Source organism: Alligator mississippiensis, chromosome 2 (assembly GCF_030867095.1).
Source record: "Alligator mississippiensis isolate rAllMis1 chromosome 2, rAllMis1, whole genome shotgun sequence".
Taxonomy (NCBI): domain Eukaryota; kingdom Metazoa; phylum Chordata; order Crocodylia; family Alligatoridae; genus Alligator; species Alligator mississippiensis.
This window is the reverse complement of record NC_081825.1, coordinates 295835076-295906278: the sequence shown is the minus strand read 5'-3', so window position 1 is coordinate 295906278 and position 71203 is coordinate 295835076. Positions and strand designations below refer to the sequence as shown.

The window sequence follows — 71203 nt, the reverse complement described above, 5'->3', positions numbered from 1 at the left end:
TGCTTTGAAAAGTGCCTAATGTTGACATTTGAATTTCCCTTTCATATTTCATAGTTTCATAGTTTTTAGAGGCTGGAAGGGACCTTACAGATCATCGGGTCTGGCCCCCCTGCACTTGGGCAGGAAAGACCGCTGGGGTCAGATGATCCCAGCAAGATGGGCATCAAGACACTTTTTGAAGCTCACCAGGGTGTGTGACTGTACCACCTCTTGGGGGAGCCTGTTGCAAACCCTCGGTACTCAACTTGTAAAGAAGTTTTTTTTTACATCTAGTCTCAAGCGATTTTCAATCAGTGTGTGCCCATTATTTCTAGTCCTCCCCTGGGAGACCTTAGTGAATTGTCACTTCCCCAGGCCCTCCTGCACTCCCCTGATATCCTTATAGGCTGCCTCCAAGTCCCTGCTGAGTCTTCTCTTCTCCAGGCTGAACAGTCCCAGGTCTTTTAGCATATTACTGTACCCTTCTTGTCAAGGCAGTTCACCTTGAGTTCACCGGGAATTCGCCTGAGAACTGGGTGAGGCCGCATGCTTCAGGACCATGGTTGTCATGGGTCACTTCAATTACCCAGACATCTCGTGGGAGGATCGCTCAGCAAAATCCGAGCGGTTGCAAAGCTTCCTATCATGCGTGGGTGACCTCTACCTGACTCGGGAAGTCTACAGGCTGAGAGGTAAAGTGCTGCTCGACCTGGTACTGGCTACTGGGGATGACCTAATTGATGACCTAGTGATTGATGGGAAGCTGGGTGACAGCAACCACGAGCTGATCACCTTCACCGTTCGCCGTAAAGCTGGCAAGTCAGTCAGCAACACTGAAATCCTTGACTTCAGGAAAGCCGACTTTGACAAGCTCAGGAGGCTCGTTAGTGAGGCCCTAAGGGACCACGACCCCAGGGGGAAGGGAGTCCAGGAAGAGTGGTTGCTCCTCAAGGGAGCGATCCTCAACGCACAAGCTAATTCTATTCCATCTCGGAGAAAAAGCAGCAAGAGGGCACAGCAGCCCCCCTGGCTCTCCAGGGATCTAGCAGACCTCCTGAGGCTTAAAAGAAAAGCCTACAAAGGATGGAGGATGGGATTCACCTCCAAGTAGGAATATTCTGCACAGGTCCGGTCCTGCAGGCCTGCAGCTGAACTCCAACTAGCTTCAAGTATGAAGGACAATAAAAAGTCCTTTTTCAGATATGTGGGGAGCCGGAGGAAAAGCAGGGGCAACGTTGGACCCCTGCTGAACCAGATGGGACAACTGACAACCGACGCCCAGGAAAAAGCCAACCTATTAAATAGGTACCTTGCATCAATCTTTCATCAGTCCCATAGGACACCCATGTCCACTATGGGACAGGGAGGTCCGGGTGAGGGAGATCCCTTGCCCTCCATCAGTGCTGACCTTGTGAAGAAACACCTTGAGAGTCTGGATACCTTTAAGTCAGCTGGCCTGACAGTCTTCACCCCAGGGTACTCAAGGAGCTGGCCAGCATCATAGCCCAGCCTCTAGCACGGATCTTTGATAACTCTTGGTGCTCTGGTGTAGTGCCCGAAGACTGGAAGAAGGCCAATGTGGTGCCTATCTTCAAGAAACAGAGGAAAGTGGATCCAGCAAACTATAGGTCCATAGCCTGACCTCTATCCCGGGGAAGGTTTTAGAAAAGTTTATTAAAGAGACCATCCTTAACGGACTGGCCAACGCCAACATCCTGAGGGATAGCCAGCTCAGGTTTGTCACGGGTAGGTCTTGCTTGACCAATCTCATTTCCTTCTACAACCAGGTGACCTATCACCTGGACAAGGGAGAGGAGATTGATGTCATATATCCTGACTTCAAAAAAGCCTTCGATCTGGTATCCCATGATCACCTCTTGGCGAAACTGGCCAATTGTGGCCTTGGGTCCACCATGATCCACTGGCTGGGGAATTGGCTCCATGGTCGGACCCAGAGGGTGGTGGTTGACAGAAGTCAATCGTCATGGTGCCCTGTCACCAGTGGGGTCCCCCAGGGCTCTGTCCTTGGACCTGTATTGTTCAACATCTTCATTAATGATGTGGACGTCAGAAGTAGACTGACCAAGTTTGCTGATGATACCAAACTCTGGGGTAAAGCATCCACACCTGAGGACAGGCAGGTGATCCAGGCTGCCCTGGACAGGCTCAGGAAGTGTGCGGACAAGAACCTGATGGTGTTTAACACTGAGAAATGCAAGGTTCTCCATCTTGGGAGGAAAAACCTGCAGCATCCTTATAGGCTCGGCAGTGCTATGCTGGCTAGCACTACGGAAGAAAGAGACTTGGGGGTCATCGTTGACCACAAGATGAACATGAGCCTGCAATGTGATGCTGCAGCTAGTAAAGTGACCAAACGCTGGCTTGCATCCATAGATGCTTCTCAAGCAAATCCCGGGACGTCATTCTCCCCCTGTACTCGGCCTTAGTGAGGCCGCAGCTGGAGTACTGCATCTAGTTTTGGGCTCCACAATTCAAAAAGGATGTGGAGAAGCTTGAGAGAGTCCAGAAAAGAGCCACGCGCGTGATCAGAGGTCAGGGAAGCAGACCCTACGATGACATGCTGAGAGCCCTGGGGCTCTTTAGCCTGACAAAGCGTAGGTTCAGGGGTGATCTGATGGCCACCTACAAGTTTATCAGGGGCGACCACCAGTATCTGGGGGAACGTTTGTTCACCAGAGCGCCCCAAGGGATGACAAAGTTGAACGGTTATAAACTCCTGCAAGACTGTTTCAGGCTGGATATAAGGAAAAATTTCTTTACCATCCAAGCCCCCAAGGTCTGGAATAGCCTGCCACCGGAGGTGGTTCAAGCACCTACATTGAACATCTTCAGGAGTAAATTGGATGCTTATCTTGCTAGGATCCTATGACCCCAGCTGACTTCTTGCCCTTTGGACGGGGGGCTGGACTCAATGATCTTCTGAGGTCCCTTCCAACCCTAACGTCTATGAAATCTATGAAAACCTTAGCATTGCAAAGCTGTCACTGGTTTCTAGTGAAAGATTTCATGCCTTTAAAAAAAAATCAAACCAAAGAGAGGACAGAAACTAGAAGGGCTCCAAAAGCACCTTAGCACAGCAGACATGAGTTTTTTACGAGAAGGTGGTGGTTTCCAACTCTCTGTGGAAAGCATGTATTGCATACGAATAATTTAGCATGAGAAAAAGCTATATAGCCCAGTAAATATGTTAGCAATTTGCAGCATAAGAGTAATACAGAATCTGGTGCAGAGTTATAACACCGCCCCGAACACCTGCCAGCTACTCTGAGACAGACAAGGGACTGCAGTTGATTTGATCAACTCTAGCTTGAACAAAATAGGACGTTTGTCAATTTGAGAGGCAAGTGGACATGGCTCTTTGCATACGGGCCTGGTCTTTATGCAATATGGGGAGGTTCATAAACAGTAGAGAGTGACCCCGGCCATGGGTCAGCGTGGACAGCTGCTTCACAAAGCAGGAGGAAGCAGCATCTGCACAGAGGCAGCATAAAGCAGGAAAGGGGGAAGGCGCCTGGCTGATAAGCTGTCTCAGGAATTGCAGGGATTTCTCTAGAGGACAGTGTCAGAGAGGCAGAATAGATTTGACTCGTGTGTCTGCAAATGAGGCAAGACATGTGGGGAAGTGCCTATGGCAGCCTAAGAGCAAAGTCCTATCAGATGGTCTAAAAATGCCACCTACTTCATCTGCTCCCCATGTTTTCATTCTTAAATCTGCTCACAGTAGACAGACAAATGTCATTCAAAAAGGCAAGGCAGTTGGCGAGCTGTTGGAAACTAAATTTGCCTTCTAAATGGAGCTGTCCTTAGCAATCAGACCAACTAGATGGCAGATCTACAAACGTCACAGTAACGCAGAGAAAGAGTGATGGAAACCATGGGACACACATTCCTGATAAGCCAAATCCCATTAGCTTTCCTCCTGCAACATATCCATTCGGCTCCACAGGAGGTTTGAGCTGTTAAACAGGGAGGGATCTGCTCCAATTTGTAATGATTCTGTAATCCCAAATGGAGCAGGAAATGCACATATTATCTATGCTCAACATTGGAATTATTCCCTGATGAATAATTAGGCAAGGCACTGGCATCGTTCTGAGTGAATGCGCCTTTCGCTGGAGTTCAGCTAACAGCCGCAGACGGCATTGCCGTCTGCTTTGCAAATCATCTCCGACACTCTTAAAAAAGGTCCAAACAAATAAAACATCTGGGGGAGGTGTGTGTGCACGTGCATGCACGCTAGACTTTTACCTGAGTGGTATGCAGAGAGAGGGAGCAGCGTAGGGGAGCGCTGGGGTAAGTTTCATCCACATTCAAATGGCTAAGGCCCAGGGCTAAAAGAAAAGGACTTAAGCATCTGAAGTGAGACGGAGGCCGAACATAAATACCTTCATCCAGTGGTGGATCCAGGATTTCCCAAAGGGGGCGCGGGGGCAGCAACCCACACTGCAGGGGCAGCTGCACCCCCTGCTCCCAGCCTCCTCTGCCCCCACCAGTGCAGGCAGACCGCACCATGGGAGCCTCCAGGGATGTTTTTAAGTCTCTCAAGCAAGTGAAAACCCCACTCCTTCCCCTCCTGCTCAGAGGCAGCCTCCCCTCCTCTTCCTCTTCCTCTCCCACAACTCCCCTGCCTGCCCTGGCTGCTTTCTCCACTGTTCAAGGTCAGGGAAGCTCCAAAGCCAGCTGGGCTGAGCAGGGGCTGGGCTCAGCTGGGGAGGGGACAGGGGCAACAGGCAGGTGGGCGGGTAGTTCCCCCCACCCTGCCCAGAGCAGGCATGGGGAAGGGGAACCCTCATCCACCCCTGCTGCCCTTGTCCTCATCCCCAGCTGAACCCAGCCCCAGCACAGTGGGCAGGAATGGCTCAGGGGGCTTCCCTGCCCCTGGGACAGTGGGGAATGGCAGTGGTAGGGACAAAGGGACAGAGAGGAGCTGCGTCTTGGACCAGAAAGGGGAAGGGAGGAAGGATTTTCACCTGCTTTGGGGACTTGAAAAAGTCTCTGAAGGCCTCCCTGGTGTAGGGTAATCCAAAAGGGGAGTGAAGCTGTACCACTGCACCCTCTCTGGATCTGCCCTTGCCCTAGTCCAAAGCTGTATCGTGAACACCCCTGCTCAGTAGCTGCTGAACCCTACGCTCCATAAGGTGCCTCAGTTTGTGACCGTGTGGTCCCCAACACCTAATACCCTTCTTCTGCACGCGCCCAGAAGCACCCCGTCTTGGCAGGGCTCAGCAGCAAAATGTCTAAGCTTAGAAACTAGACACTGCTTGGCACAAGTTCCCCAAGGGGCTCCATCCAGTGCCCTCAGACCAGATGGACCAAGCCAGGCTGCACACAAAATGCAAAGACAGTCATTGCTTCTTGCAGAAAGCAGCCAGAAGCACAGCGGCCACCCCTTTCATATGATAGCCTCACGGTGTCTAGTATAGACCTCCCTCCTGGGGCGTGGAGCTTTCACCGCTGCCCGAGAGATTCAAACCCATGTTCCCTGTAGAGCGTCCTGTCCTCAGCATTAGGCTGCAGGCTGGTCTCAGTGGGGGGCTTCTCCAACCCACTTTTTGAAGTTGTTGCGTTGTGTAGGAAGGATTTCAATGTTCATTGGAGCAGAGCACAGCTCTGGAGCCTACAGGGGTGGGAAGGAGGAGACTTGGTTTTCTAGTGCCCACTCCAAGGACTGCTTATGCCTGTTGCAGCAGGGTAGTAGTACTGTCTGCTTCTTCTCTTCCAGCTTTTCTGAAAACAAAAGCTGAGGCACCACCTTCCACGGACCGTGGAGTCCAGGGCAGTGGAAGTGGTTCCCTGCAGCATTAAGCCACTGAAGCCCAGAGAGGATGGGATTTCAGCCACGACCCCGTCCCCAGCACCTCCCAGTGGCTGGTTCTAGGCCGCTCTCCCAGCTCAGCCGGTTGGTTTGGGTCTTGTTCCGAGGCACCCAACTCTCCCCATGCTCTGGACAGAAAGCGGTGGCCTTCACCCAGGGGCCTGGCTCCCATATCAGCAGCCAAGCACTTAATGGCCAGGACTTGCAGTGCTCTAGCTTTCAGGACCCACGTTCCTTTTCGGATCTGGCCCTAATGGCTTAAAGTTTTACAAAGGACTTTTGGTCACGTCCTGATCTACAGCCCAGCCAAGGTTGGGGAAACTGATTCCAAGCCACCTCTCCAGGTCCCCAATCTGGGGGCCAGCTGAGATCCACCCCAGCCCCTGTGTAATGCATTGATGCTCTGAACAACACCTGCTCTTCCCTGCTTCCATTTTCTAGGAGATCTGCCAGATTTTGGTAGGTGCATGACTGCTTCAGTAAGGCCAAGGATCAGGCCCCTGGGCCATATTGCTCCTTTATGGGATCCTTTATGACCCCTATGAAAGATCCCAGTATTTCACAAGTGAATCTGAGGGCAGGACTCTCTCCGTTCACTACATGCAGGGCCTAGTTCTTGTCCCACTGAGGTGGAGAGAGGGAATCCAGCTTGGCTTTCAAGAGAGAAGAACGAGACAGTCATTCGACAGTGTACAAGGAACGTCCCTGCAGATTGTAAGCACAGATGGAGCTGCGGATAGAGAGAGGGAGCCCTCAGGCTGTGGACCATACGATTGTAGACCCAGGCAGGACAGAGATGTGCAAATAAAATCAGAGGGCTGTTTCCAGCAGGAAGAAGCAAACAATCATAAATGAGACCCTGGCAATTATTAAGCCCTATAACAAGCAAGACTTCTGAGGATACAAGTGGCTGAGGATAAATCATTAATCCTAATGACCTCAGGCAGAAACCGGTCCTGGCCACTGTTATATGTAAGAGTTGTCAGCTGTATTAGAAACTGTTCTCAGTTTCCTCTGGTTTCTTTAGTTTTCTGGAAACATGGGACCTGATGGTAACTTCTGGATTTTATTGAGTCCCGGTCTCAATAAGGCAGCATTATTTAATCCCTTTCAATGCCATACCTGACCAGCTCCAGCCTGAGGCTGGTTATGTTTTTGCCACCATGGCGCCTATGGAAAGGCTGTCCCAGCCTCTTGGTCTTGTGGTTGGAAACCCCATTTCCAGCCTACATTTTACTCATTGCCAGTTGACACCCTTTTCCCTTCAAATGGAGCATTGTCCCGTGGGAATGGCCTGGAACAATTGCTCATTTAGGCTGTTACATGGTCCTCAGCACCATTAAGTCAGAACATGTCAGAGCCATTCAGAAATGTTCACATTACCAACCCCATATGTTCAAACATCACCAGTCGCATCTCCAAAGCATGCGAGACCTTTAAAGGGTCAGGCCCAGCCTTAAATGCACATGCATAAATGCGGGTTGCTCCCAGGCAACTCCTCTCCCTGCCCATTAGCCCCAGAGGAGCTGCCAGCCAAACCCCCCTAAGTCCCCATCTCCCTCAGCCTCCTCCCTGTGCTACTCCAGTCTCCCTCCTGCTCCTCCCACGACTCTTCTACTTCATCCCCTCCTGCCACCTGCCCCCACGGAAACCTCAGTCTTTCTCCTGTTTCCCTCTCCCTTACAACCCTTAGATCTGCCTCCTATCCACCCTACAAGTCTACTCGTGCATCCTGCATGTTGTATCTGCTGCCCGTCACAGTCCCACGTGTCCTAATGGTGCCCAGGCTATCTCCTGCAGCCAAACTGTAACGTGGCAGCTATTTTGACAGCAGACGCGGCTTCCATCTCACTAAACGTATGAGGAGTGGGCAGTCACTGTTGTTAGGCATAACCTTCAGGCCACATGCAGAGTGACGGGAAGGAAACGATGGCCATCCTGCTGGTTAGCAATAGGTTTTGGGACTATGGATGGCAATGAGAGGTGGAAGATAATAACCCATTGGCATAGACTGAGTGATTTGCTTGGGGTTACACATGAACTCCGTGGCACAGGTGGTATCTGAGCCAAGTCTCCCAAGTCCCATTTCAGGCCTGCGAGTCTTTAACCTTCCTCAAGTCTAATTTATCTCCAAACCAGTTCACAATTTGGCAAGGCCAGTTTCTGACACCCTGCTATGCCTTTCAGCCCTTTCCTGGAGCCAACCCAGGGGCAGATCCAAGGGGGGCAGTGGTGCGGTTGTGCCCCACTTCGATTCCTGTTTCACCCAATGTTTAAAACCAAGCACCTGGGAGGGGCAGCAGCATTTCTAGTCAGGCAATGCTGAGGGAGTTAATTCACTCCATGGCTCATTATAATCTACTCGATTCTTGCTAATCTCTCTTCACTCCACAGGTACTAATGACCCTCTCCCGTTTTTAATGGTCTTAATGTACCATTAATCAAGCTATCCTTTCTTCTGCAATTTTGTCTGCTAGCCATTCCTGGTAATAGCTCTCTTCTGGAGGTGTATGAGCCAGAACTGAGCACAGCATGCAGGTGTGGACTCACCACGGATTTATAATGGGGCATAGTGATACTTTCAGTTTTATTTACAATTCTGTTCTTAATAATAATCCCTAACATTTTGTTTGCCTTTTTGATGACTGCTGAGCACTGAGTAGATGCTTTCAGCAACCTGTCCACAGTTGTGTTTTTAAGGTTAGTATTTAAGCAAGTAAATCAATGCACATTCCAGTGAAGTTGTATTTGTTTCTACTTTGATCTTAAAATGAATATTGTAGACTGGGCTTCTAGTTTCTCTTTAACTGAAGAAAAATGTACAGCGTGTTAGATATGATGATGCAGCACACAACACTTGTGCTGCCTGCTAGCCCGCCACCCCTCGGGGGTGGACTTCATAGACATTAGGGGGCTAGAAGGGACCTTGTGAGATCATTGAGTCCAGCCCCCCGGCCATAGGCAGGAAGTCAGCTGGGGTCAAATGATCCCAGCAAGATAAATATCCAAATGTCTTTTGAAAGAATCCAGAGTAGGTGCTTGCACCACCTCTGTTGGGGGGCGGGGGGGGGGGGGGGGGGTCTATTCCAGACCCTGGACAGAAATTTTTCCTTATATCCATCTAGATTGGCCTTCCAAGAGTTTGGGGCCGTTAGACCTTGTTATCCCTTGAGGGGCCCTGGTGAACAACTGTACCCCCCTTACATACATACAGGCTGCCACCAAGTCACCCCTGAGCCTTCTCTTCTCCAGGCTGAAGAGTCCCATGTCCCTCAGCATTTCCCCATAAGACTTGCTCTCTTGGTCTTTGATCATACAGGCGGCTTTCCTCTGGACTCTCTCAAGCTTAACCACGTCCCACCTGAAGTGGGGGGCCCAAAACTGGATGCAGGACTCCAGCTGCAGCTCCAGCTGCGGGGTAGCGGCATGGCGTAGGGGGAGTGGCGGGTAGAGCTCCGGCCCAGTGCGCAAGCAGATGGCACCAGGAGGAGGTGAGAGCAGTGCACCCCACCATCCATTATTCTTTGCACTGATGGTGGCACAGCTGGCACAGGAGTCCTAGTAGTGGCAGCAACGAGTCTCGTCACCCTGTGCCACCATCTCATGCCGGGTCCCACCTGCTGGGCTGCAGAGGCAGGTTCTGCCCGTGCTGGTCTGGCCAGGCTGCAGCCCTGTGCCTGCAATAGGTGCACAAATCTGGGGGGGTCACGTGCCCCCTATTTCCCCCCAACATGTCATCTGTGCCCCTCCTGTCTCCCCATGTGTTGTCTATACCCCTCTGCACCCGCCCATAGACTTACCTGCAGCATGCTGCCTGGCTGCCACATGCATGTGTATGTGCACATACACGTGGTGCTCCCTGCCTGTGATCAGCCTCCTCCCCCTCCCGCCAGCCCCAAGCAGCCCCTTGCAGGTGGGAACTCTGCCAGCCTGCAAGGGGAAACCTGTGGTTTCCCATGTTTTTCTCCTTTAAACCAGAAAATCTGCATTTTTCCATGGCAAACGGAAAACCTGGATCCCTATTTCTTAGTACGCAAAGTGTTAACATAAGGTGAAGGACAAGTGGCATCTATTTTTTCAAAACTGTATGCACCATATGATCCATTTTTAAAGTTTGTTTGCAGCCCACTCATATATTATTGAGACCCACTTTTGGGTCGTGACCCACGGGTTGAAAAACGCTTAGAAGAATATTCATTTTGGTCTTTTGGAAGGGGCAGAGAAAGAAAGGTTTTGTGGACAAGTCGATATTTTGAGAAATTCAGGAAAGCATCTTTTGACAGAAGCTTTGCCAATGCTGAGGAATTTTTTACCCAGTCCATTTAGGTGTTAATTTCCATTTAATATCTAAAAACCCAACAAATTATTCTAATTCTTAGATTCCATTTTTTTTAAAATAGATACACTCCCCTAATTTACTTTACTGGAGCAGATACCGAAATTCTTTCAATTTTATTTTTAGAAACTAGTTTGTACTTAAGCTTTCAGTTCCTTTCTGTGGCAGTTTTGGAGTCGTCATAAATCTCAGTTAGTATGTACAGAATGATTCATTTCTGAGCTGCATTTTTGCTTTGAAGTGTCTATTGACTATTAATAAAAAGCCTTGTTATCCTTTTCCTTAGAAACCACAAAATACATAGATGTGCTTTGGACCCAATCCTGTGCTCCTTCCTGACGCTGAGACTTTTGCCTAAATAAGGAGCGAGCTCTTTGTCTCAGACAAAGAGAAGGAAATCTAACTTTGATGTGGGAATCCAGCTCTGCTTTCATTATTCAGGTGAAAAAACCCCCTCTCCATTGTTGAATCATTGGGACTCTCTCCAAGGCAGCAGGAGTACAGGACAGGGTGCACGGAGCGGATGATTGAGAAGGTGGGGCTGGGAGAATGAATGCTACATTTTGGTAGAAAGCCACTAGTGTTTTTACAGCGCAGATTTATTAAAAGAGAATTTACATCTGACTGGATGTTAAATGCCTTACAAATAGTTAGTGTTTCGTGGAGCAGACTGGGTGTTCTGTGTCTGACCCACCGCAGAATTAATTATGTGTCTAGAAAACACACATGCCTTTGGGTAAATGGTGAAACCTGCTGAACTCCGATGGCCAAATTTCCTGCGGGTGGAGATTGGTGCAAGTCCGCTGAAGCCAACAGTGCTGTGCCTGTTTGCACTGGCAGAGAACTAGGCTCAGGCATTTTTAGGTTAGCTTGGTTTGTAAAGGAGGTAGTAAAAACTAAGCACTAGACAGCAACCATGGCACAAGGATCATCCCAGGACAGGGGATTCCTCCAGGAAGAGATCCTCAAACCTGCTCTGATTCCAGCCTTGTTTCCCTGTGGCTGGCATAGGGAGAAGAAGAGGCAGAGGCATAACAACCTGGTTCTGGGTCTTGGGTAGCAGTGGCGATTGCAGTAGTGGTAGCAGCTGGGGGCGGGGGGGGGGTGTTTGGCGGGGCAGCCCCTATTATGCCCTCTCAAAACTGATGTCTGGGGCTAGTGCCCCAGTCAACCCCCTCCACCCCCCACAGTTGGCTAGTGGGCAGGGGTAGCTTGTTGTAAAATCTCTATTGAATGATTTTCTAATTTTTTTTTAAAAAGATGGTATTTCCCAAGGGAATTTTTTTTTGATTTGGTCACAAATAATTGTTCTGTCAAGTCATCTCAGAGAGCTCATTGTAGGTCAGGTTGACCCAGCTCAGAAGATGGGGTTTTGTTAAACTGACTCAAGATGTTTCAGGTTGAATCAGCCCCAAATTTTGCATGCCACGGGATCACGCTGCCTTACAGGACGGGGGAATTAGTTCAACCTTCAGTTCTCTCCTGGGGTTTGGACTCTTTGCAACCTCTCTCATCATGCACAATTCTCTCCGACCAAGCTGCATTACAAACGAGGGGTGTCACAACCGTCTGGGAGCATTCTGGGAAATCAAGATGGGCAAGCCTCCTTGACTGAAAGCAGATGGCAGGAGTATTAGGTTCCAGTGCGTTCTAGTGGGAAAATGCAGTGTTGGTGGAAGGGACCTCCTGGTCTTTTTGTTTATCTTCTTTTTTGTTCGTTTTTTTTTGGTCTCTGCATTTGTCCTTTAACACCGAGGCCCAAGTTCAGAGCAAGCAAGGGCGATGCTGTCCACAGCGGCACACAGCCGCTAGTTACGCTGTTGTACGCTGCACCCACTGGCAATGTCAAGTCATGGCAAGGATAAAACACCGGGGCTGACGGTCCATAAAAATTCAGACCCCAGCCATTGAATGAACCACGAATCTCTCATGTGTACTAGCCATGTAGGGCCCATGACACACACAGCTGGCCTTGCTTTCATTTGGTAAAGGGTGACAACACTTAGAAACCATGCCACTCCTCTCCTTTCCCCTGCTGCCAATTCAGCGGCCAGGAGGAGGAGGGAAAAGGGCGAATAGCAGTAGCATTCTCCCCCTGGGCTGCAGAGCTGTGGGAAGGCAGGGGCTCCAGGCAGACCCTGCGCTGATCAGCCGGTGAGCTCAGAGCGCACGGCTCACATGGAGCTCTGGCAGAAGCCTGCACTGACCAGGCTGCAAGCCCGGAGCTCGCTGTGCATATGCAGCACAGCCAGAGTGTATGTGAGGGGGGCTGCACCCCCCGCCCTGTTCCTCGATCCACTGCTAGACCCATTCATCCTAAAAATACCTGCTTTTTTTCCTTTGCAACCTGCTCAGTATTTATTAGGGTTTAAGACAATGAAAACATACCATACGCCTGACTGTGCTGCATATTTTAACGTGGAGGAAAATCAACCTCTAGCATCATGAGGGAGCTGCTCTACAACATATATGCTACAAAACAATAGATTCTCATCATCGAGTAACCCGATTCCACAAATGTACACTGCGTATTGGGGAGGTTACGCTACATGTTAGCTGCATCGTTAGCACTGCAGAAGAGAAGTCCTTTCCCCAGATGTTATCTTGGCGTTCTGCGGCTTCCAGCCAGGCTGGCCATGACATTGGATGATCCCTCAGGAGTCTATACCTCCCTCTCCTCCATCAGCAGGCTCCTACGCTGAGCGACGCGATGGAACAGGCTTTGAAGATGCAGTCGCTGAGCCGCAGCAATTCCTCACAGCCATGAATCTGAGTAATTGCAAACATTTATTACCAACTTTTTTTCAAATATTAGACTTGCAGCATTTTCATGTGATGGACAGATTTGATTTCCTAGACCTCAATGCTTGCCAAATTACCTGTGTATATCCACCCCCCACCCCCAACCCAGAAGTTCATTTAAATTACTTTTAAATAATAAAGTCACTCTTCTCCCTCTCCAGCACAGTGCCTACTTACGTATTATATGAGTTTGGGAGATGCACTGATGAATCTGTGATGTGATATCAGATCCGTGGCACTTACCTACAAAGTAGCCTACAGCAGGGGTCGGCAACTCACATCCCATGGGCTGGACTATTGGATCCAACCCATAAACATGGCACTTCAGTGGTGGGGGGTCTTCTCCCATAGCACGATGGGAAGAAGTGGCAGTGGCAACGGTGGATGGGTCCTAGCTGGCAGACAGGTCTCTGAGCCTAGTTTGGTCATTCCATCTCATAGCTGGAAAGGGTTCTTGACCTACAGTATTGCATCAAAACCCATTTCCCATCTATGTGGAAGGCTTATTTATATGGCCTGGGTCAATGGCCTGCGAACATCTGGGTCTTACTCTGTCTCATCAGCCTTTAGTAGGGTTGCTGGGATGTAAATGAAAACAGAATTCAACCCAATGACTACTCTTCACATGTAGGCGGTCTCTGTTTTCCTTTGATCAAAGCCATTCTTGCCTTTCAATTTTCATTGCAGTTCTCCTGTGGGGTCCTAAGTTGTTAAATGTCCCTTTGGCTTCTTGAAACCTTGTTCTGCACAGTGCACTAGCCTCTGGCCATGCTTGTTCTTTGCTTCATTCTGCTGATAATGCAGTAAAAATTAGAGTTATTTCATATTTCTCCTTAGTTTGGGATTCTTTTCTGCTGAGTTTATTCTGCTCCCTTTCTTTCCCATCCAGGGTCTGTAATTCATAACCCCAGACATCATAAATAATGAAACAATTCATGGCCATACCACTTCCACAGTGATTTCCATTAATTGTTACATGAAACATGTATGATTCCAGGAAGTGCTCTGTTTTGAAACAACATATTTTTCCACCATTCAACACTAGCCTTTTGTGTCCGTGTCATTTCAATTTGCTTTGCAAACATATGTGGCATGATGGATGTGTTTAGGAGAGCTACATACATCTTTAACTGTTCAGTTGTTAGCTTATTATTAGATCTTTGCGGGTACGTCTACATGAGATGCATTAATGCGCATTAGCCTGGCTCTGAAATACTCCCATGAGACACGCCAGCAGCCCAATGGATGCAATTCAAATGTTGAAATGACCGAAGGGAATGATTCAGTTCTGTCAACCAACATTTCTCTATCTATGTGGGTTGCCCTGACCTAATGATAATTTCCTGTCTGGAAAATTAAAAAAAAGAAAACAAGAAAAACCCAAATTGGACAAAAATCAGGTTTGCAAAGCAGAGACTTGATTTTATAGAAACCAAGCTATTCCATTAAAATATATATTCAAATTTCCAGACCCTTTAATTTCTTGCACTAGGGCAGCACTCAGACCGAACTCCACATTTAAACTCGCTCCAGACATATTAATAAGCAACGTATGGCTACATTGTACACTGTACTTCATCAGTCACAAAGAGCTTGGCTTGAGGCCCTCTCTTTGGAGCCAGATCTGAATTCAGATTTAAGGTTCCCCAGAAGTCTGGAAATATTTGGAGTCAGGACTTGTCCCATGATCTGTGCCATGGGACCGAGGTGATGTTATGTATATCCGGTCTGTACAGTTGGGTGGAGGATTGCAATAGGTCCTAGGATCATGTGAGTGGATTCACATACTGCCTTCAATTTGTTTCTTCCTCCCTCTTTGTGTTGGCTGCGAGGTCCCTCATGCCGTTGCTGTTAAGCCATATTACAATATAGCCCACTCAACTCTGACATGTTTTGCCTGGCAGCATTCTTTGCCAAGTATTAATGGATTAGCTCCTGATCTTAGCAGTGACCTAATTTGTAGTGTGATTGATGGGTTTTACTTGTTTCTTTGCATTCTGCATTCGCACCATGAGCAGGCAAACTGAGCTGCAGAAAACCCTGGAGGTTACAGAGGAATAAAGAAACTGCAATAGCCTAACTAGGGAGGACCAACAGGGGCAACCTCCCTGAGCGCTGGCGTCGGTGAAGAGGGGAGCAAAAAAAGTGGGTACAGTCAAGGCAGCAATCAGAAATCAATGCACCAGGTACCTGGTTTTGCCTCTCAGCTGCTGGGAAACTGTTGTGTTGTTTCATAGGAAGTTTTCATTAGTTATATTAGGAACCTAATGTTCAGAAGAGCGGTGCTCAACGTCCAGCCTGTGGGCTAGATCCAGCCCGCTGAGTTACATCATCCAGCCTGCAGGGTTCCCCACATGTCCAGAAATTTGGCAGCTGGGGAGCAGTAGCAATTACCACTGCCACTGTTCCCCCACCACCAAATTTCCAAGGCCTGCGGGCTAGATGGTGTGGCCTGTGGCAGGGCCGGGGCTGGGACCATGCATCAGGCCAGCCGCAGATGCCAATTCAAGCCTTGGCTGGGCTGGCCCCACGCACTGGACTGAATTGACAAACCAACCCCGCACAACTCTTCCAGCCCCTGGAGCCGAAAGGTTTAAAAGCAGCACAGCATAGTCTGTAATCGGCCACCACCTTTGCAGGCATGTTATTGCAATGGCTTCAGACAAAGGCACACAAAGAATGACTGGTGTCTCAGGGAGACGTGGGACCTTTACTGTTCACTTCCTGGCCTACTTTTGCATCCTCCAATGTAAAAATAAAATAAAATAAAATAAAATAATAATTCTGCAGTTCAGGTCAGAATTAGAAAGAGAGGTGGAAAGGTTTCCACCCTGGAGGCAGCTTTCATTATGAAGTCTGTTGATAGTATGGTAAGAGGAATAACAAAAAGGCAACCTAACTCAGAGAGCAGAGCCCATAGAGACTTTTGCACAGATGCTCTTACAGCTAGAGGTCTTTTTCTCTGTCTCTGGAGCAGCAAGATGAATGCTTACATGCTACCTCTGTGTGTGCTCAGCATGCAAATCAGCCTTGTACCTATGAGCCCTACTGCCTGTTGTGAGATTAAGTCTGATTGACTGAACTATTGCACCAATGGCAAAATATGAAATTTGGCAGCCCCACGGTCCTCCCCTGCTTTGCTAAACACTAGGCCCCTGCAAGAACACATTCAGAGCCTGTTCTGAGGTTGCTGCTCAGTGGAGAAGAGCCTGCAGATGGGAAATTATTCTTAAGCAGGATTTGCTATATTGCATGGTCTCTTGTGCTCATCATGAAGGAATGCAGAGCAGAATGGCACAGCTCACAGCTATCCCCATGGTACCTGCCAGGCTGTGATAGGGTGCCATCACAAGGCCAGTCATGACATTGGCCTGCTCACCCATCTAGGGCAGTCTACCCACTTGACTCTTCTGCCACGCCTTTGTTGGAACTAAAGAGCTGTCCATAGGTGGGAGGCTGCCCATCTAATGTCCCAATGCCAAGGGTGTAATACACAGCTCCAAACCATCCATACACTGTGTCCCATGCCTCGCAGATGGCATCCAAAAATCACTTCCAACTCCCTCAGTCCTTTAGCTGGGCTGCACTCAGCCTCCAGCCTACATCTGGCCTCAGGTGTTCTCAGATGCACCTTGGCCACCTGCCTCTCTCTGGGGCCACAACTACGCCCCCTCACTGGGGCCTCTACTCCGCCACCTCACTAGGGCTCCTGGGCTGTATGCCCCTTAGGTCTCATTCTGGGTTTCTGGTCCTTATGGGATCCTTGCCCCTCATCTCATTGTGGGCTCCTTGCCCCTATGGCCTCAGGTACCTGTTGGATCTTGGCCATATCTCAGGCCCCACTCAGTGGACCTGGGCCCTATGGTTTTCTGTTGGGGTGTACCCCATGTTCCTCATCCATGTGGGCATGAGTGACACAGCTCAGAGCAATCTTGGCCAGGTCAGGATTGACTACATCTGGGGGATGGACTTAAGACAGGGGTGGGCAAAATACAGCCCGCGGGTCGGATGCAGCCCACAAGGCCATTCTATCCAGCCTGCGGGGCCCCTAAAAATTTTTTTTTAAATTTAAATTTATCTGTCTTTGGTTCTTGTAAAAAATGACAGGAACCAAGGGCAGTAGGACCCAGGGGAATCCTTGGTGGGCTCCTGCAACAGCAGAGTCCACCTGGCCCTGCCCCTCCAGCCGGAAGCCCCAGCAGGGGCTTCTGGCCTGGGACCACGTGGCTGCCCCAGTGCCAGAACCTCAGGTAAGTGGGGGGAAGGGCAGGGAAGGAACTGGTGTGGAGCATGGGGAAAAGTGGCCCCTCCCCGACCCTGTGACTGGCGCTTCCTGCTGCAGCTGCTTGCAGCCCGCGCGGGGCTGCACTGAGCAGGCACAGGCAGCCCCATGTGGGGCTGAGCAGTGTGGGGTGCCGGCCATAGGGCAGGGGAAGGGCCACTCTTCCGCTGCACTCAACATCAGCTTGTAACCCGGCCTCACATCGGCTCTGGGCTTGCCCGTTGGGGCTGCACCATGGCGGCAGCAGCTGCGGCCCCCCCCCGCTTGTCGTGCCAGGCAGTGTTTGCTGCTGCTGCCCGCCTGGAGCACCCAAGCTGGGCAGCCCAGAGGTGGTGGTGGCCCTTGATGCAGAGGGTCTCAAGTCACCCTTCCTTAGTACCCATTTCAGCTTCCAAGGAGGTGTACTGCCCTCTTACATATAGAGCTACACCTCCGCCTTTGTCTCCTATAGAATCCCCCTTATGCAAAGGGTGTAGCCCTCTATAGCTACAGTCCAATCATGGGTAGAGTCCCACCAGGTCTCTTTTATCCCTAGGATATCGTAGTCCCTGCAGGACAACAGGAGGGACAGTTCCTACTGTTTGTTCCCCATACTCCTGGCATTTGTGTACAGGCATTTGAGCCCTCCACTGGCGGTCCTTGATTTCCTGTCACATTTCTGTGGCCTGCTGCTGGGAGGATGGAGGAGAAAACTACCTGAGCCCCCAACCCCTTAAGTTAGGTGCGGGCAATTATTTCGGGCAGAGGGCTACTTACCTGTTTTGGCAAGCTGTCGAGGGCTGTGTGGGTAGCCCCTCCCCTTGACAGGTGCCCTGCTCCCTGGTCACCATCTTGGGACCAATGTCCTAGGGCCAGTGCCGGCAGGGCCCAGAGTGGGGCGCAGGCTGGCAGGGGTCTGTGGAGCTGGGCTGGGCTGCACCAGCAGGGAGAGGGGGGAGCTGGCCCAGCTCCATAAAGCTGATGATCTCATGAGGTCCCTTCCAGCCCTGAACTTCTGCAAATTTTGTGTGTGCTCCCCTAGCCTTTCCCCTCCACGGGGTACCTACAAGGCAGCGGGAGCTGAGGCTTTATGGCACCCCATCCTCACCTTTCACTGGGCAGACACAGGTGTGGCATTTGCCCGCTACTCAAAGCCTGCCTGAAACCTCTTAAAGTGGCAGGCACAACCCATGCTCTGCCACACAGGGGCTGATGGCTGGCAAGTGCATTCGGCTTGGGCAGAGACTGTTAAGAGCCCTTTGTTACACACATGCTCTTTTCACTAGCGTGTGCATACAGAAAAGGAGCCTTTCTAGCATGCCCAGCTGTGGAACTGCTAATCTCAGGTGTAGCTCGGTTACTATTAAACATGCCCACCCCTCCCCTGCCCTCAGTGTATTATACAATGTCTGTTCATGGTTCTGGCCATGATGTGTCAGGTGATTTCCAGTTCTTAGGGAAAGGGCACCCTAGGTCACCATCCCTAGGAACCGTGAGGATGAGGACAGTGAGACTGGCCAGATGGCACAAACAGGCAGATTGGGTGCCTCCGCTCCACTCATTGGAAACAACATGGTAGAGGTGATGTAACATGTGACCACGGCTGGGGCCCCAAGGATGCTGTCTGCAAGGGACCAGATGGAAGGAGACCAATGAACGGGTGGCCAGAGTGCGGAGCCTAGGTGGCATTGGTGACGTGAAGGGGGTGCATGCGGGTGCACATGCACCCCCTGCAATCGGCCTTGCACCCACTGGAAGCACCAGTCATGAAATGGGAAGTGTCAGCAATCAGCAGCTGGGGGACCGCCCCCCGCAGTCAGCGATCTGGCACCCCCCCAGATTCGGGAGGCACTAGTTGCCCATGCCAGGTGGAGCTGTGCAGCAAGACAGATAGCAGATGATTTGATAAAGGGAGGATGATTGGGGAGGGATGGAGCTGCAAAGAGAGAGAGAGGAGAAGCTTACATCAGGTGGGCTAGGACGGAGACAGAGCTGAGCAAGTGTTCCCTGGGGGGACCGGCTGTCAGAGCTTGGGAGTCAATTTAGCATCTGTGTTTTGGGTGGGTTCAGGGAGAGAGATTTGTGCGCTCTTGGGAGGCCCCAAGAGACTGGTCACAGCAGGAGACAATAAGAAACATGGTTGTGGGGAGGGACAGAGAAACCGTGACTTTAGAGCTGTTGAGGGGGAAGGAGCGGCAGGATTTGGGTATGGCCTGGATGCAAGGAGAAAGGAGTCCAACACAACCCTCAGCTTGGGGGCCTGAAGGTCACGGAGGAGGGTAATGTTGTCAGGAGAGGGAAATGGGGAAGGTTTGGGAAGAAAGATACGGCGTTCTGGTTTGCCCCTGCCTACTGTAAGCTGGTAAGACTTCCAAGTGATGGCAGAGAGAGATCAAGAGATATGGGCGCCAAAGGGATGAGACTGCTCAGAGACAGGGCAAGAAGAAGAGAAGCATTAAGAGTCACAGACAAAACCCTTTGGTATTATCCTCACCCCCATACACCCACTGTTCACTCAGCCTTACCACCCTGAGTATCAGAGCTTCTTTTTAGGGCCGTAGGTATACAAATAGCAGCCTTCCCAATGCTGCTGCTGGAAAGCCATAAATAAAAGGACATTTGTGGGGGGGGGGCTGGAGGGGGACATATAATCCCCCGTCCTCAGGGATGTGTATTTTAAATGCAAAAAGAAAAGTTTTGGGGGCAGGACAGAAAGAAGAAATGACAGAGTTTTGCTAAATGAAGAGGGGCTTTGCCGGCCAGCAGAGATAGGATTTTAGCCCTGAGAAGCAAAACTTCTGGTAGTTTATTATGCGTGTGGGTTTTTGTTTTCTTTTAATCCCTTCCTGGTAAGAGCCCAGTGTCTCCGACAGACGCCTGCTTTACAGCGCAAGGGCTCTTTCCTTCCATGTGTGAGCACTTCCCTTCCATGTGTGAGCACATATGGACCATGCCTTTAAAACCCTAGTGTTAAAAGAAAGATCCCATATCCTGGGTAATTAACAATGTGGTTTTCCTCTTCGGGGTCAAAAAGTAATTACAGAGTTGGTTAAAAGAAAGGGAGTATCAAAGGTCTCTTGGTACATGCCTTGGGCAGAACAAGGGAAATCCCAGTCGAGGCAGCCCAAGGCCTCGACCATAAAAAGCGGGGAAATGAAACACACCATATAAATACAGTGGATCTAAATATAGCTGCACTAGATATCTGTGATTAAGCATATAGACAGATGCAGACTGCCCCCTCCCACCCAACACACACTCATAAATCATCACACAGCAGAGAGAGATTCACTTTTTGCAGGGGATTCGAAATGATAGCTAATTAATTATTAATTGACACGCTAAGACAGTTTAAGGTTCTACCTAGATAAGAAGAAATCAGTGCCATGAGATGACAGCTGTAATTCCTTCAGTAGAAAATTGCAATACAAGGTTTAATAGACCCAGAGTGCTGCATGGATTTTTTTCTTCCTCTTGACATTTTTAGGAATTCCATCTGGATGGAAACTGCACGAAACTGCAGCAATCAAGAGCAATAGCAACTGAGAGATAATTGAGAGGCCTTGGCCAATAGTCCAAAGAGTGCTCCTTAATCTACTTATTTTCCTCTAAAATCTAGCATCACCGTGCACATAATATGTATATTTACAACTCTCCAGAAGCAGAGCTTTTCTGTTTCCAATAGAAGCGATTTTTTAAAGAGTAGCAACACCACCACCTACCGGTAGACAGAAGTGGTATGTACTTCCAGTACAGCAGCTCAATTGACTTCCATAGGATTTTAAGACCAGATCTTCTACAGAGCAGGTCAGAGGCTGCCCATTCGACTTTGTGACTGCTTTTGGGGTTTCAAAGTCTTTTTTGTTGCTGTTACTCTGCACTTAAAAAAACCAAACCAAAATAAAAAAAAACCAAACAAATACCCAAACTCTAAAACCTGTTCATGAAAAAAGTCTTTTAGATCTAAAACGGGCATTTTTTTACTCCCTTTTTTGTCATTGAAATAAAAGCTAAGAGGGACATGCTCTCCTAGGTACTACGCACCACAGCTGTAGAACAGAAGCCCCCAGCCAGCAGAGACTTTGAGCAGATTTCTTCCTCTGCGGGCAGCACGTGGCTGTGACACCCTGGGACGAGGCCTGTGTCTCATGCTTCCCACTACCACCAGTTACTCCTTAGTGGTAACTGTTCTGACGCAAAGGTCCAACCCTGCCAGTGGCCCACTGTGGGGGGAGATTAATATGGCCCCACAGGAACGAATGTCTAGTTTGCAGCTTGCTTTAATCCGAAGTAGGAAGTGACATTGCAATCCATCCTGTCCACTGAACGAAACTGGACCCCAATGGTAAAAAAAAAAAAAGAAAGTTAATAACTAGATCAGAACGCATTGCCCAGTCAGGGCCAAAGTCAAACTCCACTGGCCACCTTAATTCTGACTTCTAACTTATAAGCATTTGACTTTGAAAGACCTAGTAATGCTCGTAGTGGAATAAGGTATCAATACACCTATATGTCAGTACAGCACTAATGGTTTTTACCTAGGGCAATGGCTTTCAACCTTTTTTCATTTCATCCTTACCCAACCTGTTAGGTATTCAGACCCCTAAAAAAATTTTAACGGAGGTGCAGACCTCTTTGAATTGTAAGTGTGAGCATTCGTATACTTTTGAGTGATCACCGTCGTCTTTCGCGAACTCTTAGACAGTCTGTGGGCCCCCAGGGTCCACAGACCGCAGGTTGAAAACCACGGACCGAGACGATGTAAAGTTGCACGCAGCCAGCAGGGGGCACGGGAGGAAGAGATTTCTCCCATAAGGCCAACGTTGTATAAAGAGCAATGAAAACAGAAGAGAGGGAAGAATTCGCAGTGCAGCGTCGTGTGCAACAAAGACAGCGTTCAAAGGCAAGCGAAAAAGGAAGACTCCGGGACTTTCGCTGTTCAGATATCGTATAGGCTGATTTTGAATGAAAGGCCACTTTCTAATGCCTTCCCTCTACTCTGCTTCGACTGGGACTAAATCAACAGAGGGTCAAGAGACAGATACATGTTGGCAATTACAAAAATAGAGGATTTCAGAAGTATAAAATGATCCTTTTTATTCCCTAGTTGCTATGGTGACTGGGTCTCTACAGACACCGGGGCGATTTCAGACAGTTGGTGCCCCTCAGCCTAACTCTTGCTTCATCGTGGCAAAAAGAGGAGGGGGAAAAATCCCACTGCAATTGTTGGTTCATGACTTAACACTGTTTTCTCACCCAGAGAAGTGGCCCTCATGGGTCAGGAGATGAGGGATGCTGGAGGAACAGGTTAGCCCTTGTCAATCCAGAGGAGGAGCAGTAGACAGAGCTGCAGTCTGCCGCTGGACCCAATGATTTCATAGACATTCGGGCTGGAAGGGACATTGGAAGATCATCGAGTCCAGCCCCCTGCCCCAGGGGCAGGAAGTCAGCTGGGGTCATAGGATCCCAGCAAGATAAACATGCAAATTTCTCTTGAAGGCATTCAGAGTAGGTGTTTGAACCACCTCCGATGGCAGGCTGTTCCAGACATTGGAGGGCTCGGACAGTAAAGAAATTCTTCCTTATGTCCAGCCTGAAACAGTCTCGCAGGAGTTTATAACCGTTTGACCTTGTCATCCCTTGGGGCGCTCTGGTGAACAAACATTCCCCCAGATACTGGTGGTCACCCCTGATAAACTTGTAGGTGGCCATCGGATCACCCCTGAGCCTGCGCTTTTCCAGGCTAAAGAGCCCCAGGGCTCTCAGCCTGTCATCGTAGGGTCTGCTTCCCTGACCTCTGATCATGCGCGTGGCTCTTCTCTGGACTCTCTCAAGCTTCTCCACATCCTTTTTGAATTGTGGAGCCCAAAACTGGACGCAGTACTCCAGCTGCGGCCTCACCAAGGTCAAGTACAAGGGGAGAATGACGTCCCGGGATTTGCTTGAGAAGCATCTGTGGATGCAAGCCAGCGTTTTGCTCGCTTTACTAGCCGCAGCATCACATTGCAGGCTCATGTTCATCTTGTGGTCAATCATGACCCCCCCAAGTCCCTTTCATCCGTGGTGCTGGCCAGCATAGCACTGCCAAGCCTATAAGCATGCTACAGGTTTTTCCTCCCAAGGTGGAGAACCTTGCATTTCTCAGTGTTAAACACCATCAGGTGCTCGTCCACCCAGTTCCTGAGCCTGTCCAGGTCAGCCTGGATCGCCCTTCTGTCCTCAGGTGTGGATGCTTTATCCCAGAGTTGGTATCATTAGTGAACTTGGCCAGTCCGCTTCTGAGTCCAACGTCCACATCATTAATGAAGATGTTGAACAATACAAGTCCGAGGAAAGAGCCTTGGGGGACCCCACTGGTGACAGGGCACCATGACGATTGACTTCCGTCAACCACCACCCTCTGGGTCCAACCACAGAGCCAATTCCCCAGCCAGTGGATCGTGGTGGACCCGAGGCCACAGTTGGCCAGTTTTGCCAAGAGGTGATCATGGGATACCAGATCGAAGGCTTTTTTGAAGTCAGGATATACGACATCAGTCTCCTCTCCCTTGTCCAGGTGATAGGTCACCTGGTCATAGAAGGAAATGAGATTGGTCAAGCAAGACCTACCCGCAACAAATCTGTACTGGCTATTCCTCAGGATGTTGGCGTTGGCCAGTCCATTAAGGATGGCCTCTTTGATAATCTTTTCTAAGACCTTCCCCAGGATAGAGGTCAGGCTGATGGGCCTGTACTTTGCCGGATCCACTTTCCTCCCTTTCTTGAAGATAGGTACCACATTGGCCTTCTTCCAGTCTTCAGGCACTTCACCAGAGCACCAGGAGCTCTTGAAGATCCATGCAGGGGCTAAGCTATGATGCTAGCCAGCTTCTTGAGTACCCTGGGGTCCAGATTGTCAGCACCGGCAATCTCATGAGGCCCTTCCAGCCCTAAACTTCTCTGAATATGTGAGATATAAGACTGGTCTCCTGCTAGGCATTCAGAGCTGCTGACCTCCACTCGGTGCTGCCAGGGGCCTTTGTCCTCACGAAGAGGAAGAGGCAGGGTCAGGGCTCCACTGACCCCCACACAGCAGCCCACTCAACCGCTACGTGTGCCAGGAAGGGACATCCCCTTCTGTGACCTACTGTCTCTCCTCTAGCGTGGTTATTACGTGGGACATTGTCCTTACCCACCAGCACACATGAAGGGCACAACCAGACTTCCAGTTATCAGCCAGTTTTATCACAGATCCCATAGTCCTCAGCACTCACCCCGGGATCCTGTGAGATCTCGGCATTTTGAGCGGCTTTTATGGTGGCAAGAGAAAAGTTTGTATGTACTACATATGCCCAGGGGCTCAGAAACCAGGAAAAATATAGGGGAAAAAAATCAGATTTAAAAAACAAAACCCTCCAGATTTTTTAAGTTTCAGACCTAACTCAGGACTCCCAAAGACTGGTAATTCTGCAACTCATGCCTACAGCATCAAGGGTGACCAGACCAGATGCAGAGATTGCAAATCTCATTTCTCAGGTGTGAAAGGGCTCATCTAATGCCCATGGTGCCCCTATGCAGTCAGATCCAGCACAGCAGCCCGACTACTCGAATCTGTATTATTTCTCCACCCCCTTGAGGCATCAGGAAGTTCAAGCTCATGCCCAACAGCCCAGAGGGCTCAATACCCAGTTCAGCATAGACTTGTGTTTGCAGAGTAGGCTGACTGGTGCTTGCTGGCCCTGAAAGGTAAGGCCCAAGGACATCCTTGGTCTTCTGCAGGGGAGGGGAACCCAGGCCCACCCACTGTTCAAGGCTCCAGCCCAAGTACCTCGTGTTACAACAGCTCAAGGCTGGTCCTTGCAGCCCCTCGCTGCTTCCTACCTTTGCTGCCTGTCAGTCTTTCTGTCTGCACTCCTCCCACAGCAACTCTCAACCTCTGACCCTAATACTTCCTCACCTCCTGCCTCAATTCTGCCTCCACTGTGGCTTGTCATAGCAGCTGTTACTAACCAGCTGCTTGCTCACAGCTGGAGGAGCTAATTTGGTCCTTCATTAATCCCTCCTGGGTTGCTGCTATATGGGGTCCATATATCCTATCTTATTAAGGCACTTAGGCATCCATGCAGTTTTGTAAATCCCAGACAAAATTCACCCATGCACCAGCATTAAAACACACAGGGAAATGCTTTTAAGATAAGATTGGTGTCTCCTTCACACCCCATCTGTCTTCAAATACAAAAGGGGTTGTCATAATGAGGGTGGCAACCAACAGTTCTGTGTGTGCAGGGGACAGAACAAGAAGTAATGGGTTTAAATTACAACAAGGGGTTTTAGATTAGCTATGAGGAAGATGTATCTAACTCTGGGGATGATTAAGCACTGGAACAGGTTACCTAGGGAGGTTGTGGGATCTTCATCATGGAGGCTGTTAAATACAAGTTAGACAAACGTTACTTCGGGATGGTTTGGACAGGGATTGTAGGCAAGTAGGGCTGGAAGAGACCTCACAAGGTCATCTATTCTAGCCCTCTGCTCAAGGAAGGATCATCCCTGTCTAAGCCATCCCAGCCAAGTGTCTGTCTAACCTGCTCTTGCCCATTTCCAAGGATGGAGATTCCACGGTTTCTCTAAGTAGCCTGTTCCTGTGCTTGTCCCCTGCCATGAGTAGGGGGAAAAAACACGATTTCTTGATGTTCTTTCCAACCCCGTGATTCCACGGATCTGCATTAGCAAGTGCAAAACTCGCTCCTCTGTACTGAGCTGGTTAACTGTATAAAGAATAACCACTGCAGACATAACCACTAACTTAAGTATACAGCACACGTCATTGCGCTCATTCTCAGAAACACGTCCTGTTGCATGTATACCCATTCTCTCTTAATTATTAGTCTAGCCTAAAAGCATTCAGCAGCCTGTAATTCTATGATATAGTTATAGACATTGTGCAATTCAAGTGGTTGAAAGGACCTGAGATGAGGAAAGAGGGTCAATTCAGGCTAAATACAATGCTGAGCGATTCATGATCTCTTTTTTCATCTGGCAGGAGAAGCAGGCGACTGTTCCAGGCACTGAGTCCAGAGTAGCAAGCCAGCGGCGAGTTTTGGAAGTGACATGGTGTAAGTCTGAGATGCCCATGGTAAGCAGCTGAAGCAGGCACTGATTTATGCTGTGGCCCATGGTTTGCAGCTGATGTCATGCTGTGTGCTGTCCATCCTCTTTTATAGATATAAGATGTGACCATATCTACTGTGTGATGTTCTGAAACTGTTCTGGACGTAGGTTGAAACCTGAAAGTTTCTTTTGTGGGATTGGCATTTCGATGTTGATTAGACTATTGATTCCCACTGTGGAATCTCTATCTGGAAGTTTTCAAAAGCAGGTTAGACAAACACTTGCCTGGAACGGTTTAGACAGCCTACCTGGAGCAAAGGGTGGGACCAAATGACCTCCTGAGGTCCCTGCTTTTCTATGATTCTGTGTTTTTCGGGGACAACGGTATTATCTCAGAACTCTTTCCTGCATGCCTCAAGATTAAATAAGGATACTTAAGAGAATTAGGTGGATTTCAAAATGCCGTGTAAGGTAGAAGGAAGACACCAGGGGTTTCTTTGTGAACTGCTAAAATCAAGTTGACTATGGTTTGATTGTACCTGTGAGGTGTGTGCATATGTCTGTGGATTTGGGGTGGGGATGTGTGTCCCACTGTGGGCAGCCACTCAGTAAGGGTTGGTTTTAATGTTCTAGTTTAATTTTCATTGTGCCATTCGACTGCCCATCCAGAGCTCGGGTAAGATTTCTGCTTGCTCAGGCTAGTGCATGCTATTCAGTGGCTGGGTATACCAGGGTTAGAATCACCAGTTGAAATGTGTACCCGATGGGAAATGCATGCCCACAAGTTTTTGGGTAAGACTAGTCCTTGCTTTTTTTTCTTTTTGCGCCTCTTCTCCAGATGAGTTTTGCAGATCAAAGTTCTTTCTAAAGTCGCATCAGACTGCTTCAGATAGGGCTCCCTTTGGACCTGTTGACCACCAAGGTAATGCTCTTCAGCAGCCATTCTGGTTTGGTGAAAGCGTGTTCCCAAGGCTTTAGACGTAGTGCAATAGAGCATCCAATACTCTGCCATTATCTTAAGGTTGAGGGAGAGGGTGTTGCTGACAGCGATGAGGTTTTTTGTCTCGACTCACAAGAGCAATGTCAGCAGGATAAATGAGCTTACACGGGGTTGTGTCTGGTAAGACACGTGTGTTGGTGTTCAGTGATCAAGGAGTCAGCATGGGCCCTTGTAGTCGACCACTGCTGAGGGTGAAGGTTTTGCTGATCTGCTGATTCAAAGGGATGTGTAATCCCAGGCTGCTCAGCATTGTAGCTAGGGGTTACAAAATGCAGTGGCAGTTCACGATCCTTGATGATATGAGCAGTAGCCCGTAACTCCATGCTGTATCATATGCGACGGGTAAATCTACCAGCTCAGCCAAGCTTTGAGAATCGACTTTTGCTGGTTTCCCATATTTGAGGACTACGGCCTTACACCAGTTCTTTCTGAGATCCTCCTTGACAAAGGCATGACAGTGAACAGATGCCAACCAGGGCCACTTTGTCCCCAAAGTCTTGGGGAAGTTGAGATAAATGCCATCCTTGTCAAGAGCTTGTCTATTCTTCAGGAGCCATGAGGGTCTTATTTGCTTCCTCTGTAGCAAAGTTTCTCAAACCTGGGAATGCAACGAACTTCTAAGGGTGGGAAGGACGAAAGAATGGGAAAGCAGAAGAAGGGGATGAGGAAATATGGAGGGAACAAACTTGAAAACAACTCTGCATTACTGTGTGGCCCCTCTAATGACTTGAAGTGGTACTTTTTTTATCCATTGCACAAGAGTTGCAGGTTACACAGCAGTACAACATCCCAAAGGGCTGACCTGACCCAGAAAGGGTTTGAGAGCCACCAATCTGAAGCGTGTAGGCAGACGCAGCGACTCCCTGGGTACGTGCGCAGGGTGCCAGGCAGTGCTGTACACCGCTAGCCTGAGCTAAAGCTGCATGTGTTGTCTCCCAGGCCAGAAAAGGACATGCAGATTAGTGCTATGTTGAGTACTGCATTGCTACACTGCTTTCAGTTCAGAGGCCAGCCAGCTTAAAGCTACCCAACATATCTCCATACAGCACTGACTGCCTTGTAGGCCTGTGCAAAGTGGCTAGCATTCGCTTCGGATTCAGCTGATTCGGGGGACAGTGGTTCAATATGGTGATTCGAATCACTGTCCCGAATCGATTCAGCCGAACCTGATTCAGAGATTGGGCCGCTGCTGCATCTCTGAATCAGGCAGGCCCATCTCCCGCATGCTCTCCCAGCCCGGCAATGGCTGCGCTGCCGCCCCGGCTCCCGGCACGTGGAGCCTCCTCCAGCCCCACTCCCCCATCCCTACTTACCAGCTCCGAGTCCGGCTCCAGCTCCCCGTGGCGAGCGGGGACTGCCCGAATCATCAATGCTCTCCGAATCTTTTCTGAAGATTCAGAGAGCTTCGAATCAATTTGGACCTTTTTATTGGTCCCCTGATTTGATTAGGATTTGGAGATTTGGCCACCGAATCAGGCCGAATCTCCTCCAGATCAAATCACCACCCAAAGCTTCGCGCAGCCCTACTGCCGCATACAACACAGTCCTGCCTTATTAGTGCTTTGGGGCGCTTGTCCACGGAACCGGCTTGTTCCCGCTAACGATGTTCCTGATTTTATTTTTCATTCTTCATTTAACATGACTAATGAAATAACGTGGACATTATTTACCCCATAATGGCTTATTATGCTATAACTATTAAAAGGTGCTAGGGGGCACGTCATAACCATTTTACCCTCCTGCTCTTGCAGTACTACTTTACTGCTGGGTGGTGTTTTAGGACAAGGTTTGATACTGTTGGTTTGTTTTCTTGGGTTGAGGTGTGGGCAGATAACCCTTCTTTAACTCCTTCAAGAGTGAGTCAGTCTCTGTCTGCCAGTAAGGACTGAAAGCCTTGAGTCAGCTGTTGCATTGCATGCATGGCAGATGTTTGAGGACAGGAGCACAGGGAAGCACAGCAGAAAGCATTTTTAAGTCTCAGAGAAACAGCTGCAAACAGACAACGCTGCTTTCGAAGAGGCAAAATCATTTTTCCCCTACCCCACAAAATCCAGTTCCTTCTGTCATCATTAAACAGCTTCTCGTAGCGAGCAAGTTCTTGGCTTTCTCTCCATTATTACTTCTTCTTTTACTCAGCAAGCGTCCCTCCCACGTGCAAATGCAGCGATGCTGTTTGATGTAACGCAGCACCTGCGCTAACTCTGACTGCAGCAGCTATTAGCAAGTCGCAGGCTGGTGTGAATAAACACGCCAGGAAAAAATAATGCAACCTCCTTCCTACCAGCAGAATGATTGTCACATCCCCTCAGGCCCTTGCTTGCACCCAAGGCCTGTTCTTGCACAGAGAAATCACACGCATACACACACACACGCATGCATGCACACACACACACACACATACACATGCATTGAGCCTGCTCTGTCAGCCTCAGCACCGGTCATGATGAGTGACGAGAAGAAATCCTCTTCTCAAAGGAAACAGCCAGGGAAAGGCAAGACTTCCTGGGCTTTCAGCTATCGTTGGGGACATCTTGGCTTCAATCAGGTCAGTCTCAAAAATCCGATTTGGTGGAGCCAGGATTTGACTTCACACCTCTCTCCATTACCCACAGGGAAAGCAGCCATGTGAATTGATATTTTTCAACAACTCCTCACGGTTCCAACCAAAACCGAGGTGCCGCTGTGTGCGGCATTGAATATACCTATAAAGGGATACCATTTCCCCCCAAATGCTTATAGTCTAATGAGAGGCGTGGGGGAAAGGAAGTGGCATTACCCTCATTTTACCAACAGAGAACTAAGGGACAAAGAGCTTTGCTCAAGTGTCCTATAAGAAGCCTGGGGATGACCTGGAAACAGCCCTGATCTCCTAAGTGCTGTAACCACAAGGCCATGTAGGACAGTATGTTTGTCCAGTGTGTTGGGGTAGCGCCCGGGTGTTTGAATGGTTTTTTTATTGGTGTGACCTGTTGCTATGAGGGACAGATGCCTCAAATATATTGTGGGATGCTCCTCATCTCATTTGTCAAGGCTTGTCTACGGAAGGAAATAACCCAGAATCACTTCTCTATGCTAGTTTCCTATGTGGACACTCTTACACCAAGAGTGGTTTTTCGGTCCCCTGTGGAAGTGGCTTCAGCTAAATGGCAGAAAGGGGCAGACTGAATGCAGAATAAGAATGTCTACACAGGGGCCAAAGTGAGACCAGCTCCACCCACAGGTGTAGGAGAAGAGCAGGAAGCTACCCTTGGATCTTCCTCACTCTTGAAGGACAGATGTTTTGGCATCTCCACAGCTGGCAGAGGGTACCCCACCTGGTAAAGAAAAGTTTTTTTAAAAACCCCTGTCTGCTTTTATAAGTTGTTTTGCCTTTTATTGTGAGCCACCCAGTGTCTTCTGGCTGGGGAAGGGTGGCATATATGTTCCATAAATACATAAATTATGCCATCTATGCCCATAGCAGACATTGCTGAGACCTTCCTGCAGAGGTCCTGCAAAAACTTCCTGCAGAGGTCCTGGAGAAAAACAGGGGAGATAAATTTGACATTCAAAGGCTTAAAAAAATAGGTAAAAAAAAGAAGAAAATTAGGCATGTTTATGGAAGCAAAAAACAAACCAAGCAAACAAAAAAAGACGGAGAGAGAAGCCAAAAAGGGTCATCAGCCCCATTTCTTTAAATCCTTCACAAGTCACCTTTTAAAAGCCTCTCAGTTTTGCAGCCCCTTAAAAACACTTCATCTCTGTTCACCATTTTCCTGTTTCCCTTTGAGGTGCAAAGTCAGCTACAGGTTTCTGTGTCAAAGAACAGCAGGCATTTGATAGACTACAGGCATTTGCCAGTGCTTGTTTTCAGCAGCCAGCTGGAACCAAGCCCAGCGCCTCCAGATTTACAAACCCATTGTTCAAAAAGCACAGGTACTTGAGGAGCAGAGGTGAACGGCCCATCTGAATCCTCCTCAGTGGCCAAGTCACTTTTGTGAATTTCTGATTAAAGCAGTGATTAACTTTGTCCTTCATCTACTGATGCTCTATCCTAAGGAAACATTTGCCTTGCTAGAAAAAAAAATCATCAAAATATGGAAGAAGCAATTAATCTAAGGCAAACATTTGTGGGTCACTGGTCATTACTGCTGGGGAAAGAGGACCCAGCTGGTTATGTCAAGCAAGCCACTTCCCACAGATTTAACTACACCTTCCCCAGGCATGTGAGTCTGACCCTGACTTTGCACGCCACCTCCCCTGAAATCAGTGGGCGTTGTGCCTGTCCAGTGACCGGACTAAGGCCCGTAGTTTCCAATTCAGCAAAGCACGTATGAACACACTGAGCTCACTGAGACATCACCTTTCACTGAAAACATACCTGTGTTGCTGAACTGGGGTGGATCTAGGCCAGTGGTAGGCAATTATTTTGGGCAGAGGGCCGCTTACTGAGTTTTGGCAAGCCATCGAGGGTCACATGATAGGCAGCCAGGGGCAGATAAATACTAATTTTCTAAATTTTTAGGGGCCTCATGGGCTGGATAGAATGGCCTGGTGGGCTGCATCACATTTTGCCCACCCCTGATCTAGGCAGATGCTTCAAGCTAAGCATGTGTTGAGCGATTTGTTGAATCAGAGCCATGATGATCTTCCGCGGTCCCTTCCAGCTCTAATGTCTATGAAATCTATGAAAATCCAGTGCCCTGAGCATCGCTGAGTAGGACATATAGGTAGAAGAACCCAGCTAGAACAAAATAGGGCCTGAGTTGAGAAGAGGCACTTTTGGGGGTGCTTTTAGTAGAAGAGGTGGTGCGCTGGAGATACAGAGCTCACCAGGCGACCTCTAACCGGTGGAAGGCATGGCTGAGGGACTCAGGTGCTTGGTGCTGAGCACAGCAGACACACACAGGCACTGGTCAGCATGAGCATGACTAGAGACTCCCTTGCTCTTTAGCACACTGACCTCCCTCCAGGCTGGAGGTGCCCTGTGATGAGTCAGTTGGATGTCTACGTGCAGAGCTGGAACACGCTGTGGCTCCCTGGGACAAAACAACCAGGCAGCTGCTACCCAACAGTGAGACCAGGAAAGCGGGGGACAGGACTCAAGGTTGTATATGTGACTCAGAGTCAGAGCAGCTGATAGGGCATCTGTGGGCCTTCAGGAAACCCAAGGCTCCACTTCCTCTCTCTTGCTTACAGAGCTACCGTCTCTCTCGTGTTTTGTGCTTATCTGCCCTCCCCCTACCTCCCAGTGCCTCTGGAGTCATCAACAAAACTGCCCATTAATGGTGGGGCCTGGGGTGGATTTGGGGGTGTGGTGGTGCAGTTGCATTCCCTTTGATTCCTACTTCACCCAAACTTTAAAACCAGCTGCCTTGGAGGTGCAGTGGCATTTCTATTTTGGCAATCCTGAGGGAATCAACTGACTTCATGGCTCATTACAGTCTACCTGATCCCCGCTAATCTTCCTTCACTCCACCAGGTTTAATGAACCTCTCCCCTTTTTAATGATCTTGATGTTCCATTAATCAAGCTAGTCTTTCTTCTGTAATGTTGCTGTCTGTTAGCCATTCCCAGTTCTCTCTCTCTTGTTTCACAGCCCTGCAGACTGTGTTTAGCTCTAAACTAAAAACCTTATCTCAGGTGAGATGAATAATAGTAACTCAGATGAATAATAATTCAGATGTGGAAATGACTGGTCCTCAAGGCTAGATTTTCTGAATAAAAGATGTACATTTAACTATAATGACTCCAGGAATAATAAAACAATTTCTTTGAACTATTTTTTGCCTAGTTTGTTGTGTTTTTTAACATTATATATAAGCTAACAAATCAGTTGCATGCCTATAAAGTTATATGTGTTTTTGCTTTGATCTTAAGCTGAATAATGTGGTGCTAGGTCCCTACTATATTATTAAAGCATCTAGTTTCTCTTTAACAGGAGAAAAATGTGCACTGTGTTATATGTGGGGATGCACCACACCTTCTGCACCCCACTTTTCAAAGTCTTAGATCTGTCCATGGTGGGGGCTCAGTACCTCCAGGAGGGGCATGATGGCTGATGACGGCAGGGGCTGATGATGGCACTTGTGGGCATGATGGCTGATGATGGCAGGGGACCTCCCCCAGGTCAAATGAACTGGCTGAGTGAATGCTCCGTGTCTTGCTGGGCCTGTTGTGCAGACAAAGCAAGGATCGCTGGGAGGAAGGCGGGCCTGAGTAAGTGACATGCACATGTGAAGTACGTGCCCTGCCTCCCTCAAATGCAATGATGCTCAACCAGGGTGCTGCGGTTAGCACTGTTAGGCACGCACACGTGATTCACCAGGTAAACCCAGAGATTTCAATTGGGAATCAAGAGTGGTAAAAACTCTCTGACCTGCCGTGATCTTTCTGAGGTTTTTTTGCAACAAAAGAATTGCTCTGGTATTTTTCTGTAGTCAAAAAATGAGTGAGAGCTTAGAGCTGACATATTCTGAGGGGGAACTTGAATCTAATGAAGGGTGCCTTTAGTCTACGCGGGTTGAGAACCACTGCTCCAGCGGCTGGCCCAGAGAAGATGATAGGCTGTTACTGCAACCACTTAAAGAAGTAGGATCACAGGAAAGTGGGGTTGGAAGGGACTGCACAAGGTCATCTAGGCCAGCCCCTGCTCAAGGCAGGATCATTCCCGACTAAACCGTCCCACCCAAGTGTCTGTCTAACCTGCTTTCAAAAGTTTCCAAGGATGGCGACCCCACAGCTTCTCTAGGCAGCCTTTTCCAATGACTGATCACTCGCATAATCACAAAGTCTCCTCTCCAGCCTAAATTTCTCCTGCTGCACCTTAAGGCCATGGCTCCTAGTCTTTAGCAGCTTTATAGTGACTTCAGGTCAAAAGAAAGAGCCTTGCACTTTGGGTGGTGAAGGTCATTGAAGAGTCACTTCCGAGGTGGTGCACTTTGGGTGGCGAAGGCCGGTGTCACTTCCGAGCCTCGCACTTTGGGTGGTGAAGAACCAGTGTCACTTCCGAGTGACTGTGGAGCTGGTGTTTTGGCTGCCTGCTGTCACAGATAGGAGCTTTCTCTGACAGCCAGCATGTTTCAGCACATCTGCCTCATGGACTTCCCAATGCTAGGCTATTGCTTCTGGCGACAGAGCGTGCTGCGGAGACTCAGCCACGTGCTTTGTTGTTGGAGCATCTCCTTCAGTCCCCGCTCGAGGCAGGATCATCCCTAACTAAATCATCCCACAGTCACAGGGAGGAGGAGGAGGAGGAGGAGGAGGAGGAGGAGGGAGTGAAAACTGTATCATTGCAACCAGAACAAAGCCAACAAGCATGAATGCAAGCCTTTGATCTATTATTGCGGTGCTTGTTTTCACTTGTTCCCCAACTGCTTGGGAAAAAGTCACTCCAGAAAAAGGAGGTGGTATCGTGCCAGATCATTTCCCACACCCTGACCCACATTCCTGAGAACTCGGCACTGCAGAGTTTCACATATGGCAGGAAATCCCTAAATAGCACTTCACCGAGGGAGCTGGAGAGTGTATTTCTCCATAAACATTTCTGACAGCTCCCGGTCTGTGTTAGTACGAGATCCCAGAGAAAACCCAAGTGGCTGGGCTCGGGCTGAGCTTTCTGGCTGTGACAAAAAAGGAAGTTGGCTTCTGGTAGTCATTGACCAACAGACACCATTAATCTCCCCCTCGCCGTTGCCTGCAGACTGCCATGTGCAGTAGGAAGGTCCAGACTTGTCTGCTGGTGGTCGGCTACTTCACCTACCTCTTCTTGGGGGCCATCGTCTTCCAAGCTCTGGAGAGGGATGCCGAGCAGCATGAGAAAACAGCGGTCATCCAAATGAAGCAGGCCTTTCTGCAGAACTTCGCCCACCTCTCCGTGGGGGACGTGGAGCAGTTTGTGAAGGTAAGGCAGTATCGCCGCGACCACGTGCGATTGTCCCCCAGCCTCTTTTTTCCTCCTGGAGTGTTTCCTGCTCTGCACTGTCGCTAGGTTTTTCCTTGTGGGAGCTCAGTGTCCAGTCTGAATGGACGGAGCAGGTCGATCGGTGAATCAGCTCGACAGAGCCTTGTCTATCAGCCGGTAAACCCCATGCCCCAGTTCTCAGACCGGCTGCTCCGGCTTTGTGCTGGTCGACAGGTGGATCTCAGTGGATTATGCTCATGCGCGCGTGTGTGCTGGCACGAGATGGAGGTTCACAGGTCTCTGTTCACTTCCCTCGTGGACTTTTCTCAGGGACAATCAGCAGGTTTGAAATACCTGCTAAAAAGTATTGACTTAAAATAACCTCTCCTGATAATCTCCATCAAGGTGACTTGCCCTATTATGGTTGGCAAATGGAGCAAGCAGTCTGGGCAGGAGAATGCAAACTGAGCACAGAGATGATGTCTCCTCCAGCCCTTTCCTAGCTCTATCTGCTCTATTGCATGAGAGCATTAGGGATGGTACCAGCCTTGCTCGAAGTGCGATGGGGTCTTGCAGGGCTCGTCTGTGGAAAATAAAGGAATCACTGATTCATGCTCCACATCACTTATTTTTACCTCCCTTTGAGCCATGATTCTGTACTGGGGAAGCAAAAATAGCGCCTTGCTTAAGAGAGTGAAAAGAAATCTCTGCCAGCAGCACAGTGTGAATTCAATCGCTTCTGATTCTCACGGACACCTGCAAGAGCAGGGGAGCAGAGATGGTGGGAGATCAAGCTGGAGAAATTTATCCCGTGTGTGTCACTTCTGGCCCATTTCATTTCTGGCATTTATCTAGGCTGCTTCTGCAGTGAACCTGCTTGAGTCCCAGATGTCCAGCCTTGCTCCCTCCATTTGTTAAAGGGCGGGGGCAGCTGGATACAGCTGCTTCTTTTTCAGTTTTATCTTAAAATATGCGTGTTACTTAGATTTAGGACAGGGAAAGAATGATGGAGCCTGCAAGCTCCTCTTCGTAATTACTGTGCATATAGGGTCTGGAACAGCAATGAGTGTTTTGGGCACAGTCTGACTGCAGTTCTACTTCCACTTCCACGACAATTCCAATTTAGGCAATGGCAGTCCTCTGCAGTTATTTACTTACTAGATTTATCTGCCACCCTTCCCAGGAAAACACCCTAGGGCAGTTTGCAATAAAAAGACAAACTATTTTCTTCATGTCCAGTGAAAACCAAACGCTTCTGAAAACTTGCTGCTTGAAGTTGCCTTCTGCACAAGTTGGAATTAGCAAGTGCATTTCTTAATGATGTTTGTAGGGGCGCAGAGACCCTCAAACACATGGCATTGCTTCCTTTCTTGCATAGGCTCATACATCATACAAAATCCAGACACTGACTTCAGCATAACAGAGCCGAATCTGGCCTTCACCTTCAAATAAGATTTTAAGTTAATACCACCCGTGGAGTCAAAGTCATCACTGGCGTAATCCTACTGAAGTCAGAATAGTTACACTATTTATTCATGTGGTCCTTTCAGCTGTTCTGTCTGGTAGGAGATTTCTACCATGGGCTTAAAAAAACCCGGCATATTCCAATTCACATAGACACCCTGGTTGCTGGGTTTCTCTTTGTATGCATGCTCTATGAATAAAAAGGGAACTTTATTTCTTCTTTAAGGGCTAAAAGAACCTTTCACTAATTGTATTGCATGAGTAAGAACTGCAGATGCCATATCCTGTCCTGGGAGTGAGCTCACTCCATGGGACAGGATTTGGCAAAGGGGTGTCAAGTCTCCCTGATGGAGCAGTAGCTCTACTCCCTTCTGGTGGTGCATCGCAGCCATAAAGCTGGATATCCCTTGTATAAGGTGAATCTCCAAGTGGGGCAAAACTGGCCCAGGACTGAGGCTGGGTGAAAGGAGCACAGCTTACCCACAGGTATCCTTTGGCAACCCAGAGTTGCTGGAACTGTCCTTCGGGGTCATTAGCAGCTAGGCATAACCTAGAGCAGTTTTGAGGTTGCTCTAAGCCAGGGGCGGGCAATTATTTAAGGTGGGGGGCCACTTACTGAGTTTTGGCAAGCCATTGAGGGCCGCATGACAGGCAGCCAGGGGCAGATAAATATGAATTTTCTAAATTTTGCGGGAGCCCCGTGGGCTGGATAGAATGGCCTGGCAGGTCACATCCACATTTTGCCCACCCTGCTCTAAGCTGTGTCGGGGACCCACAATAATGGCATAAAGCCACCATTTCTTCTAGTTCTGTCTTGGGGCAACTCAGAGAGATGGCAGAACCTGGATCAGGAAACTCTTCACTTACCCCCCTCCGTCACCTTGCATTAGCTGAGGACTTTTCACAAACCCAAGCATGGCTTTCTTGTGATGCGCCATTTAAAGGTTCAGGGTCGGTATCTGGAAACCTGCCTTTACACTTAAAGGATTCGGGGGCCCAGATCCCATTCCAGCTATTAGGTGTTCAAGTGACATTTCAATGTCTAAGAGTGAGCTTATTCAGACCAGCCTGAGTCCCTGAAGCCATCAGCATAAAAGGTGGGCGAGTGCCCTTCCTCCTCCCCACTTTCTTGAGACTTAAGGCGAAAATAAAAGCATGTCACAGAAGTCAACATGCTAAAGGTTTTCCAGGGACTCCAGTGGGAAGGCATAGGGCAGAAGGGAGACACTCTGGGTGGGTCTGTACCACTTCCACAGTGCCCTGGAGGAGCACAGCCCATCCAGCCCTTCTCATGCACCACACCTGGAAACAAGGGAGTGAAGCCACTCGGGGAGCTTTGCTACCTTCTCTCCATCTCTGCTGCATGCAGAGTGGGCAGGGTTCTGCTTCTTGGTCCCACGCTGAACAGCACCACAGAAACAGGCCTGTATCTCTGACAGCCCTGGCCTAAGGGCAAACTTCTCCTGCTTCCATGGTGCTGTTGAGTGTGGGGACAAGAAACAAGTCCTGCCCACTCTCTGCATATGGGTCTTGCCCCAGCCAGTCTGGGACATTTGTTGCACGTGTTGTCTGCCCCAGCCAGCCTGGAACATTTGTTGCACGTGGTGCCTGCCCCAGCCAGTCTGGGACATTTGTTGCACGTGGTGCTTGCCCCAGCCAGTCTGGACATTTGTTGCACGTGGTGCCTGCCCCAGCCAGTCTGGGGCATTTGTTGCACGTGGTGCTTGCCCCAGCCAGTCTGGACATTTGTTGCACGTGGTGCTTGCCCCAGCCAGTCTGGGACATTTGTTGCACGTGTTGTCTGCCCCAGCCAGCCTGGAACATTTGTTGCACGTGGTGCCTGCCCCAGCCAGTCTGGGACATTTGTTGCACGTGGTGCTTGCCCCAGCCAGTCTGGACATTTGTTGCACGTGGTGCCTGCCCCAGCCAGTCTGGGACATTTGTCGCACGTGGTGCCTGCCCCAGCCAGTCTGGGACATTTGTTGCACGTGGTGCTTGCCCCAGCCAGTCTGGACATTTGTTGCACGTGGTGCCTGCCCCAGCCAGTCTGGGACATTTTTCGCACGTGGTGCCTGCCTCAGCCAGTCTGGGATGTGTGCTGCACACAGCACCTTCCCTAGCTGGTCTGAGAAGCAAGGCACATGTAGTGCCCATTCTGGCCAGCTCAGGACCCACGCTGCACATGACACCTCCCTCCGTCCCCCCAAAAGGCTGCCCTGGCATGGGTACTGTGTGCAGCATGGGTCCTGGACCTGCTAGAGTGGGCACTGCATGTGTAGCATCTGGTGTATGGAGGGAAAGGTGTGTGGGCCTGATCCAGCTGGTGGGGCTGGCCACGCACCACTGATCTGGCCCACAGGGCTAGATGAGTTGGACACCCCTGCCTTAAACACCCAAGTGCCACAAAGAGGCATAAAGGGTGGAACAGGATGAGCCCCAAAGCACTCAGGTTCATCTTCACAAAATAATAGCGTGCATCTACAGGAGAATCATTTAGACAGTAAGAGTAAATTAAGCCCGAGAGATCTCATTAACAAGAAGCCCTACATTCAAGAGAAACCCTCATGATATATTCTTCCCCTCTATTTTTCTAGTCTGAAAGTCAATAAGGTCTCCAAAGCAAAGCAATGAACCCTGTAGCAGGCCAGTCATTTTCATTACCTTAGAGCTCTGCTAATTGCTATCATTTGGAAGACTAGCTACAGGCCAGAATACATATTGAACTAGTAGCGTCTGGCACAGAGGGGAAAAACGCAGAAAGTAGAATAGCTCTTTTGTTGCTTCCACGTTTGTACAGTCCTCTCTATGCAGGAAATGAAGCTAGACAGTGCCGTACAAAAATTCAGACATTAGGGACCATTTCTTACAGCTGAAAAATGGAAAACTGGACCTCCCAAACTACTGGGGTTCAAATACCATATGTATGTTCTTGCATACAACACCGTCCCAGAATAAAATATGCACCTTGTTTTTGAAAGACAGACTGCATTAAAAAAACGATCTTTCCTCATACTAATTAACTAAGTAGCAGCCACTAGGGAGCTGAGCCTATTCATTGTTTTACTCCCTGAGAAGTGTGTGGAGATTTTACTTCTGCTTTTGCCCAGTAACCAGCAGAAACTACTCTTACCATATTTCTCACTTATACAGGGTCTCCAAAAAGTCCTTGTGCACTTTTAAACTTTAATAACTTAGGTTGTAGGTATGGTAGAAACAATCTGTAAACAGCATTCAAAAGCAAATTTATTAAAGTTTTAGGACAACTAGAATACACAATGCTAGACTTCATAAGTAATAATGAATTTATTCTTAAATAAGTTGGAGCTCCGTGCCACTATGCTCTGAATGTACTACAGTTCCTAAATGACGTTTCCCCAGAGAAGTGGGTAGATAGAGGTGGACCAATTGCTTGGCCACCTCGTTCACCTGACCCGTCACTGTTGGGGACATGTTAACAGTGTAGTTTACCCTTCAAAACCACAGTTTCTGGTGGGACTTAGGGCTAGGATCATCAATGCAATTAGTGCAGTAACTGAAGAGCAACTGGGAAACGTTTTCAAGGAGTTGGGAGATCAGATTGAGCACTGTATCATGATGGATGGTGGTTATGTTGAAATCTAGCATTGTGTACTCTAGTTGTCCTAAAACTTTAATAAATGTGCTTTTAAATGCTGTTTACAGATTGTTTCTATCATACCTGCAATGTATGTTATTAAAGTTTAAAAGCATACAAGGATTTTATGAAGACCCTGCTCCCTCGGGGCTGCTATTTAGTTAATTAGTATGAGGAAAGATTGTTCTTTAATTCGGTCTGTCTTTCAAAAACAAGGTGCATATTTTATTCTGGGAGGGTGTTGTATGCAGGAACATATGGTATTTGAACCCCAGTAGTTTGGGAGGTCCAGTTTTCCATTGTTCAGCTATAAGAACCCTGCAATTTTCAGCAGCTCATTTTTTGGGGGAAAACGTGCTGTACGTGAGAAAATATGATACTAGCTGCAAGGAGCAAGCAACCGACATGAGCAACACAGAAAATACCCACGCGGGCAAGTTAATGGACAGGGAGGTAAGCTGCCTTGGTCTATTCCTCATGTCTCAATTGATGTAGGGAAACAAAAAATAATACAAGGTCTTATTTAGTGCTAAAGAAACCAGCTCCCGTGAAATCCATTCCAGCACCCACTGACCCGCACCTGGCAGGGATACGGCACCTGGAGTGAGGACTGGCTCCTGATAAGCACGCGACTCCCCACCCCGCCCCGGACGGAGGCAGAACTGCTGATAGCGCCGACTTGGCAGCACAGCCATGCGAAGTGCCTACGTGCCCTTGCCCTGGGGCACTCGCAGGACAGAGGCCAGGTCCTCTGTTCCACCACCACGGGCACTGAGAAAGGAGGCACAATCAAACCAAACCTCCCTTTCCATTGCAGAACCTGACCGAAGCCATTCAGAAGGGAGTCTACCCCGTAAGGAACAAATCACAGGTTGAACAGAGCAACTGGGATTTCAGCAACTCCTTCTTCTTCGTGGGCGCGGTGGTCTCCACAATAGGTAGGTTTGGGGGGCGGGGAGGCTCACCCCCTTCTGCCTTATTTTCTTTTTATAGCCTTAAGTGATTGCGCTTTAAAGGAGATCAACTACACATGTTCATGGGCCCGAGCGAGAGGCAGCAACTGCCTTGATCTTCAGGCCTCACAGCTGCTTTATGTACCGTTTGGGTTTGAAAAATACCAATGGCCTTGCATAGCTCAGTCTCCCACTCTGCCTCTTTTACTAGCCGTGGAGTCATCTCTTAAAATCTTGGCTGAGTGGTTAGCGGCGGGTCAGAGAAGGACTTGACTTCCCTTGGTTTTCATTCCAAGGTCAAACAAGCTGTAAATCATTTCTGTAACTGCTGTAAAGCGTGAAAGAATGATAGGAAACAGCTGGATTCAGCTGGGCCATCAAGGTGGTAGCACCGACATGCACATGGATGGTGCATGGATTATATTAGCCTACTCACAACTCCTTCTGCTACCAGCGGAAAGAAACGGAAGAGGGGCCAAAGCGAATACCAGCACTTTTCACTCCTCACTGAAGCGCTGGGCGGTGCTGGAAATGGCTGCAGACCGAGGCTGCAGGTTTCCAACAAGAAGCAAACAGGCATCCAGAATAACATGTGGCCTGAGGGTCTCCAAGAAACCTGCAAAGCCCTTTCACTGTGAGCCAGAATAGTTCACGCAGCCCAGGATAGGGCTCTTGAGATGCTTTGTACTGCTGCAATTATACTGGTAGAATTAAAGTGATTCCACTTTTGCAAGCGGATCCGGCCTTAATTCACCAAACCCAAGTGAGGTGGGTTTCAGGCTCAGCTATGGCCAAGGGGACTCATGCTGCACTATTAGAGTGTGGTTGCCTCCTCAGTCTGGGCCTCAAACCAGAGAACGAATTTGACCCCAGGTATTGCCGGTTTGTTCTTATTAAAGTGCTTATTCCTGGCAGCCACTCCACTCCAGGCTGCGATCCCATCAGATCTCACAAGCTCAACAGGGGCAGACCAAGGCCAGGATTTTGTCTGGCCGGGGAATGCAAAAGAGGTATAGGCCTACCAGCAGAGGACTCTTGGCATGGACACAGCTCACCTGGCAAAGCTGTATGATGGATGCAGAAGTGGACCCAGGATTTTGAAGAGGGGGATGTGAAAGCAGCACCTGGCATTGCAGAGGTGGCTTCACCCACTGCTCCCAGGATCCTCCTGCCCTCAAGGAAAGCAGACTGCACTGTGGGATCAGCAGCTGGGGATTTTTTAACGTCCCCAAAGAAGGTAGGAACTCGTCCCCCTTCCCCTCGCTGCCCAGAGGCACATCCCCTCCCCTCCTCTCCCCACCTCCCGTTGAAGCTGTCCCCGTTCTCCTGGGGGCAAAGGAAGCTCCTGTCCAGGTCCAGGTAGGCTTCACAGGGCTGGGCAGCAGGTGGGGGCCCCCTTCCCTGTGCTTGCTCCTGGGCTAGCAGGCAATACCTGGGAAGACCAGGCAGAAAGGAGGAACCCACCCACTATTGCTGCTGCTGTTCTAGGCTGAGCCCAGGCCTCGTGTAGCCTGCCTGGAGCGGGACAGGTGCTCCCCTTCCCCTGGGACAGCGGACACAGTGGCAGCAGTAGGCAGGGGAGATGAGACAGAGTGGGGAGGGGATATGTTTCTGAGCACAATAGGAAAGGGGACCAGGGGATTATTACCTTCTTTGGGGACTTAAGCAAGTCCCTGGCTGCTGTTCCTGCCATGTGGTCAGAAAGGGGATGAAGCTGCACCACTGCATCCGCTCTGGATCCACCCCTGCTGCGCATGTATTGCAATACTGCATCCTCTCCCAAGCACAAGTTGTGCCAGTAAGAAGCAGAGTTTTGGTGACAGAAATGCAATTACCCCAGCCGGCAGAGTCCTGTTGACTGTGCGGATCCTTCTTTCTCAAAAGACTGCCCTGCCCAGCAGGCTATGGGCAAGCCTAGTTGCGGGAGGGAGGCGCTCCATGCCTTCAGCTAAAGCTGCCCCCCAGGGCAGCCAAGATTGCATGAATCGTGGAGCCACGTGGCCAGCAAGCAAGCACAGCCTGACTCTGCTGCCTAGTGGTTTGGGCCTCCGGGATGGGAAGGCCTTGGTTCCCAGGACCAGCCATACGCATTACATTAGACAGGCATGGGATAAAAACAGCAAAAGCCACCACCATGGCAGCAGGGACCTTTTGGCAACTTAGTCACTTTAGTTTTTCCCAAAATCTGTCTTGGTGCCTATTGGCCAGTCTGTATCTGGCCGATCACTTTGGAGAACACTTTACTAAGAGATCTCCGAATAAAACCCAGGGTGCAATAGGATACGGTGTTGCACGCTCGATGGATTACAGGCTTGTATTAAGCCAAGACTGTACCACAACAGTAAGGGAAGCTGGACTCTTGGGATGAACAGTTTCTGGTGAAGCCTAAAGATGAAGTCCTGAGCATTTATAACAACCACAGATCCAAGGGTGGCTTTTTGCAGTCGCACATTAATGGTGGCCAGCATCCACTTTCTGGCTCCGTCCAGGCTCCCCTGCAAGCAGGGAGATAAAAGGTGGCTACGTTTCAGGGAGGGTGAACTGACATGTGGATAGAGGCATGTTCATAGAAAACTTTAGAGCTTCTTGGGATGAAGGGGCCTATTATAAAGTGATGTATGCTAGTCTCAACTTTTGGAAATGGTCGGGATTCCAGAGATATCAATAACAAGCCATAGGACGTTGTGGAACTGTATATAGTATTTTAGTCTGTAAATAGAGAACAATTTGGGTGACTATTTCCACGTGTGACCCCAAATCCAGGCCCTTAGAAGCTCTGGGACCTGTAATGTGCTGCACTGTAATACTGAAGGGACAAGAAATCAGATGTGCGTTAATATGCAAGAATGGAGCTTATCAGCGCCAGACCATCTAAACTTTCGACGTGACGTCTTCCTTGGCCCCAGACTTCTGGTTTCTGTCTTTTCATGCTGCGTCCGCTCACACATTTCTAGCCTGTTTGAATGTCCTGACTTAAGTTTCTACTTTAAGTTCACATGGAGGCCAGGCTGGAGCCTAACCCAGCACTCTCCAAACCCTACTGCTGAGTAGGTCATTTAATCAGTTTGCTTGCTTTGATAGGGAAGAGTGGGTGGAGGGTCTAGTGAGTACTAGAAATGCTCTTGATCTGCTAATGCTGTGAACGTGCACACAGGTTCAACTTGATTAGAAGCATGGGTACCAAGGTTTTGGACGTGATCCCTAGAATCCTTTTGCCCTCTAATAGGTTACGGCACGCTGTGTCCCAAAACTGCCGGGGGCCAGCTCTTCTGCGTCTTCTTTGCTTTGTTTGGAATCCCCTTGAATATTGTTTTTCTGCACCGTGTGGGCAAGATACTTTCGCTGCTGTGTAAAAGGCTGGGGAAATGCCTGTACGAGAAGGGAATGAAAAAGGTAATCCACTTCATGTATTTCAGGATTGTTGGTGTGCTGACGGGTGGGACTTCCCAAGCATGATGCATTACTTTACAAATGCGTATGAGGAGAGAACCTCTGCTCTGGAGACCTGGCCGCCAACAGAGACAAGACAAGGGCAGGGACCGGAAATAAATACACAAGGAAAATACGGGAGGGATCATGATAGGTGCACGACGCATTATGGTCCCATTATACAAAGAGCTCCCTCCTCATGAACCGGCTCTCCTTGTTCAAGGCAGGGAGCCGACTTCTCTCCAACTCTCCAGTGTGTGACAAACTCCCCGCGCCACCCCACAAGATGGGGACTTTGTCACACATTATTTGCCCCACCCCATTTTAGCCCAGGGACAGGTTTCCCGGGGCTGTCATGGCTGATCGTTTCCCAGGGTCTCTAGCATGATGCATACAGTTCATCCTGGGAGATATCATCCAACCCTCTGTATGACTAGGCCCTTGTCTGCCAGCATCACACGCATGAAAACACAGCCAGCAAAATCCACACAGCTCTACCAGAAGAAGGTGTCTTCTGATGGCGATGTTTCTGTCCTACAGCAGAGCTAGTTTAACTGCATGGGCAGAAAACCTTCTCCTGACAGAGCCGTGGCCATACCAGGAGGCTTGGCTGCCTTAAGACATTGCCTTTGAGAAGCAGCGGCCCTTCCTAGCCTAGTCATAGGTTATGGATCAAGCTCTGCCTCCTGTGCCCCTAGGAAGAGGTCCTCTCCAGTTCCTTATCTAGGACCCCTGTATTGTGCATGGCTTGCCCTTGTGCCTGGCTGGACTGAAATTGGATTTGGTTTATTTTTCAGAAGAAGACCAAATTTCTGACTCTTCTGTTCTTCCTGGTGACGGGAATTCTAGTGTTCCTGTGTTTGCCGTCGCTCGTCTTCCAGATCATGGAAGGCTGGTCATACAGTGAAGGAATATATTTTGCATTCATCACCCTAAGCACCATCGGCTTTGGAGACTATGTAGTAGGTAAGGGTACCTCTTCTTTCTGAATTACAGCTGGCAGAGTTACTCCTGTGAGGACAACTAGGACTAGATCATGCAAAGAATGAATAAAGTGCAATATGAAACTGTGTTCCTTTCCCTGGGTTTTGCAATTCCTAGTTCCCATACTGCTCCCAGTAAGGCTCAGGTCTCGAGGAGTAGCTCAGAGTGGGTCCCATGAACCTTGGTGCTTTGCAAAGAGAGAAACTATATTTGGTGGGACAGGAAGTCTGGAAAGTTGGAGAATGAGGGGAGAATTGGGAGTCTCCCTCTTACGAAGTTCTATGGACCTATCTGCTTTGATTGCCTGAGTTTTGTGGTTCATAACATACAATAAAGACATAATTGGGCTTGTTTTAAAAGACATCATTTTAAGGCAATGATTTTAAGAACCCCAGTCTATCCTAAAGGGTGAGCAATCGTTTTTTGGGAGGGGTGAGCGCATATGTATTGCTCCACTGCAAATGGAGAATGATACACATGAGGCACCATAGACATGATCTCCTTTCATTCCTTATGCATCAGCAGACTTTCACAGACAGCACACACGTGCTCTCCTGAAGTTAAACCATGGAAAAAACCATCCTAGCTAAGCAGAAACATTCTACAAACACTCAGGATGGCTACAAATTAGCCATCCTCCTATTTGATATTTTTGGGGGGTCAACTTTGAGCTCAGCTAGCACTGAGTTGTGACTGAAGGACCAAGATCTTGGGGACTGGAGTAGCTGACTCCTGAGGTCCCTCCTAAACATACGGTTCAGGAATCTCTGAGTTTCAGATATTTGCCTCACCAAAATATTTTCTTTTTGCTGCTGTAATGAACCCCTGAAAGAACTCAAAATAGACTCTAGAGTCCAAACCACTGTCAGCAAAAGTGAACAAATATCTGGATTTTGTAGACATTAAAGGATCCTCTGGAATACTTGTCTTGCCAGTGCCTTGCAAACCAAAACGTCCTCTCCCATGAGAAAGAAAAGCAAGCCACACTGGAACTGGAATTTATAATATCAGTGGCTTAAGTGCACTTAGTCTAGCGACCTCATGCCAGTTGTCAGAGGACAGGCATCCATCACAGAAAAACAGCTCCTCCTAAGAGACCCTTTAGTTCAGCAGATAGACCAAGAAGGGAAGGCCATGGAGAGTGGGAGGACCATGGGAAGATTCTCCCTAGACCAGGCTGAGACGCTGGTAGGATGACATAGGTGAATTTGTACAGACATTGCCTGTACTTTACCTCTTTTGTGAATGAACAGGATGCCCCAGTCTCTAGGGCTGATGATTCAGCTTTTCCGCAATGACTTACCATATTTACTTGAATCTAAGATGACCTGAATTTAAGACAACCCCCCAATAATTAGATTCTATATATGTAAAATTTGCAAATTTCTTAGAATTGCCTAGGTATAGAATCTAACTGCCAGAAGATCGTCTTAAATTCCTTCTCCCGACTGCTACATCAGGCAAAGCACTAGCTTACTCCCCAGTCTCCACCTCTTCCCTCTCCCTGCACCCCACTTACCATCAGATGCTGCTTGATCTCCGTTCCCCCCCAGGAGTATAGCACATGGAAGCTCAGCCCTTGCTGGGCCATGCAACTATGCTGGCACTGGTGACTGACTGGGCAGAGGACAGAGTTTGCACGTGCTCCATGACTGGAAGGAAGCCCATCCTGAGCCAAAGTCAAGCTGCACCTGGCAAGAAGGGGCGGGAGGGCAGGAAGCTGGTGTGGCTCTGACTCTGGCCCTGACCCGGCCACAGCAGCCACCTGCCTTCTGCCCCTGCGCCCCACCTCCCCTTTGTACATGAATCTAAGATATGGGGCTTTTTCCCTTGTCCTGATGGAGGAGGCACACCTAATCTTAGATTCAAGCAAACATGGTAAGTCATGCCAAGAAAGAAAGAAGTTAGACTGGAACATTGAAACACCGTTTGTTCTCACATGTAGTTTCATAGGATTTAAGGCCATTGGATAAGTTCGTAATTCACTTAAATGTGTAACATGACCCCTGTTTTTGACCTAGTGCTTACTATTGTCACAGACATTGGCTATCTGCACCTCAATTATACGCATAAACTCTTCAGCCCCCTGTCTGCTTTGTAACGTAATCCTTAACTGAACCGGTGAAACTGACGAGAAGTGGTCAGTTTCAAGGCTGCTATTGGAGGAATAAGGTGCTCGAGAAACAAGGCAGTCAGCCTGAATGAGGTGCGAAACATTTAGCAGGGGCTGCTTCTGAAGTTATGAGCACTGTTAACTGTAAGTCAAGGTGAGTGCATACTGCAGCAAAGCCTTTCTTCAATTCCCAAGGCTAGGCACTTAAACAAAGAGCACTGTAGATTACAGGCCATTACATTTCACTCAAGTACTCCCCATTAATCCTAAATGCTTTTGTTAGAGTAAATATTTCAGTCCTCAAAAACTAAAATGTCTGCAAGAATTGGAGCTGGAGAGACCAAGATGCCACCAATACCTGTGACCCCAGCAATGGCAGGGAATTGACCCGATGAGATATATCCTGAGGATCCCTACAAGTGAACTCCACTCCACTCCACAGAGCAAGGTGAAGTCTCTCTTAGGTCCCAACCACTGTGACGTGGGGGGAAATTCCTTCTTGAGCCCAATTCTAGTGACCAGTAGGATCCTGAACAGGAAAGGAAGACAGCAACCAGGCACCCGAGAGGGTTCTCCGCACTGACTCAGAGCATGGGTCCGCTTTGCTCAGTTTCTACTCTCTCTAGCCATGGGCAATCTCTGTTACTTCCAAGGAAGGTGTTAAAATCCCAACTCCAATAACTCACCAGAGGAGGGAAAAACCCTGATCAACTGCCTATAGGTTTTATGGGCTCAATTCTCTGTGCAGCTTAATGATTGGTGACTTAAAGTCACCGGGAATTGGAAGGCATGCAGAACCTCGCAGGGTAAAGTGCAGAGAGACAGAAACAACACCACAATTATCACAGATGTCTTCTCCTCCCATCTAAATTAAATGGTTGTGTCAAAATAACTGCAGCAAATGACATCCAAAACAAGGTGTGAACAGCGCTGTCGACGTCTGTTAGCACACCGTGCTGTTAACACACTTAGACAACAACACTGATGCAGCATTCCCTGCTCTCTATTGTCGTCACCCTCAGGAGGTTGTAGCTGGCTGCTGTGGAGATATTGTTCCTGCACTAGACAGCAGTAGCAAAATCACAGGAATCAAACCTCATACCAGCTCTGCATTATAGCACTTATTCCTGTTGAAATACAACCCGGGCTGCCTTGACTAAGGTGTGCTAGATGATTACATGATTTGCATTGCTGTACGTGACCAGATCTAGAAAAACCAATTAGAATATCATTTGCTTGAGCTCACTTGTACGCCACAGCCGTATTGGCTAAAACGCAGTTTGCAGCAGTTGTGTTGCAGCAGTCAGAGCATCACCCTTTTCTGTGGTGGGAGACAGCCCAGGAATCAGCTGCCAGGCTGACGCAGTGGGTTCGGGCTGTATTGTATTGTATTGTATTGTAAATATATATTAGGTCATTCATTTGGGGTGGTATTCCTTCCCTGTCAAGGAGGGAAGCATTACAGTAAGCACCACTTAAGCTTTATTTGAAGCAGTTGAGTGGTGCAAAGATTTTGGATGGGCTGTTTGCACCAGGGGAAAATCCACACCCAGCCCCCGGATACCTCCTCTGAAGCAGTGACTCCGATTTGTTTTGCTAACACAGCCCAAGTCCTAATCCCAGCTCGAGCCACTGAACCTAGAAGCTCGCAGGGACCAGGGAAGAAACGGGCTCTTGTCAGCCCTCCAGCTGCTTCGCGGCTGTTCTTGCAGCTCCTTTGCCAACACCACCCCATCAGAAACAGGCCCAGCAGCCCTACTCCTTCTGGGCAGTGTCACCACATCTGTCTTAAGGGCTGCTCCATGGGCACTGCAGCTTCCATCCCACTATCTCCTGCTGTATGTATGCCCTGTTCTACCTGCGATGGATTAGCCATGAGAAGCATCTCAGCTGCTTACCTCACTGCAAACTTCAGTCTTCAGAGGGAACTTTTACCACTGTTTGAAACGATGCTTGCAAGCAGACATCCAGATTGTAACTGCAGAACAACTTGTGAGCACAGGGCAATAATAGTAAGGCAGATTTGCTCATGATTTCTCTGCTTTCATTGTTTGCGGGGCCATATTGGACCCAAAAGAAAGTCATCTGTATAACAAAATCACTAGGAAAAATCGAGTCATTATAATTTTTGCTGCAAGCAAGCAGTAAACAGCAGTGGATTTGATACCAAGGCAGGTCAGTCCTGGCCACAGGTTTAAAGGAACCTAAATACATTTTTGTTGGCAGTATTCACTGCACAGTTACATTTGCAAAGGTCAGACCTGTTATTTGGCAGATTACATGCCTGACATGTCAACGTTCTGCCCCAGTCAAGCAGAAGTTAACATTTCAGTGAGCTTTCGGAGATGTATTATACAATTAAGGTTACATGGGATTCAATGCAGCAGGGGCTCAGCTTTTAAAACTTGGCTGGAACATTACTTACATCTGAAGACCCACATTAAATGACCTGGACAGACAAGCAGGTGTAGAGCTCCCAGTGATGCTAAAAGGTTTGGACTACATGACATACACCTCGGTCCAGTGGTTTCAAATGGAGGAAGCAGTGCAGTCAGTATGTAGCAGAGAGTTTTCAGCCATTGTCTTCATTTAATTTATTTCCTTATTACTGGGGTGAGCCCTGAAGCTTTTAAGAAGTAACAACAAATCATGAGTTTCTCCCGTATGTCCAAAAATGTCTGCTATTTAAGATAGGTATTTATCAGCTCACAGTCATGCTTCATCAGGCAAATGTTTGGAGCTCTTATAATTTAGCTGGTAAGTGTTCTCCAAGTGGCCTTTTCAAATGCACCTGTCCACTGCATTCTGGTTGCAACTGAAATGCATCCTCAAATATCTTAGTGCTAATATAATATGCTACAATGATGGCACCACAAATGATTGTGTTTTCCAGACTAGTTTCCTGCACTTTGATGTAATAAATCATTTCTTCTTTTGATAGCATAGCAACTGCACTCATTCTGAAAAGAATGAGTGCCCGAAGGGTGGCTCCAAAGAGGCTGGAGTTGGACTGGTCTCAGTGGTGGCAGGTGACAGAACAAGGAGCAATGGGCTCCAGTTGAAGCAAGGGAGGTTTAGGTTAGATATTAGGAAAAACTCTCTCACTAAGAGAGTAGTAAACCACTGGAACAGGTTACCCAGAGAGGTGGGGGAAGCTCCATGCTTAGAAGTTTTTAAGACCCAGCTAGACAAAACCTTGGCTGGGATGATATGGTTGGGGATGGTCCTGCTTTGACCAGGGGGTTGGACTAATGTGACCTCCTGACATTCCTTTCTAGTCCTCATTTTCTATTAATCTATATTTCCTTGAAGCAGCAAGCTACATTATAAACAATGCCTTCTGTGTATTCACCATGAAATACCCTGATCAATAGGCTAGCTCAGTCCATTGTATTCAGGCAAACCACATTCAGCTGCTTTGTTAACTCTCTCCTGTTTTTCCTCCTTGCCTTTAGGTAAGCAGCCTGAAAGGCAATATTTTCCCTCCTACCGATCTTTGGTGGCCATTTGGATCATGTTTGGCCTGGCTTGGATTGCCCTCCTGTTTAATTTATTGACGACGCTCTTAGAAGACACTGAAAAGAAAATCGCCAAGGATCTCCATAAAATGGGAAAGGCGGGTAAAGAGAATGAGGAAACCCTAAAAAACTACCAGCCTGCTGGACTCCTGGAGGAAGGACCCTCGTCGCTGGGCTCTGGAGGAGATGCACGAGACTGGGAAGAGGCGAAGCTAGAGAAAAATATGTTTTCCTTGGAGCAAAATATTGTAAGGTCAGATTGAGATCAGGTTGAAGAGTCGCTGCTCCAGCGTTATAAGGACTAGACTGAAAGGAGGAATTCCTATGGGGAATATCATTTCTCCCACAGATGGGTAGCTTTCCTCTGCTGTGGCTCTAATGGACATGTCTGTATGGTTTCTCTGGAGCTTGTGAGAGCCCCGTTTTCAAGCCCGTCCTGCCCCCCTGCTCCCACTCTACAGGTGTCCAACCTGGAAGGGGGGCAGGGGCCACCCCCCTGAGGGCACTGCCTTGAGAGCAGCAGCAAGGGATGCCCTCCAAGCAGCTTCACTGCCTCATTCCTGGGTTTGGCAGATGCAGAGCGGGCATGGGTAGGCAGCAGGGCCTTGAGACTGGGGCTTCTGGGAGTGCTCTGGAAACGGTGCAGACACAGCCAGCGCAGCACAAGCCAGGGGGTAATGATGATGCTCACTCTGCCCTCCCAGCTAATAATGCATAATAAAGATAGTTGCCCAGGAGGCTTACACGAAGGCAACCACCACGGGGAACACCACCACCTAGTGGCATCCCTGCAGAACAGACGCACCATGTCTTCACGTTTAGCTGGTGTCGGAGAGACGGTGTAGCCAGGAGGGATGGTCCAGGAATTATATGAGAAGGGAGGATTTGGGGAGCTGAGACCTTTTACTGGACCAGCTTCACAGTTGGGATAAAGCTGGGTGAGCTTTTGAATGCAAGGCATTCTTCATCAGTTCTGCCTTGAATTTAAAAACTTGTCTAACTTTACCCCAACCACGCAGTTGCTCCAATAAGAGATATCACCCCCCCCAAAATCCTTGCCTCTAACAGGTATACATCATTCTCAGTGTATGACAATACACTGCCATACAGCCATAATCGGCTGGCATGCAAATACAGCCATAATCGGCTGGCAGGCAAAGAAAGATGCGTGGCAGGACGGCAAGGCGGAAACTCCGATCAGGACCAAGAGAGAACGTGGGATAAGCAGAGGTGGCCATTTGGATCATCTTTGGCCTGGCTTTTCCAGCGGAGGTCTGGTTGGAAAACAGCATGCTCTGCTTTCTCCCATTTCAAGCCGAGCTGAAGGCCTTTGGATTAGGTCCTTGCAATGCTGACTCAGCCACTGGTTCAGTTTCTTGCCAGAGAAAGACACTTTTACATAGATCAAAGCATTTTCCAATGAAGAAGTCACCCACCCCACTTGTATAGTGGTCCTAGCTTGACACACTCGTCATCTGTGGCATCTCAGCTATTGCCTTAATTACATTTCTACCTCTCTGGCTGCAAAACAACCTTCCACATGTGCTCCCGATGTCAGTGCTGCCGCCTCGTCTTCCCAAACCTGAAAACTGACAGCAAAGTCAATGGTCTGGGCTAGATTTCACCTGTAGCCCAATGATGGCTTCAATTATTGATATTAAGTCATTTTATTTCCATGGGTTTTAGCATCTGAAGGAGGGAAGCAGGGAGCAGCTATGCCTCTGGGAGGGGGATGAGCAGGGTCTGAAGCCAGAAGTGGGCAGGGAAGAATAGAGGAGAAAGACAAAGAGGGAAGAGAGAGGAAGTGAGATGTGAGGATGGGAAAGAAAGAGAAATAAAGGGCAGAAATAGCAGAGGTCCTGCAAAGGGCAGGATGAGGCGGTCCTGAAAAGTAGTTACAAAAGCCACCCTTTTCTCATTTGTGTGGCTGCCATGACTTCTGTAGGGCGGAGGGGGGTGTGATGGTCTAGTACAGCTCACCCCGTCCCTGAGAGCCGAGTTCAGCCTGCTGCACAGTCTGGTTTGAGCTGCGTAGCAAAATCCGGCAGGTCTGGCTACATCAGCCAGGAGCATGAAGATTCACTCCCCGGCCCATGGAGAAAGGTCAACACAAATCCCAGTGCAGACACACTCGTATAGGTCTGTTGGTACAAAAATGTGATTCTCTACCAGGGAGTAGTGGCACCCTGGGGTGCCTTGAGATTTTTTCAAGAGTGCCGTGGCACGCCACGCAGTGTTAGCTCTGAGATTCACAGGATAAATCCAGGGATTTCAAACAGGAATCCCTGGTGTTAAAACCAGTCTGCCCTGTTGTAGCCTTTCTGAGGTCTTTGCAAAAGAAGCATTGCTCTAATATTTTTCTGTAGTCCAAAAAACAAGCAAAACTTAAGAGCTGGCATTTTCCAAGGGGTGCCTTGAGTGTAATGAGGGGGGCTTGAGCTTCAACAAGTAGAGAACCACAAACATAGCTTATTCCATTTAGGGAGTGGGCATAAGACAACTGGAGTTCCTCTGCAGTATGATCTGAGCTCTGGGCACCTGACCCTGTGGCAGGTCCAGCTTTTCCTGATTTAAAACAGCTCTGAGCACATGAGGCAGCACCTCAGAGCAATTCAGCTGTGCGCCAAGAAGGGCAGCTTTACCCCTGGCTAAATCTGTCGTGCTTCCAAAAATGCAGATTCCTCATGCTTTCGAATGCCCAGCCTGCTCACATGCACACAGCTGACACAGCATAGCTTGCTCCAGGTTTTGTCAAGAGAAGTGGCTTCACGTCTTCCTCCAGGGGTCTGTAGCCTGGGCTCACCTTGGGACTTGCAGATGTAGCACCAAATGCAAACTCTGCAGTGCAGACAAGCCCACTGCGTGATGCTCCTGGTTTGGAAACAAGGGAAAACCTCAAAATAACGTCCACGAGCAAAGAGGCCATATCAGGGTCTGGGGATGTGGTGGGTCAGCATTCTTTTCAATGGAAGCAAAACCCTTTGGACGCTTTTGTTCAGAGGAGCTAAACAAGGCATAGGGTGTAAGAGCTGATTGGGACCTCGTGGACCTCAAGATTTCGGGAGCTCCCAGCTGGTTCTCTGGCTTCTCCAGGGGCTTATCAACGTGCACATGCACATTTTATGCCTTTAACTAAACCCTATGCCCATATGGGAAGAGAAATGAGCCACAGAGGAAGAATGCACCATAACTGGATCCACATGACAGGCTGTACCGATATAACTATTTTGATTTTTAAAAAATCACACACCCAGCCAAGAGCGTTTAACTGGTTCAGAGTGGGTATAGACCAGACCAGAGATGGACTTGTCACCTTCTCCTTTCACCTTATAGATTAAAGTCCTATTCTTCCTCCAAGGGTGACTGAATGCTGTAGTATTTTTCTCCCTCTCTGCAGCTGGTGGCTCTGTCACGTAGGGATTGCAGCACCCAAGGAATCTAACTGGTTGCTGTTGCAAATGCCCATCTTTAGGCACCTCCTCAATTTGTGGTTTTGCAGATTTTGCAGAAACCGCGAAATCCAGGATTGTCTGCAAAATCCTCAAAATCAACAGCAACAACAAAAACTTAATACAAATCAAGTGCTGGCTCTGCAGTGGGAGCCAATGGTCCTTGTTGCCAGGAGGGGAAGGTGCCAGCTGGCAGGGCAGCGTGAAGGGCAGCAGACAAGGTGGTGGCTGCCCTCTCATCTCTCCTCCCCCCACCAGGCCCCTCCACAAACCAGCACCAAGGGGCAGGGCCTCTTTTCCAATCATCACCAAGGTGTGGGGTTTCCGCAAAATGCCTGCAAAATCAGCTCTGCACATCATGAGTGGGCTGCAAAAAACCCTTTGTCTCGCTGCTATTGAGTAGGTCCCTATCCACCTTTATAAATTATGCACTCAGAGTCTCAATGCTGTCCCAGGAAACCTGAAGGCCTGGGCTGAAGCCCCCTTCTCAGCCATATCACATGCCTCCCAAGACAGCACCCCTAGCAGAAACCCAGGACCCGGAGAGCGCACGCTGGCTGCCCAGCTGCAGAGAGGAGTGGATGGGAGGAGGACTTGTAACACTGCCTGGTGATGCTGGTGCCCTGTGCAGCTGAGTGCAAGATTTGCAGGGTGGGCAGGAGATAAAGCAAGATGGGCCCTGGCTCTGTGGCTCAGTGGGGAGGCCTCTCCTGGGAACGGGTGAACCTAGGTCTCCCCTGTGCTGTCAGGACTGTTTATTCATTGTGTGCTAGACAGTCAGCAGTTCAAAAGCAGAAATAACCCTGGCAACAAAGGCCTAAAACTGTCTCAAAAGGGACCACAAGTTATACGTTAGAAAGAAAGAAGTAAACTACAGGGGTGCTGTGCTGTGGCTTCGGTGAGCTATTCGTCGCTCACCCTCCCCGCATCGCGTCCCTCTCCGTGCTGCTTATCCCAGAGTACCTCTGCCATCAGGAAAGGACATCCCTGTTATATGCCCCCAGCCTGTCTACACTACAAAGGTCTACCAGCATAGCTGTCTCTGGTAGGTGTGTGAAAAAAAAAATCACACCCTGTAGCTAACAGAATTGCGCTGCCAAAACCGCTTGCATAGATGCAGCCGTGCTGCCAGGGGAGTGCTTGTGTTGACTTGGGAGACATCATTTATGGAAGTATGATAGTTATCTCAACAGAAAAGCGGCTTCTGTTTGACCCTGCTTTATCCTTGCCAACGAAGCTCTGCTCTTCTAGTGTCGACAGGCCCCCGTAACAGGGTTGAGTGCCTCTGTGCCGGCCCGACCAGCCAGCCCCGTTCACACAGGATGCCCAGACTGGACAAGATGCCCTCTCTTAAGGGTTGGTAGAGAAGGGTGTAGAAAGGTGCGGGAGGGAACTGAAGGGACTGCACAAAGAGTATCCTTTCAGGAGATAAGGGGGAAAACCTCTGAAAACGGTACTTTGTGGTGGACATAGGGACCACGGCTGTTTTGATATTTTGCCTGTGTCGAAGAGTGAAACGCGAGAGCTTGAGTGTGGCAGTGAGTCCTTCTTGGCTTGAGTCAACAGGTCAACTGCCTTCCACCCGGGCAAGGAGAGGTCCTTATCACTGTACAATCACTCTCACACCCTGGAGAGGTCAGATGACTTCCCCCTTATTTTACCACTAGATAAACAAGGTCCAGAGGAGATCATGCTGCTTTTCCGAGGTTATTCCAGAAGGCTGTAGCCGAGCTAAGGACTGACCCCAGACCAGCATCATCACCACTAGGACCATCCGCCCACCTGTTCTTCACTAACAAACTGGAACCCAGCAGACGGCCCCTGTCTTCTGCAGGTATTTCCTTCAGACTGAAAAAAGATCTCCCCAGAAATCAAAACCTGAATCAAAACTTCGTCTCCATGTCCCGAGCTTTCAAAACAGTCCCCAAACGTCCAATTGAACAAATGCAATCCAGGCCCCGCGTTAATGCACATTCGAGGCCAGGAGCCTACCTGCCTGAGGCACTTACTGCGGGAATTGGATCCATCCTCAGAAACAATTCCGCCGAGCAGCAAAGGCAGCTGGAAGCCATGGGAGACCAATAACAGCGGTCGTCACGTTGATGGATCTTTGCTGAATGGAGCCGTGCCAGAGAGCAGTTCAAAACCCTTCTTACCGACCTGGCACCACAGACCCGCTAAGAGAAATCCAATTTGCTTAGACAAGCCTCCCATGCGTTTTCCAGCTCTCCCGCTGCTGCTCACTTTCAAAGGGAAGCACGTCTAAGGCGAGCCAAATGTTCCCCAAACATGAAATCAGTTTCAGAAATACCCCAGAAATATGATCATGAAATATTTTACCTTGGATTAAACAGCAACAGCATGTGCCTGCATTCAGCCTGGGCTGCTCTTATACTTCCCACATGCGGAGCCAAGTCCTTTGCTCTGGGTGAATACGCGCAGTACAGCCTTTGCACTTAGAAATGAATAGCCCGTCCAGGGAACACGCAGAAAATACGGTTCCTTCCACTTTATGGAAGCATCCCCCGCGCTTAGATCTGGACTTTGATCAATCGTTAATTAGCGTGCGGGACTGGTGGGGACCTTCTGAGGTCTAGTTCGATTAACAGAGAGCTCATTTTTGAAGATTTGTTTCCGCCCAGGGTGGAGGGGCTATTCAAGGTAGTGAAGCAGCTGGGCTGCGTTTTTTGCTAATGCAGCAACATGCATCCAACAGCCAGTGGAGTCAATTTTTTTTGTTGGTTTAACTTCAGGCATTTCAAAAAATACTAAGCTTAAGCTAAACGTGCTGTCCTCTCCGCTCCACCATGCTCAGACAGGCCTGCTTTACCTGATTCAAGTCAGAAATTAAGGGAATTCATGGAGCACAGTCATTTTTGTACTCTTATAAAACAACATACAAACCTACCTTCCAGTCCCGCTGCTCTTTCTGCCTCGAGGTCACGTTCAAAGACACAGAGCGGTCTTGGTTTAACCCTCTTTTTTCCATTCCAATCAAGCTTAAACTGGTCTAAAGACTTTTTGCCGGCTTTATCTGCAACTACTCCCACCTCCACAGAAGGCGGAGGCCTAATTGTTGAAAAGAGCATAGCTGAAGCGTATTGCAGTGCACTGGCCCCAGTTGGCAAAGCATTCCCTTGAGGGCTATTATAAGTGAGAACATACTCCTGTGGCCTCTCCATTCTGCATCCTGGGCTGGATCTAATCCCCGTGGAATCAAGTGTATCCGCCACCCTCCACGAGAGGGTTTGCATGTGAAACATCGTCTAAGACAGCTCTTTTACAACCACTACTTCATTCAGGGGCAACGGCATGCAGCCAATTCTAGGCATCCAAACTGTCCTAGCGTATTACTGCAGATGCTCCCTGAACACGCTGACGAAGCCATATTTGCTTCACACCGTGCGATCCACCTAATAGAAAGAGTTGATGTGGGTTTGAAAGCCTCTAGGTCTGGTCTCAAAAAGTGCTAAGCACCTGCTATGTAGTACTGTGCTCAAGTATTCAACTATGAAGTCTGCAACACTTACAGAAGTCAACTGCTACCGCCATCAATCTGGAGGGAATTCTCTGCAATTATCAGGTTAAGGTCGTTAGTACTCGAGGCTGGAAGAATCAGCATTGTGACAGTTTTGACTAGACCGATGCTCAACCCCCAACCCACAGGCCATATCCAACTCACAGAGCCATGTCATCTGGCCCTCACAGCTCCCCAGGGGGCTGGAAATTTGGCAGTGGGGGAGCAGCGGCTACACTGATTGCCACCCCCCCTGCTGCTGAATTGACAGCCCGTGGAGAGCTCCATGGGCTGGATAACATGACCCTCTGTGCCAGATTGTGCCAGTATATGGCTGGATCCAAATGTTCAAGGTTAGGCTGGCATGCGGCCAGATCCAGGCATGCAGAGTGGGGGTCAGTGAGCTGGATCACACCTGTGGACTGACCCCATGCAACTCATCTGGCCTCTGGGGCCAGAAGGTTGGGCGCCCCTGAACTAGACTACTTGAGCATGTCTATATTGCTATTTAGGACCAAGCTTGCCTGTCATCCTTACCTAACCTGAGATTTTGAACAGTCCCTTCCTATCCACACAACTTTCCCACTGCTGCACACCAGGGCAAGAGGAGAGACAACGAATAGACAGACAATTCCCAGAAGGGACCCGATTCAACCCTTGGACATCCAGAGCTGTGGGCTTGCAGTGGATCAATACACCTGCACCTTGAGATGGCTCCAGAGACAGGGCTTCCACCACTAACCCCAGAAGTGAGAGGAGACCCACATAGGATGGCTCAGCTCTCTGCTTCCCCAGGGGAGCCAGGGTCAGGCAGGTAAAGCCTCTCTGTAGAGTGGGAAAATGTCTCTGCAATGAAAGAGTGCTCCCAGCATAATGCTGGCTGAGATAATGCTTCACTTTGGATTTCCTGACTTTTGAAGGAGATGGCGATGATGCTCCAGAAAGCAGTTGTCCCTTGGGCCCCAGCATCTTCAATCCTTCCTTACATACAAAGTCTAAATCCTTTGGAGGGACAAGTAAAACTCACTTGGGACTCGGCACTGGCAATTTTGGGCTGGTATTGGGTCTTTGACTAATGATTCCAGATTCTAGACGTTCATTCTCACCAGTATGAACAAGAACAACTCCAAACTCACTTAGCAAACTTGACAGCTTTCTTTCATGGTGGGTTCTGGACCTAGTTACAATAATTCTCTACCAGACGTTTCAGAATGACTCATTTTGCTGAATTAAAACAAGGCAATCATTGCATCCATTTAATTGGTGGTTCAACATGCTTTAGGAGACATTTTTTCTGCAAAAACTGTCCTGATTTCATTTTCAATTACTTTCACAAATGTGGTTGGAAAACACTAACCTATTTTTTTTTTTTTTTTTTTTTTTTTTTTTTGCAGTAAGCATCTGGAACTTGAAATAACACAGAAGAATATATAAAGAGCAATAATAGATTAATTAAGTGGAAAGAGGAAAAAATGCATAACACTGAGAAATGAATGGAGATATAACCTGAAACTTAGGTTAGATTCTTTCAGGAGCAGGACTGGCCAGAAAGGAGAGCAAAGTTACGAAGAGAAGAAATGCTGCTTGAAATAGATTATCATCAGGGATCCTGGTTTTCTCTGATAAAAAAAAAAAATCCCCAAGTTTTGGATATAAAAAAAGTGACCCAAAATCCACATTTTTCCTTGATTAAAATTAAACATCATTATCTACTATAATAAAAGCAATAGCACTTCCGTCTGTGTGTCTGTAACGGTCTGGGCCAACTGTGCATGCGCTACCCAGAGCCTTAGGACGGACAGACACGTGGATTGAATCCAATGACCTGCCTTTGTTGGCTGCTATAGCAAGCACTCACTCTCCTTATGTTGCTCAAATACTCTTATAAGTTAAAATCTCAGGGTAGTCATTCCCTAAGCAAAATACAGAAATTTTGAAGGAAGGACAGAGATGCCAGCGCTGGTAAAGAGGAACAGTGACAAAAGCTGGTAACGACTGCATTCCACCACCATCTGATGCTGGACATTTTTATCACAGAACTTCAGTTTACATGATGTAAAAGTCATTCAGGTTTTTTTTTTGTTTTTAAATCACCTCTGACTTAACAAATCAAGAAGGTGAATGTATCCTTTCATAAAAAAAAAAAAAAAAAGACTAAAGCAGAGGTGGGGGCAGAGGCAGTCGGGGCCAGGCTGTGCTCCCCACTGCACGGTGTGGCACAGGGAGAGGCCACGGGGTGTGGCATGGGGCGTGTGGCCATACCGGGGGGCATGGCTGAGAGGTGTGGTACATGGTGCATGCGGAGGGCGTAGCATGTGGGGCGTGGTGCTCGGCTGCAGGGTGCCACAAGAGGAGCGGGTACAGGAGGCACAGGCAGTGCCCACTGGCTGTAGCACATGGATGTGGGGTAGGGCACACCCCTATGCCCGCTCCCCACATGGCACCCTGCAGCCATGTGCCACGCCTCCTCCCAGCACACCCTCCACCACACCCTAGGGTCACAACCCATGCCACGTGGCTGCAACCGGCGAATGCTCCCTCCACCATGGCCACTCCCTGTGCCACGCCACTTGGCCACGTGCCAGCCCCCCCCGTGCACACTCACGCCACACCCCAGGGCTGCTCCCCACACCACCCGGCCACAGTCGGCAGGTGCTCCCCATACCGTGGCCGCTCCTGGTGCCACAACCTGTGGTGCGCACCCTTCTGCTACATGCCCTGCGCCACACCCCAGGGCTGCTCCCCATGCCATGCCCTGTGGCCGTGTGCTCATGCCCCCTTGACACGGAGCTGCAGGGAGGGTGGGGTGGAGCGGGGCAGAACCCAGAGTGGCAGGGGGAGTGGGGCACAACCAAGAGCAGCGGTGGGAGGAGTGGGGAGCAGAGCAGGACCCAGCACGGCAGTGGCAATAAATCAAAAATATTTTGCTAGCGTGTGTGTGTGTGTGTGTGTGTGTGTGTGTGTGTGTGTGTGTGTGTGTGTGTATTTGTGTGGCATTTAATTTTAATCATGCGAAAATTTGGATTTTGGGTTACTTTTTTATCTCTGAGACTTGGGGATTTTTTTTTATTTTATCAAAGAAAACAAGGATCCCTGATCATGGGTCCCATGCAAAATAGAGGCTGATTATTCATCAGAACAAAACAAATGGGGGAAAGTAATTGCATTGTTATAAAAGGGGGGAGGGGAGGGGATCAGCATTTTACCTAAAAAATTCCTCCCCTAATCACCATACTTTCCCCCAAATATAATTAGTGGTTTTGATTTAAAAAAAATACATTACATTTAGCTAAACAAAAAAGACTCGTAATAGCTCCCTCCCTGTGTTAGTTTGCTGTTTTTATGTTCCCCCCACGCTTGCAGTATCTGAAGGCTTTCTGTATGCATTCAACAACAGTGGGTCTACCCTTAGTCCCTGGCACTTGTCCACTTCACATTGCAAAATTTGTTTGGGATCAGGCTCCTTGCAAGACGGGGGGCGCACGGGAGGGAATTCATTTCACAAAAGGGGGGAGTTGGTAAGGGTGTGGGAGTAGAAGGGGAACGGACCTGCCCGCGGGGCACAGACGCCGTTCCAAGCAACATACCCTACAAATGGTCCACTTCCAGATCCATCTGATCATCTCTGGAGAAGTCAAGGGCCTTGGCCCCAGCTGTGATATGTTTCATCTTGGTCTTAGTGATGGTCCAAAGACATCACGGCCTTCGCTGTGGCTTCATGGATGGAAATTTAATCTCTAGCTGAGGCTACTGGAACCAGAAGTTCACCAAGAACGGGAAGGAGTCGGTTGCTCGCAGCAGCCAAAGCCGGCCAGAGGTATTCTGTGCCAAGCTGAGCCTGTGAATCATCCTAACGCTCAGGTTCAAGGTATGATGAGCTGCAGTGATAACGCACAGATTGCGGTGGACAAATCCTCACCCAGGAGGAAGCTGACAGGCTGGAGGTGAAAGGAACCCTTTTTTGGAAACATTTGCTACCTGGTTATCCAGGCTTAGGAAAGATTGCAAACAGGACTCCGAGGCTTTGCACAGCTTTGATGAATGGGGCCTGAAAGCCTTTGATGGAAAGCAGAGAGGACCTCTAGGTCACTTCTTCAAAATCTTTCCCATTTCCTATCAACATCACTTTCATGTTACCAGAGTTTTACTGGTGCCAGCTGTTCATCATCTGAGAGCTATTTTCTTTTAAACGCACACCTAGAACACAGCTAAAAATAATACAGCAGCCTGGCTTGATACAGCCTCTTCTACATTCCCCAAAGCACATGGTCACAGGTAAAGCTGGTAAAAAAAAAAATAAAGGAGGGTGTTGTTGTTTTTTTAAAACAAAACACTTCCCTTTTCCTCTAAACGTTCAAAATTTCAAGATGTGAAGTGGAAACAAAAACCCAAGGGCAGCTGTTGAGCTGACTGAAAAAATAAGGTGAATTTTTTTTCAATGTTTCATCAACATTTTTTTCAATCTTTCTGAATTTCAAAATATCATCATTTGACTATTTCCAAGCGGCGTGCATGTATGAGCACACTTGCTCGCTCGTGCTGTCCGTCCCCCACCCCCAGCTGTTGTCGTCAACGAGTCGGTTCAGCTGTCTTGGGCAGGGATGGCAAACTCAACTGGGTTGTCCAGGCCATATTCCCTGCCAGCCCCAGCGGGTTAGTACAACGGCGGCCATGTGTAGACATGTTCCTGCTTCTCTTTACTGCAACAGCCGCTGCAACTTGCCCCATTGCCAACAGCCACTGGTTTTTATTGCCAGTGGTGATCTAAAACAGCAGATCTGGTGGTGGGAAAATGGGGGTGAGAAGACAGCCACCTCCAGCAGCGACAGTGAGAAGCCGCCTGAGCTGGATGAGCCACCACCATGGACCAGATCTGCCCCACAGGTCATACGGTTGATACCTCTGGCCAGGGGCAGAGCTGGGAGGGTGCAGATTGCACTGCACCATGGGAGGCTCCAGGGACTTTTTAAAGTCCCTAAGGCAAGTGAAAATCTTCCCTCCTTTCCCATTCCTGCTCAGGCACCCCCCGCTCTCCACCACTGATTTTCCCCACTTTCCTCGGGGAAGGGAAGCACCAAAGTTGTTTCTCTACCCCGCTGGGCTCAGCTGGGGACAGGAACAAGGGCGGTAGGGATGGATGAGGATTGCCCTTCCCCTTGCCTGCTCTGGGCAGGGTGCAGGGGAACTACTCTCCAACTCCCCTGGTGCCGCTATCCCCTCCTTACCAGAGGCTCTGGAGCTTCTTTGCCCTGAACGGTGGAGAAAGCAGCCACGGCAGGCAGGGGAGTGCGGGATGGAGAGGGAAGAGGAGGGGAGACTGCCTCTGAGCAGGAAGGGGAAGGGGACAGGGTGGATTTTCACCTGCTTTAGGGACTTTAAAGTTCCCAGATGCTCCCATGGCATGCTCTGCCCATGCTGGTGGGGGTGGAGGAGGCTGGGAGCAGGGGGTACAGATGCTCCTGCAGTGCAGGTTGCTGCTCCCACACCCCCTTTGGGAAATCCTGGATCCACCCCCATGCCTGATCTGTGGGCACCTCTGCAAGGCAGCAAAGAGCAATTCAGGTAAGACCAAGCCCCCTCCCCAGACACGCTCAATGGACAAGTCTTCCCTGCCTGCAGGCGCCCAGACTGTATGCAACATGAGCAAAGACGTTATTGCGGGTTGCAGCACCAATGGAGAAAAACATCAGCAGTGCTTCCAAATGCACAGTCGGGGATATACGCACCCCGCGATTTCTGGCAGTAGTCCTGTGAGGCCTGGTTACACCAACATTTGTCCAGGATGGTTTAGCCAGAAACAATCAGGCCTGGAGCCAGGGCTTGGACTAGGTGGTCTCCTGAGTGCTAGGGGTCTTAATGGGCAGCCTGCATGGCTTGGCGTCCCCCGGCTCCTGTCTCTAGCCCTCCCCTGGTTGCCTGTGCCCCAGAGCCTGAGACTGAGGGCCCTTCCAGCCTCATTGCTCTGCATTTCTAAAGCACTTTCTGCACCCAGCAATGTGAGTACCCAGTATGCAAAGGTCCCTTTTACATGTCCCTTCTCTCCTGTTATGCCCCACTCACATTTTGAGGTCAGTAGTTAGCATAGGCCCAGAGTCCACCTGGTCCACCCTACTCGTGGCTACTTAGGTCCTGAGGCTCCCCCACTAAATCTGGCTACAGGAAGGTCAGCTTCACCAGTGCTGGACGGGAAGTCCCACCAGACCTTGCTCAGGTCATTTGCTGCTTGTTGCCATGTCAACAAAGACCCTCCTCTGTGTCATGCCTCTGTGCCGTCACTCATCACAAAGTCTGTCCACATTGCTCTCCAGATCAAATCCTTTCGGTCAGCGATGAAGCTGCAGGGCCCAGCCCAACACACGCCAGTCAATGGAAGTCTTTTCACTGACTCCAGTGGGAGCTGGATCACACCTCGTGTTTTACTGATTGAACCGATAGACTGGGCTTTTCAGGACAGCGTTGAAGCTACATGCTAAGAGTACGTAATTCCTGTATCAGGAAACTTGCAGATCAATATCCAATCATGATGCCGAGATAAACTGTATGTTGTAAAGGTAGCTGGGTTATTGGTACTTCCACAGGATTTTTATGCAAGCTTTTAGAGAGCCAAAAGTATGATTGGAAGTTTCTATGCCAGGACTACTTCAGCCAGAGGTGCTCTTGCAGCTCAGACTGTGAATGGAAGATAGGAGCTAACAAAGACTGAAAGCTCAGAAACTCCCACCTCAGAGACCTCTGGAAGCAGCCCTGAAGTGATATCTAGCCACGTGAATGACAGAAATGTGGAAAGCTGACTGCCTTTGTCACACAATCACTAGAGCCATCCATCACCTGGAATGATGGAAAGGTGGGCAAAGGTTGTGTTGCACGGCTGTCTGCAAAATCAGCAGAGGAAATCCAGTCTTCCTGAAGCAAATACTGATACTGCTTCATGCCTGTCCTTTAGTCTTTCATGCTTGGTGTCGCTGCAAGAGAGTCGCCAGAGATGGATGCTAACAATCCCCCCCAAACTTCCCTACGGGTATAGTAAGTTGAGGTTTGGAAGTGGTGGGGGTCAGGCAAAGGTGGGAAAGCACTAGAGAGGAATAGTGAGAACACGGAGGGTGCAGAAAGAGACTGGAAGAGAGGTGGGGAAGCAGGAATAAAGAAAGACAAAGGCGATACCAAAAGGAGCAGAATGGATGTCTTTCATTGTGTTCCACCCTACACGTTCAGTGCCCTAGAAACAGCTCAATATGTGACCTCTCCCACTGCAGTCTGGGGTCTCTCTCTTACCTTCCCCTGCCCCAAGAGCAGGACTCTTTCCTTCTCCTTTTCATTCCCTTCCCCACATCCTTATAGGCTCGGCAGTGCCACCCACTTCTTTCCCTCTTGCTTCCCCACTTGAGAGCGCCAGCACATGCTCATCTGTTTTTCATCAACCCCATTCTCTCTTCCTTGATGGTACCCAAGCTGCTAAGGCTGCTAAAGTCAAGCATTAAGGGACCTGGGATAGATAAGGAGGTCAAAGTGTGAACAAGGTTTTTAAATACTCCTCAGACCCTCATGAACAATTAAAATGTTTCTCCTTCTGTGCAGTCCTGCCTCTTACTGAATTGGAAAAGAAATCTGTCATTCACTTGAGTGAAATCATAGCCTGTCTCTGAAGCTGGAGAATCCCATATGAAGATCCACCTCTGCTTCCAAGACCGGATTTCTACAGAATTGTGTAAGACTTGCTGGCTCAGAAAAGCAGAATAACAATGACAACCACTTCCTGAATCATTGATGCTGAACGTATAGCTAACGATTCTGGCTTGATTATTGCATTTGCCTTAGAGTTTGGCAATAAACAGGAAGGCCAGGCTGATAGTAAGGTTTTATTAAGATAAATAATGAAGTCAGCTGGGATGCCCATCCATCCACCCAATCGTGTACAGAACAAACGTGATTACAGATGTGCAATGCCATGCCCTTGCCTCCAGATGGCAATATCAACTCGAGCAAGTGGGACCGAGAGGCCTCAAATATAACAGACACATAGCTAGTTGGACTTTTTCTTCCTGAAATGCCCCACTGAAATTATTGTTGTCTAATTTCTTCATTAAATATTAGGCGTGAAGGCTTCTAATTCACCATGGAGAAAAAGTATTCAGTTCACAGACAAAACCAGATGGGATGTTTAAAAGCCTGTACATACCTCCAGACATTATGCATGCACAGGCACGGTGTGCAATTTAACTACTGACTTTTCAGCAGCGAAAAATAGAGTGATATTCTTCACCATCTTTACATTAAAAGGGTTGTAGAGGAGTTTTTATTGATAAGCACCCTATAAAAGCATGGGCTTGAATTCCTCCCAGCTCTCACTCGTACCGTGCATTTAAGAATTGGATTCATGTCCAGGGGATGTAACCGAAGGCATAAATCATTTGAAAGCCTTAGCATGGTGCGAGTCCATCAGTTGATGCAGTTCTGCTGAAGTCAGTGTAGCATGATCAGTTCACAGCGGATGACAAACAGGCTTTCTTCTATGTCTACACTTAATCAGGCAAGGTTATTTTTCATTAATGTCTTAATGGCAATATAAATATGCCAACTCTTTCCTCTCCCATTTCCAGATGCATTCAAACTGTGCTCCTGAAAGATTCCCCAGAACTTGGGTCTGAACAGAGTCATTAATGAGTTGTAAAACTATGGTGCGGAAGGATCTAATGATTGAATTGCTGGTGTCATGATCCTTCCACTGACTCATCAAGTGTATGTCTACACTGCCACCGCTTCTTGTTCGCAACTCATGTAGGCGTCGTACTTGAGCTAGCTTGAACCTAGCAAAGTTCGGGGCCAGTAGAGGGTACGTGCAGCAGTGAGGAACTCGGTGCCCGGTATTTGTGAAGCTCTTCAATCGGAAAGCTCTGTAAAAGTGCAACACGCAATCGCTGCCCCTTTTAGTCCAGGCAACCGGGCAGCAGTTGGGGTCTTGCAGGGCTGGTTCCATTAGGGAGAAAATCTGGCGTTTCTCTTGGTGTTTTGAGGCTCCATTATATTTCAGTTGTTCAAATGCTGGGTATCCCCAGCCGTGGTCTAAAGCTGTTTTTAGTACACAGCGTAGTTTGATTGATCTCTCTGGTGAGTACAAAAGAGAGTGCTTGGCTCGTCCATTCGCTCTCAGGCGGTCTCTGATTAGCTTTGGATCTATGACTTGCCTGCTGACAGCCATCAGCACCAGCCAGTTCAACGGTATTATCGGCCCCGCCAATGCAAGTAGCAACAGGCGACTCGGGAAAATGGCAGGCCACGTTCTGAAGCGGGGCTGTTCGCTCTCCGAAAAGAAAGGAGTGAGGGTCCGCAGACCTGTTTTGTGCCAACGGAGACTGTTTTTTAAAGGAAATGAACTATAAGCCATTACATATTCGCACTGATTTATTGGAGTGCTTGGCCAGAGAGCACTTGAAGCACTACGTTGAGGAAGGTTCAGCTGGGTCTGAGGGTATTAATGGCACAAACGATGAATTGATCCATTTCCCCCACAGCTTGTCAGCTAAGGCAGGCACAAGTCATGCAGGGGGCTGCCCTGAGACTTCTGTTAGCACAAGAGAAAGCTTTCTTTAAGTCCTCTGTGTAAAAGGCATAATCCTCATATGCCAATGGATCATATCTTCAGGATTCCCCCGAGAGGAGGAAAACCGTGGAAATAAAGAGAAAGGAAATCCCTTATTTCATAATGGTGCAAACAGACGTGTCAGGAGAATTACATCAACATGCCGTGTATGTGAAATCGAATACCGCTCCTAATGCATCTCGATGAGGCAAACGGCAGAATCTATGCCGCCTCTGGGAATAATAGTGGTAGGAAGCTTTCACCACCAAGAATCAAGGACTTTCTACTGACTGTGGAATTTGAGCTTTTGTTTAAAAAAAGCCTTCCTGAGAGACTCGAAAATGGAGTTTTGAAAGTGTGCGTTACTGTTTGCAGAGCTGTTTTCCAAGGTGGAAGCTCCAAGGCTCCTTGCTGGTGTCCATCAGGGATAACTCCGGGGAAAGCCTGCGGTGTTAACCTCATGTGAAAGGAGAATCAGTTCCTCTGTGGCTCAAAAGCCCAGGGCATTCAACAAATATATCCAAGGCCAGATCAGTGGTCAGAGGCATCAAAGCCAGGGTCTGTAACCATGGCCCTGTGGGGGTAGTGGCAGTGGCAGGGGCTGGGCTAGCTATGGCAGGCTGCCCCAGTCCCCACCACTCATTGTGGTGCTGGCTAAGGACCTAGCCTGTGATACTCTCAGAGATTTGTAAAATCTGGCATAATTTTTTTTTTAAATTTTGCAAAAAGGAGGAGCCTGAGAACTGGCATATTGCATTGCTGTAAGGCTGAAGAAGGAACTTCTGTGAAGCCGAATGCAGTCTGAAGGATTTAGCTCCAATGTGGCTTGAATTCAGATGATAGACTTAAAGTGCTGATTTTTTTTTCCATGTTGCAGATGATGCATGTATTATGCATGAAGATATCACCCAGCACAGATGGGGTGGGAGTACAAGGTGTGAGTTGGCAATGACAACAGGCTCTGTTCAAAAAGACTCAGCAACTTGTTTGCATATTTGACAGACTCCGCATAATATACGTTAGGGACAGGCCTCGATGAAAAGATCCAGCCTTTACGCAAGAGATTACACGACACAGTGACCTGCAGTAGCAATAGATGGGAACACCGAGGAAGGTCCTTGCTAATCATGCTGGCCAAGTAACTTATCCAGCCTGGTTTCTGAAGTCTGCAGGTGGGGAGTAGCATAGAAAGAGTCCCTAGTGTGGTGGCTCAGTGATCAATCTGCAGGATTTTGTGCACTGCCCAACTGTGCAGCTAACTCTGGTCTGGACACAAAGCCCGGTGAAACCAACAGCTTTTCTTACATCGTGTAATTGAAAAATACAGGGCTGAGAGCGGGGTAAGATAAGACACGGCATCAGTTTTGCTAAACCTGACCAGTGCTATCTGGCTTACAGGGCTGCAGCGAGAGCTGATTGAAAAGCTCACTGTGAAACCACAGACCAGGCCAAGTTCACTTCAAACAGGGCTCAACTTTGCTTCCCTGTCGGTTAACAAGGCCTGTTTCAAGTTTGCAGTAAAACCCGGGCTACTTGAGTTAAGGTTTCGCCCCTTCATGTTTTCCACAGCTCTAGAGTTACAGCCACCAAGTGGAAGGTAACTTGACGTGAACCGGGAGAAGAAAGGCAGTGGGGGAGCACCGGTCAGAGTCTGGGGGAGAGTGAAAAACCTAGGACCTATGAGACAGGTCTTTCCTTTCTAAATGTCGGTACATCCAGCCCTGGGAGCTGCTGGGTCATGTTAACTTCCCCTGCTGCTCACAGGATTGGAGTCTGTCATATTTAAACCTTCTCCCCCCGTGACAGCCTTGCACAAAAACCTGGGTAAGTGTCTGACAAGGAGCTATCCAGTGCATATGTATACACACTCACAGATACATTTACAAACAGCCACGTGAGCTGCTCCTCTAGGGATTTTCAGAGGGTTGGATCTCCTGTCATCTCCACTCTGTTTGAGTGCTGAACGGTTCATACATCCAAAAACCAGGTTCACTTAGCTATCCAAACATGAACACCAGTGATACAATGCACACAGTGAGGTGAAAGGGGCCAAATATACTTTCTATCTTATCTCTGTTGTCTTCCCATCTTCAATCGGTTTCAATGTTTGATTCTGCTGCGCAAGAGATATGGTCTCTCCGTACTCATTATAAGGATGGAAGGACAAAAAAGCGTCCACACCTGAGGACACGAGGGCTATCCAGGCTGACCTCGACAGGCTCAGGAAATGGGCGGATGAGAACCCGACGGTGTTTAACACTGAGAAATGCAAGGTTCTCCACCTTGGGAGGAAAAACCTTCAGCATGCTTATAGGCTCGGCAGTGCTCCGCTGGCCAGCACTATGGACGAAAGGGACTTGGGGGTCATCATTGACCACAAGATGAACATAAGCCTTCAATGTGATGCTGCTGCTAGTAAAGCAAGCAAAATGCTTGCTTGCATCCACAGATGCTTCTCAAGTAAATCCCAGGACATCATCCTCCCCTTGTACTTGGCCTTGGTGAGGCCGCAGCTGGAGTACTGCATCCAGTTTTGGGCTCCACAATTCAAAAAGGATGTGGAGAAGCTTGAGAGAGTCCAGAGAAGAGCCACACACATGATCAGAGGTCAGGAAAACAGACCTTATGAAGAGAGGCTGAGAGCCATGGGGCTCTTCAGCCTGGAAAAGCGCAGACTCAGGGGTGATCTGGTGGATACCTATAAGTTTATCAGGGGTGCTCATCGGGATCTGGGGGACCGTCTGTTCACCAAAACGCCCCAAGGGATGACAAGGTTGAATGGTCACAAACTCCTCCATGACCGTTTCAGGCTGGACATAAGGAAGAACTTCTTTACTGTCCAAGCCCCCAAGGTTTGGAATAATCTGCCGCTGGAGGTGGTTCAAGCATCTACTCTGAATGCCTTCAAGACATCTGGATGTTCATCTTGCTGGGATCCTATGATCCCTGCTGACTTCCTGCCCCTGGGGCAGCAGGCTGGACTCGATGATCTTCTGAGGTCCCTTCCAGCCCTGATGTCTATGAAATCTATGAAATCTATGAAAAAAAAGTTGGCGAGGCTGGGCATTAACTCTCACTGCAGCAGGTTGCAAATATATATGATGCATATATATTTATCTATCTAATTGCATTTTAAGCTTATCATGCTGCTTATCATGTTTATCATGCTGCATTTTAAGCTTATCTTGCTTATCAGGGGCGAGACTTGGACATTGCAGACTTAGTACATCTACCCACTGGAGAAGTTTTATCACAGGAACTTTTGTGCCCTGGTCCACATGAGATGGGAGGACAGTCTCAGCAATGATGGATGTCTACTAATGCATTAGCAATGAAGGCTCAGCTACCATGGGTCAGACATGTCATTCTGCTAGCTATCCATGAAGGCCCAAGTCCTCCA

At 48.8% G+C, this 71203-nt stretch overlaps 1 protein-coding gene and 1 long non-coding RNA gene across 3 annotated transcripts; one reads left to right on the top strand and one right to left on the bottom strand.

The window, feature by feature from the left end:
* Positions 1 to 10732: 10732 nt before the first annotated feature.
* LOC109281273 (uncharacterized) lies at positions 10733 to 17299 on the bottom strand. Its single transcript, XR_002087881.2, has 2 exons — positions 13197 to 17299; positions 10733 to 12920 (listed from the first exon to the last, which is right to left on the bottom strand). It is a non-coding gene; the product is annotated as an uncharacterized LOC109281273 (long non-coding RNA).
* An 8956-nt stretch (positions 17300 to 26255) lies between these two features.
* LOC102577225 (potassium channel subfamily K member 16) lies at positions 26256 to 61038 on the top strand. Of its 2 annotated transcripts, none has more exons than XM_059723364.1 (6): positions 26256 to 26329; positions 34986 to 35186; positions 41081 to 41201; positions 44443 to 44609; positions 45443 to 45611; positions 59621 to 61038. In XM_059723364.1, exons 1-6 carry the CDS (start codon positions 26321 to 26323, stop codon positions 59641 to 59643), a joined length of 690 nt encoding a protein of 229 aa, XP_059579347.1. In that variant the 5' UTR covers positions 26256 to 26320; the 3' UTR covers positions 59644 to 61038. The 2 variants fall into 2 exon arrangements, with proteins under 2 accessions (XP_059579347.1, XP_019335558.1); XM_019480013.2 differs by lacking the exon at positions 59621 to 61038 and adding an exon at positions 51198 to 53947.
* Positions 61039 to 71203: the final 10165 nt, after the last annotated feature.

Bases quoted from the DNA above. Each gene is read 5' to 3' on its own strand.
- LOC102577225 (XM_019480013.2), top strand. The intron at 35,187-41,080 runs GTAAGGCAGTAT...TTTCCATTGCAG, and splicing joins ACGTGGAGCAGTTTGTGAAG to AACCTGACCGAAGCCATTCA. The intron at 44,610-45,442 runs GTAATCCACTTC...TTTATTTTTCAG, and splicing joins ACGAGAAGGGAATGAAAAAG to AAGAAGACCAAATTTCTGAC.